General features: G+C 48.2%; 1 protein-coding gene across 1 annotated transcript; it reads right to left on the bottom strand.

Moving 5' to 3' along the window:
• Positions 1-1,489: 1,489 nt before the first annotated feature.
• On the bottom strand, positions 1,490-36,335 carry LOC127197754 (protein O-mannosyl-transferase TMTC1-like). Its single transcript, XM_051155697.1, has 7 exons — positions 36,150-36,335; positions 35,412-36,061; positions 18,613-18,790; positions 8,029-8,102; positions 4,063-4,239; positions 2,560-2,751; positions 1,490-1,613 (listed from the first exon to the last, which is right to left on the bottom strand). Exons 1-7 carry the CDS (start codon positions 36,333-36,335, stop codon positions 1,490-1,492), a joined length of 1,581 nt encoding a protein of 526 aa, XP_051011654.1.
• Between the last annotated feature and the right edge of the window lie 35,754 nt (positions 36,336-72,089).

Below are 72,089 nucleotides of genomic sequence, written 5' to 3' on the forward strand. Positions count from 1 at the left end.
ACCCCCATGGTGGAAGGAGAAAGCAGACCCTCACAAGTTGTCCTCTGCTCTGTATACTCAGTGGCACACGTACCCCCCACACACACACATACAAAATAAATAAAATAAACACACATTTTAATGTAAATAGTTTTGATTATGCTCATTGATTTGGTCACTGTTGTTAATCCCATGTTGTCTTGCTTTCTTCTTTCTCTCTTCTTTCTTTCTTGGTTTTGTTTTGGTTTGGTTTGGTTTTTTGACAGGGTTTCTCTGTGTGGCCTTGGCTGTCCTGGACTCTCTTTGTAGACCAGGCTGGCCTCGAACTCACAGTGATCTGCCTGCCTCAGCCTCCTGAGTGCTGGGATTAAAGGTGTGCACCACTGCGTCAGGCTTAATTCCATGTTGTCAACACTAAAAATAAAGCCTAGCAGGCATGAGAGCAGCAGGTGGACCATGCGGAAGGACGACTCCACTGGGTGCCAAGGGAAAGGGGTGTGTGCCGAGGATGTGTGCTACAAAGCACCATGTTCGGCACCCACGTGGCCACTGTGGCCCATATGGAACCAACTGAGCCTACACATCAAAAACAAGGATGTGACCTCATTTAGCACTCTCTGAGGTATGCCTCAGTGCACATGCACTCAGGTGTGTGCGTGCTTGAGTGTGTGTGTGCGCGCGTGTACGTGATGTCTTTAAGGCAGTGGAGGTTTGTTGACACGCAAAGCATTTCACATACATTGATTCAGGGGGTAGTTCTGCTGACGAACTGTGGTCTTACTCCAGGGTGTGACTCTCACCTCTCCATTCCAACTATATTTTCTGCCCTCCGGACAATGACGTAATGACGTACAAAGAGAAGCTGCTTAATCGATGCCGCAGGCTTTCCTCCTGTGTTGGCATTTTCCCCTGAGTTGGGAAGCTTCTGAAAATAACACTCTATATGACAATTCTTGGTTCAGTGTTTGCCAGCCTTGTACCAAAGCTTGAGATATAAATACTAGGAGTTAAACCTGAACAGAAAACTCCCACACAAGCTCCCTCCCTGCTGCCTATGACGGGGTCACCAATCACTCTGCGCCCTGGTGTTCAGAGACCCACACAGCCATGAGGCAGCACTCACAACCCAGAACTGTGCTGGGCTCCTCTGGTTGCTGCAGTGAAACAGTCTAACCAAAAGCAACTTGGGAGGAGAAACGGTTTATTTAGGCTATACTTCAAGTCGGGGCAAGAACTTAGAGCAGACCCTCTTAAGAACTGAACCCCGGCTCCCTCAAAGGCTGTGCTCAGCCACTTCTCTTATCTGAGGCCCGGACCAGGTGGTAGGCAGTGGCCCACTCACACTGGGCTGGCTCTTCCTACATCAGTTAATATTTAAGACAGCCCATCCCCGCGCCCCCACACACCTACAGGCCAATCTGATCTGGGCAATTCCTCAACCGATCTCCCATCTTAAGCTGACTCTAGGCTGTATCAAGTTCACGGTTGAGGCTAACTAATAGGACAAGGGCTAGGATGCAGGGTCTGACGTGGAATAGAAGAGCCTCTGGCGCCAGGTGTCACGTTCTTTGTTGTTGATGTCCGGTGTGAACGCCTTTGGTCCCAACAGACAATCTGGTAATGCTACTTTTAGGCTAATGGAGAGCAAGCAAAGGACTGTGGTTTAGTTCTGTCTGCAGAGCCAGAGATCTTAAGAACCAGGGTGCCGGCGCTTGCCTGAGCGCAGTGGCTTTATCCAAACACAGCTGACAAAAGTATATGCAGAGTCTTCTAAACCAATTTTAATAATACTGAGTTTATGCTCAAATACACGACACCTCGCAGCCTTCCTTCCCCAGGAAGGAACAATGACCCTTGAGCACAAACATACTTAGCAGGTACGGACGTGACCTACTTCCTTGGTGTTTAGGAGCTGACGGCGGGTTGGAATAACAGTTGACTAATTCTTTAGGAATCTTACAAGCCAGATATTAAAGCCAGCCATCATTAAAGGTCAAGTTATACAAACGTGAACAAATTGCATCAAAAACTCTGGGCATTAGCTAGCACACAGCAAACCTGGCTCTTGAGATGCCGAGCATCTATTTCATCTCACTTACTCCATGCCCAGCGAGGCCAGACCACATCTGCACACATACAGCCTGCACCCCACAGACGAAATGCAAAATAAAAATAGAAAAACCCCTAACATTATTCTATTTAACATCTTTCCTTCTTATTATGTCATTGCCAGTTTTGAAATTTTTTTCCTCCTGTGGTTGATTCCAATTCATTCTTATGCCCCACTTACTAATTTATCTCACAAACATTTAAACAGCTATTAGCCAAAGACTGCATTAAAGAACTTGAGTCCAACTGCCAGCAACACAGAGCAAGTTTCCACCCTCAAGATGCTCAGTCACTCCACACTAACTGCCCCGCCCACCTTGAAAGTCCCCAACCCACAGCCAAGACCCTTGAGGGAAGCAAGGTTGTTCCAAAGAGCAGACTCAACACCTAGCTCTGCAGACACCGCGGGCGGCAGCACCAGGCGGTGCATGGGCACGAGAAGGGAACACAGTGGAGACCCCATCTCCGTACCTCACCAGTGACCACACTGCTCGTGGGGACACAGAGAATCCACTGCTCTTGGGCTCCCGTGGGAGAGGTGAATGGCCGCCTCTGTGTGGGAAGCGCTGCTTTCTGCTCTCACGGTGGGGGTGGGATTGCTGAGAGGAGGGCTGGGGGCTCCCTGGTTGCCCCGGGCTGTGCTGACAGATCACCCCATTGCTCCTAGTTCACAGAATTGGGGAAGGGAAAAACAAGTCACACAAAATGACAAGGCTTACAACAAGAAGCAGCCACCCCTGACCCCTGAGCTGGGATCCCTGAAAGAATGTGCCCTCAAGTCTGCAGCTCCCCCCCGCCATTTCTGCTATTTACAACTCCCTATTTTCAAATGCATAATTGCATTATCAGTTTTTACTGGAATGTACTCACTGTGCACGCTGCTAGGCTTCATGAGATATTTACATATAAGTGTATGGTGTATTTTGACCATATCCCCCAAACCCTCTAGCCTTTCCTTCCCTCTCTGTTCACTCCCCCCACTCCCCTCCTACCTTGACATCTTGCATCTACACGCAACTGTGTAACCCACAGATGGAGGAAAATACGTGACAACTGTCTTCCTGATGTAACTCACCACGCATGATCATCTCAGCTACACCCATTTTCCTACAAAGGACATGATTTCTTTCTTCCTTATGCCTGAATCTTATTGTATACAAATGCTACATTTACTTTATAGAGTCCTCTCCTGATGGACACCGAGGCTGATCCATGCCTACTGCTGTAACTACTGCTGCAGCTAAGATCCACATGCATGTCTCTGAGGAATGCTGACTTGGAGTTCCTTCAGGTAAATATCCGGAAACACTATAGCTGGGCCATTTGATTGATCTACTTTCATTTTTTTTATCAATCTCAATAATAATTTTCACAGTGGCCAGATTAATTTCATTCCCACCAGCAGTGTACCCCTGGATCCAGAACCTCATCGGCGTCTGCCATTTCTCTCACATTGTAAGACTGTAAAGAACTGTGGGTTGGATCAGGGAAGAAAATTCTACATGCTTGAATCTCTGATATTCCCAGGTCACTCTTAGCACCACAGTCCACACAGCAAAACAAGTGCACCTTCACAGTTTAAGAGGAAAATTGAGTACCCAATAAGCTTTCTCTTTAACTGGAAGATTACGTGGCCTGTGAGTGAGTGCACATGAATGGCCCAGGCTGCCTCCAAGCAATCGCCTCCTGCTCTCAGGTCAGAGGACTAGAGTGGGCGGGCAGGCTTCAGGCTCACAGAGCTCACTCGTGGGACACAGTCATCAGAACTTGGAAACAAAACAAGCCCTTGACATTTTACCTTCATAATATGATTTTTCTTTGTGAATCAAGATTCCCTCAGCTCCTACAAACTGGAGACCGGCAGCTAACCCAGCTGCTTTCGATCCCAGCCGTGACACGCTCTCAGAAACCACGGGCTAGGCGTTACTTATGTCAGGTTTTATCATAAAAAGAAAAGTAACTAATATGACTTACAACTTGTCCTGCTTGTGGGTGGGTGAGAAGAGGTCATAAACCAAGCACACCCCAAACACGGTGACACCTGTCTCCTTCACCAGCATCGCACAGGTCCCCAGGAACAAACTGAGGAGCAGGAAGAAGGGAGATGCCGTCGGGGGGAAGCACTGCCCTGCACAGCTCTGATCCAGACTCCTGCAAAGCACATCGGGAATTTCCTTATCAGTACGTGGGCTGCTGCAGAGCGGTCTCTTTTAGAGAAGTGTCTCGTGTACAGTGAACAGAGATTTCTCCAAGAGCATTCACCACACAACTATTTAGAATGTTAAGACAGTGGGGCTGGCGAGATGGCTCAAGGGGTTGAGTGCTCTTGCTGCTCTGCCAAAGGAAGAGAGTTTAGTTCCCAGAGCCCGTGTCAGACAGCCCAGAACCCCCTGTTAGCTGCAATTCCAGGAGATCCTATGCTTTCTGCAAGTCTCCTTGGGAACGCACACCAACATGTGCATAGACACTCAGAGATTCATGCACTTAGACATTAAAAAGTAAATAAATCTTTTTTTAAAATGTTGTTTAAATGGGGGGAAAATCCAAAAATATCAGCTTGGAATTTAAATTACAGTATGCAAATTATGGTACAATATGGTCTGTAATGAATGAGTGCTAAAAAGCCATTGAAAACACTAACATAAGGATAGACTTAGTAGAGGAGACAGTCACATGACTATGTTTCAAGCAAATAACACACATTAGTAACAAACATGTGTGGACGGGAAGTCAGACTCCCTGGTATGGTCAGAAGACAGGATCCCGTACCACAGAAATGGAAGAACAGCATGACAGCAAGGACTAGGTGAGTGACAGACGTCACACCCGTCACCGTGACCAGATCGGTGTATTTTTACACACTTCCATGTGTGAGAGAGAGGTGTAAATCGCCTTTCTCTCAATGGTGGAAGATTTTCCTTCTTTTTTGGATAATCTGTTTATTCGAATTTCCGTCCAATGTACATATTTTGGGCAACTTTTAAAATTACTTGTGTGTGTGAGTGTCTGTGTGTGGTTTTGCACATGTGTGAACACAGTTCCATTTGGAGGCCACAGAGGCTGCCAGATCCCCTAAGGCAGGAGGTACAGGCAGTAGAGAGCTGCCCAGTATGTGCACTGGGCACCAAGTCGGGTCCTCTGCAGGAGAAGCACAGGCTCTTAACCACTGAGCCTTTGTCTTTCAAGCCTGGTAATTTTTATTTTTATTTTTTAACCATAACTTCCTACAGATGTTTCACTGTAATTTTTCAGATTATAAAACAGAACTGGCCCCAGGAAACGTCATTATTTTCTCATATAAGAGCACAGCCCGAGCTCCCTTGAAGTGAGCCACAGTAGTCTGTCTACATTGTGACAGCTCCTCCTATGGAATGCATCTTGGAACAATTAGAATTACATTCAACATCGACGGGACATAAGCATATTTCCATAGGGTTGGGCTAGAATTTAAGTCTCCAAAGGTGAGAAGGGCGGGCTCAACCAACCTGCGACGATCTGGCTCACATCCCACACAGGTGAGGGGCGAGGGCACGCTTAGATACATCAACCAAGCAGAAAAATTTTAATTACATCTATAGATTGATTCTGGCCCAATAGCAGAGAAAAAAGGGAACACTGAATCCGAGCTCCAGGTTTGAGACTTCGTAACAGTGTCTGCACAGGTATGAGTGCAGTGGGCTGTGTCATAGCTTGGGCGTGAAGATGACCCCTGAACCAATCTGGCTCCACCCTCTCCAGCAACACCTCCTGGGGCTTCACACATCTCACTCAGGATGCATGGCCTCCTTGGACTGCACTTTAGCCTGACATACTGGCATTTCCCTGCCAAATAGCTCTTTGTTGTAAGGGTTGCCCTATATACTACAGGGCACCTGTCCAGGGGCACGTGGCACTTCTCTGGTGTGACAGCTGAGATGGCTGACAGCACAAGGGCTCTGGCCTAGTGAGCACCTTAGCACATTGATGGATTCAAAGTTGAGTGGGTACTGGAAAGTGGGGCAACTGAGGAAGGCGGGGCTCATGTGGAGAAAGTGGGCATTGAGATCACGTCCTTGGAGCCCACCTCATGCTCCGGACTGCCGTGCTCCGCTCTGTCCTGTGGACCGCCAGGTTAAATAGTCACCGTCGCACGCTCTTGCTTTCTGTCTAGATGCATGGACCAACCAACCATGACTAAAACTTTGAGCCAAAATAATTCTTCCTTTACGCTGTTAGCACAGATATTTGGGGCACAGGTATGTCAAAGCGACTGCTATGTAGAAAAAGAGGGAAATTGCTGCAAGTAAGTACTGCAGGTTTAGAAACGGGGTTCTTAAAAGTGAGTGTGTGTGTGAGTGTGCGAGCGAGTGAGTGAGTGAGTGAGTGTGTGAGTGAGTGAGTGAGCGAGTGAGTGGCTGAGTGTGTGAGTGAGTGTGTGAGTGAGTGAGTGAATGAGTGAGTGTGTGAGTGAGTGAGTGAGAGAGTGGGTGAGTGAGTGAGTGTGTGAGTGAGTGAGTGAGCGAATGAGTGGCTGAGTGTGTGAGTGAGTGAGTGAGTGTGTGAGTGAGTGAGTGGCTGAGTGTGTGAGTGAGTGAGTGTGTGAGTGTATGAGTGAGTGAGTGAGTGAGTGTGTAAGTGGGTAAGTGTGTGAGTGAGTGAGTGAGAGAGTAGGTGAGTGAGTGTGTGAGTGAGTGAGCGAGTGAGTGTGTGAGTGTGTGAGCGAGTGAGTGAGTGTGTGAGTGTGTGAGTGTGAGTGAGTGAGTATGTGAGTGTGAGTGAGTGAGTGTGTGAGTGAGCAAGTGAGTGAGTGGCTGAGTGTGTGAGTGAGTGAGTGAGTGAGTGAGTGTGTGAGTGAATGAGTGAGTGTGTGAGTGTGAGTGAGTGAGTATGTGAGTGTGAGTGAGTGAGTGTGTGAGTGAGCAAGTGAGTGAGTGGCTGAGTGTGTGAGTGAGTGTGTGAGTGAGTGAGTGAGTGTGTGAGTGAGTGAGTGAGTGTGTGAGTGAGTGAGTGAGTGTGTGAGTGAGTGAGTGTGTGAGTGAATGAGTGAGTGTGTGAGTGAGCGAGTGAGTGAGTGAGTGAGTGAGCGAGCAAGCGAGCGAGTGGGTTTTGTAAGTTGCGGGTCAGAAGACTGACCCAAAGGCCGAGCTTATAAGTCCTCAGCCAGCATCTATCTCTCCATGAAGTCAGGAGGTATAGTCGGGCTGCCTTCTTCAGGGAGACACTCTGAGCTCTCTGTCCCAACTCACATTTTTCTGACTCATTCTTCTCTTTATGTGGACATGTCGCAGTCAGTTAGAAATGCCTTCACAACGCAACAGATAGAGGTCTCCTGCATTTTGACAAAAGGACTAAAGTGAAAAATTACACCTAAGCAGCGACACTGCCCAGTCAAACTTTTTATAACTGAGCGGCTGCGGTAAGAATAATAGAACAGGCTAAACAGGAACAAGATGAGGATAAATTAAACAAACCAAAGGCCAACAGGACAGAGAGCACAGCAAGCACGGCTCTCCGTCTATTTTTGTTCATCGCTGAAGTTCTGTTCTCAGCCAGGATCAACAAGCCAAAGAAGCAAGAGCTCGGCTTCCCAGAGTGCAGTGGAGGCCTTTCAGAGCGGATGGGCTCAGGGAGGTGCTCGGTGGGTGAGGTGCCTGCGGCACAGGCGTGAGGCCTGAGTTCAATCCCTAGCACACATTAAAAAGAACAAAGGCGTGCACACCTTGTCGGTAATCCTGGGAATGGAGATCACACGCACACACACGCACATGCATGCACAGGATATTAAATACTTCAGAATGGGGTTGTAAGCTAAGCGTCTGACACTGGGTAAAAAGGGGGCTTTTATCCCTGATGCCCACTGAGCATGTTACAGCCCTGAGTCTCTCTGGTCCAACAGGGGTTTAGTGTACATATGGTAGTATGCGACCAAAATCCCAAAAGGGTTTTCTTAGCCCCACTCACCTATGGTAGGAAAGAAAGGCCAACAGGAACAGGAGACACGCTAACACGTCAGCTCTGCCCACAATGCCAGCCACCTAGAAAGCACAACACAATGGAAAATGTAAACCTTGGGAGATTATTGTCACAGTATCTTGTGGAAGTGCATTTGATTTTGGGAACAGCAGAGCAGAAAGCATATGGATGGCAACCTCCGGACCAAGCACGTCTGACCACCCCTGACCGCCACACATGTTCCAAGCATGTCTGACCACCCCTGACTGTCACATATGTTCCAAGCACCTCTGACCACCTCTGCCCGCCACACATGTTCCACGGTGCATTTATAGAACCAGAGAAGGAAAAGCAAAGGGGCAGAATTTTCCTATTTAACCTTAGTTCTAATTTCTCCTCCACAGAGGATCAGTTCTCAGCATGGAAGTTTGTTCAGTTATCAACCTATTAAACATACTTTACGGGTTTTGGGCAAAGCTCATGGGCACAGTGCTTGGCTAGATGGCAATGTCCTGGGTTTGGGTCTCAATAAACCCTCAAACCTTGAGTGTCAGGCACTGTGCTCATCTTTGGGTAGTGATGGGCCACAGAGCATTTACGGAGTGGAAGGAAAACAAAAGCAGAGACGTCCATACTTATAGCAATGAGGGGACTCCTGACTGCGAGAGAGAGAGAGAGAGAGAGAGAGAGAGAGAGAGAGAGAGAGAGAGAGAGAGAGACAGACAGACAGAGACAGAGAGACAGAGAGACAGAGAGAGACAGAGAGACAGAGACAGAGAGAGACACAGAGAGAGAGAGAGAGACAGAGACAGAGATAGAGAGACAGACAGAGACAGAGAGAGAGAGACAGAGACACACAGAGAGACAGACAGACAGTGTGTGTGTGTGTGTGTGTGTGTGTGTGTGTGTGTGGTTTCATGGGTCTGCCAATGTCCTATGACAAGCACTGGCTCCATAGAAGAGGGTCTGACCTAAGGCTGAGGCTTGGGAGCCTCAAGAGCAGCAGGGATTGTATTCTCATGTCAGCACAAAAGCACTCAAAAATGTTAATCAAAAGGAAAAAATATATATAAAGAAAAGGGGCTCCCAGTGAACAAATATGAGAAAACTTGACTCTAAAGTAAACAAGAAGCATAACATATTATAAACCACTAAAAACACGGGAAACGACAGATCCGCACAGATGACACACGGGTGGCACAGGGCACGAGTGCATAAACACAAACAGCAGACAAATGAGCAAACAAGGGAAGGGCTCTGCTCTGCTGAAAAGCAGTCAGTGTGTGTGGACAGAGCGGGAAACCAGAGACATCCGTGGAGCTGAGAGTGTAAGTCGGTGTCCAGCAAGGCCAAGGCCCTGGCTTCAGCCCCCAGCACCACGAAATGAACGTCAACGAGAGAACAACACACAGTAATGCCAGGACATGTGAGCTATTTCACACGCAAGGTATCCCCGTGACTTAATTTCCAGGAAAATAAAAGAGTGAAGACACCGCGGAGAAGATGTGTTAAGATAGCATATCATGTCTACTGGAAAATCAGAATTGAAATGATCTTTCCTCACGAAGATGCCATGCAGCCTGATTCCAGCAAGGGTATATAACCTAATCAGACGCATGAAAAAAACAGACCAATTCAAGGTGAGACACACCCATAAGAATGTAACATGTTATTCAACACAAATACATACTTTAAATTGTAGTGTATATATGTACATTAAGACCTCATACCTGTGTTACATTTTATTTTTATTTATCATGATTCCTAACTATGTTGCTACTTATAATTTTTAATATAAAACCATAAACTTACAGATCTAGTATAAGTGTATAAGTGTATGCATTATGTACCTATATTGATATTACATTTTATGCATTTAAAATATATTATTTATTTCAATACATTACATATTTTCATTTTTCAAGGCATAAATTTTAACATACCATCCCTTTGAGAAGTATTTGTGTCATACATTATATAGTATATATTTATATAACATTTATAAGTTGCATTCAAATATATTCAAAACTTTATACTATATAAATTTTAATATAAACTCCAAATCATGTTGGAATTTATACATTATGTGACAGAAAGACAGTGTTCAGGACTAAAAGAGATGAAACTGAGACCATGAATAATGCTCCCAGAGTTAGGAAATACACAGCTGAATTATTGATGTGTGAAGGAGCATGAATTATGCAATCCTCTCTAACCGCCTCAGAAAACAAACAATATTTTTATATAGAAGGAAGAAGAGAGGAACGGCAAAACAAAAGCAGCGAAAGACAAAAATCAGCAAGCCCTGATAAAGAACATAGAGCCAGTGTGAGCAGGGGCATGGGGGGAAGAGAGAGGGGAGGGGGGAGGGGAGGGGAAGTGGAAGGGGAGGGGGAGGGGAGGGGGAGAGGAGGAGGAGGGGAAGGGGAGGGGGAGAGGAGGGGGAGGGGAAGGGGAGGAGTTTACAAGCACTGAGGTTACTTCGGTCCACAAGATGTGTGTGTAGTCCTCTTTGCTTAGTTTTTTAAATCCAAGATATAAAATTGTAAAAGAGAAACAGGAACATAGTTTTGAAAAATATTTCTGTTCTAGTTTGCTTTCTCTGGCTATGAGAAACGTACTTCAACCAAAAGGAGCCTGAGAAGGCAGGCAGGGACCTGAAGGCAGGAGCTGAAGCAAAGGCCTTGGGACACTGCTTCCTGGCTTGTGCACCCCGGCTTGCTCAGCTTACTTTTTCACACCACCCAGGTCCAGGGTGGCATCTTACCCACCAGGCTGTGCCTCCCACACCAATCATCTCTCAAGAAAAAAAACGGCTCCCCTTAGGACCAAACCTACGGGGGGTGGGTTTGGTAACGGAGGCTCCCTTCTCTCTGGCGACTCTGGCTTGTGTGGACTTGACAAAACTAACCAACACAATATCCCAGGAAGAGCTGGGCCAGGAGGTGTTTACCCCGGAGTCTAGTAAGGTTCATTTCTCAGACACAGGAAACATCGTCACCCGCATCGGAGAAGATCCGAGGTTCATGTGCACTGCAGAATCAGCCAACGTGAGCAGAAAATCACGCCCAGGGATTTGAACCACTAACAAACCATGTTACCAGCACACTGTGCAGTCACATGAGGCAGTGGTGGCAGGGTGGAAAACAGCATCTGACTTCTGAGGTGCAACTGGGTGGGTCCCTAGTTTATTAGCTCATGTGTTAACACCAGTGAGAAGGTATGGTATGTAGGTTTTGGAGAAGGGTGGAGGAACTCTTTTTTTGTTTGTTTGTTTGGTTAGTTGGTTTGTTTTTTGAGACAGGGTTTCTCTGTAACCCTGGCTGTCCTGAACTCGCTTTGTAGACCAGGCTAGCCTCGAACTCACAGTGATCCACCTGCCTCTGCCTCCAAAGTGCTGGGATTAGAGGTGTGTGCCACCACGCCCAGCTAAGGGTGGAACTCTTAACTCCAGCATAGCACTTCCTGTATGGCTAACAGAAACTATCTTCCACTTGAAATTTTACGTGCATGGCATCTCTATTTAACTGTATCAAGTACCTTAGTATGTCTAATGTGTGTATATATGGACTCATACCAGGTCACACAGGGGGAAATTTTCAAATCCATCCTCTACCATGAGAAACCTGGACATAGACCAAGAACCGCAAGGGCAGCCCAGAGCAGAAAGCTGTCATCTGATACGGCTACTTGGGCCACATGCAGACTTCACTAACTGACTCATCTACCAGGGGCTAGAGAGGCACATCGCAGAGGCTGCTTGACTCCGGGAGGCAGGCAGCGACTGTGTGCACCAGATTCAGGCTGAGCGGTGACTGTGCACGTCACATATGGGGCTTGGTGGCCACTGCTGTCTCAGCATGAATCCACGTAGGTTAAGAAGACGGCCCACCTAGCCTGCCACAGAGCCCTGTGGTAAACCTAGCGGGATTCTCAGCCCCGGACAAATGGTGTGGCCAACTGTGTACAGCAAGGTCTGGTACAGCAGTCACAAGCTAGGCAAGCACAACCAGTGTCTGCAAAGTGTCTTGGAACCCTGCTTCTTGCTCTGAACCAACCTGGAAAGAGCAGACGACTAGACCAGTGGACTGCACTGAGACATAAGAAGAATACACCAGCGGCATGCTGGCTCCTGCCTGTCATCCCAGCACTGGGAGGCCGAGGCAGGAAGGTCACGAGTTCAAGACCAGCTTGGGCTATGGAGTAAGCCCTCAACAACCACCCCATCATAATGTCGAATCCCATTGGCAGGAGTTCAGAGAGGGTGTGAGAGTGTTAGCACCGATGCTAAGTGGCTCCTCTCCAGCCCAAACCACAAGGCACACATGGTTAGGTGCCTACTATGTGCCCCTTCTGAGCTGTCTGACATCTCACACTCCCTAGCAACTGCTTGGCTATGGCTGTCATTTTCTGTGACTCTGTTAGTTGGTGGCATCGTGTTCATCTGTTGTGGTCTTGTTCCAGTGAGGCAGGACTTCCTTAGCAGGTCCCATGCCAACCCGAGGGGCCTTGACTGCCTCAAGGACTTTAGAATGTGCTGGAGTCAGAAGACGGTATTAAGTAGGACACAAGACCACACACGTCACAAGGAGGAGCTGCCGCCAGAAAAGGGAAAGGGTCCATTGGGCTGCAGGATCCAGGAAGCATCCTGGCTGGCTCTGCAAGCTGAGAGTTGGACAACAGGCAAAGACAAGCCTAAGCCCGAGGAACACGAACTAGGGCCAGGAGAAGTGCCACCATGCACTCCTCTCAGAGGGCAGAAGACCGTGTGGCAGGGGTGGTGTGGGTGTGATGTGTGGGTGTGGTGTGGTGTGTGTGTGTGTGTGGGTGGGCATGTGTGGTATGTGGTGTGTATGTGTGTGTGTGGTATGTGTGTGGGAGTGTGTGCATGTGTGGTTGTGTGGTGCGTATGTGTGTTTGTGGTGCGTGTATGTGGTATGTGTGGTGTATGTGTGTGTGGTGTGTGTGTGTGCATGTGGTGTGTGTGTGTGCATGTGGTGTGTGTGTGGTGTGTGTGTGGTGTACATGGTGTGCGGTGTGTGTGGTGTATGTGCGTGTGTGTGTGTTGTGTGTGTTGGTGTGTGTTGTGTGTGCATGTATGTGGTGTGTGTATGTATGCGTGTGTGTGTGTGTGTGTGGTGTGTGCATGTGTGTGTGTGTGTGTGCGTGTGTGTCTAGTGCATGTGCAGTTAGTGCAGAGAGCACCAAGGGACAACAGGCAGCAGGAATGAAGGCTGAGGTGAGTGATGTAATGGCAGCTGAGCCTGGCAGGGTTCGGACATGGGAAAAGCGTATGGTGAGTAGAAGCACATGCGCTGTTCTCAGCACAGGCTGCGGGCTTCACTACCAGGGAGTGTCATGTCCAAACACTGTGAAAATGCTGGGAAGTGCTGGTGAAGGAGACTGAGTAGGGCTGCAGAAATGGCTCAGAGGTTAGGGACACTGGCTGCTCTTCCAGAGGTCCTGAGTTCAATTCCTAGCAACCACATGGTGGCTCACAACCATCTGTAATCGGTTCTGATGCCCTCTTCTGGCCTGTGGGTGTACATGCAGACAGAGCACTGTATACATAATAATAAATAAATAAATCTTTAAAAAAGAAGACTGAATAGAATTTAAAACAGATGGGTCTCTCTGTCTCAAATGCTTGGCACCAGAAATGTCTCAGAGGTGTCTTGGGGATTGGACTCAGGGCTAAACACAAAAATCCGTCTATATTACTATATACTTTATGTAAAAAGTCTGAGGGTGACCTTACACAATATTCTCAGGGTTGCTATGTTTCAACTGTGACGTTGGGTCAGGTGAGGGGTTCCCCAGTTGTAACCTTGTGTCAGTATTCAAAGTGTTAGGCTTTGGGGAACTTAGAACTTGAGATTTTTTTCGGGTTATGGGTGTCTGAGCTGTAATGGACTGTGGGCCTGCCAGCCACAATAACAGAACCGCACACAGAAAACACCCATCAGAACTCATTGGCCTTCAGGTTCACGTGTTATTTGGGGAATGCTATAGACAGGTTCTGTGTGGAGTTAGGAATACTTATTTTTTCTCTAAGAATGAGCTCCATTAGCATCAGACGGAAAGTGAGTGAAACACATGGCAACAGGCAGGAGCCAGACCGGCTGATTAGATCAGAGCCAGTTTTCTCCTGAGCCCTACAGTTCTGATCCTGGAAGTGTTGGCTTTCATCTTTATGCCGTGTGCCAGCTCCCTGCGCTCTTGCCTCTGTTTCTGTGCAATATCTATGATGATCAAATTTTAATTTTCATAGGAGAATCACAATAATTTCCCCAATTTTGCTGTTGTTGTTTTTTTTGTTTTGTTTTTTTTTCCCCTTCATGAGTCAGAATTCAGAGAAGCATAAATTTTCAAAGAGATACAACATTGGGAAACCTGCCCAAGAATCTTCAGGGCTTAAGTGAGGTGTCTGGTCCTCTCTGCTCCTTGCTTGGCAGAACATCTCTGCTGTCGACACACGCACGCACTCAAATGCTTGCTGAAGGATAAGATTAGCAGGCAGGCATGTCTCTGTACCCTTAAATGTGAGTTCACTCTGCTCCTCTGTGTCCAGTCTCAGGTTTCTGTGAGCTTGTGTACAAACCATGGGAGGGATCTCTACAATCCTCCGGCACCTACAAGCCTAGACTCCTTATCTCCTTGCTGACTGCCTCACTTACAAAGCAAGCCACAAAGCCATGATGACAATCATGTCTGTGCATCTGAACCAAATTCTGCCACCAATTGAAACTCTCTATCTTCCCGGAATAATATAATATTTTCAGTCTTGTTTAATGAAGATGAGTGATTTCCCAAGGCCCCCATTTCTGACTGTGCATGTTCAATAATTTATCACAAATTGTCTGTGAAGTGCACGGCTCCTTCTGTCTCTCCGTCCTCCTCCCTAGAAACCTGAACTTCAATCTATAATTAAACAGCAGGCTCCATTTTGCTGTATAGTGTAAATGGGATGTTGGGTCAGATGTCCTTGCCTCTTCTTCACAAACAGAAGTACCTTCCCAGTATTCTCTCCAAGTAACGCTTCCTCGCAGCTCTTCAACACCTATGCCTCTTTAATTGTGTTACTATAGAGTTTTGTATTAGCACAAAAGCCCCCGGAAGCCCCTTTTAAAAAGCCATTTTACTAATAGGATTTGCCTTTTTTCCCCCTTAGAATCCAACCTAACCTCCATCAACTCTTGAACACATTGCCCAGGGTAGTCTTGCGTACGCTCTCTCTCCTCAGCCAGTGAATTAAAACTCTAGCCACACAGTTGATCTTCCCTGTAATAACTGTCCCCAAGTACCAACTGTAATTTGAAAATTTGTCAAAAATATAATATCATTCTGGGCTTCAATATGGCCAACACTGCCAGGGACAGAAATCCTTGGCTATTTCTTTTTCATATTTTGTCTACAAAGAGCATTAGAAAGTGAGTTATTTCTCATATACTTAATATATAAAATTTATCAGAATACTTTTAAATGCTAAAAGAATCCAACCTCTTACATATTATAACTACTGGCATTTTAAAATTAGGCTGCATTATGCTCAAGGGAGCCTGAGTAGCCCAGGCTGCCCCATCTTCTGCCTATATACAAGGGGCTTTTAATTTTTTTCTTAGTTTATTGAGACAGGATTCCATGAATCTCAGGCTGTTCTGGATCCCTGCACTACATAAACCAGGGCTGACCTTGAACTTCTGAACTCCTGGTTTTCCTGCCTACACTCCCAGGTGCTGAGGTCACTACTGGGCCATCACACTCACCTGAGAAAGCTCTTTTTTGTGAACTTACATACTTCAATGTTACTCCCTCGCCACACACACACGGCTAAGCATTTTCTCTTGAAGCATTGCATAGCTATGTTTAAATGTATTTTATTGATCATATTACCTCTTTATAACGAAAATGCCTGTGGATTCTTTTGGTGTGTGTGCATGTGTTTCAAAGCATGGAACTCAGGACCTCACACACACCGGGCAATTGCTCTACTGCAGAGCGATGTCTATTACCCTTAATTAGTTTTTTAATTTCCCAGGACAACCACAAATCTCTACCTGTCATGTTTTAGTTGTCTGCTGGTTCTCTGGTTATGAGTCACATCGTGATAAAAGTAGAAGAGTGTTAAGCAACAAGCATGAAGGTGCGCACGCTGGTAAGTGTGCCTGCTCTGGGTAAGTGTGCCTGCTCTGGGTAAGTGTGCCTGCTCTGGGTAAGTGTGCCTGCTCTGGGTAAGTGTGCCTGCTCTGGGTAAGTGTGCCTGCTCTGGGTAAGTGTGCCTGCTCTGGGTAAGTGTGCCTGCTCTGGGTAAGTGTGCCTGCTCTGGGTAAGTGTGCCTGCTCTGGGTAAGTGTGCCTGCTCTGGGTAAGTGTGCCTGCTCTGGGTAAGTGTGCCTGCTCTGGGTAAGTGTGCCTGCTCTGGGTAAGTGTGCCTGCTCTGGGTAAGTGTGCCTGCTCTGGGTAAGTGTGCCTGCTCTGGGTAAGTGTGCCTGCTCTGGGTAAGTGTGGCTGCTCTGGGTAAGTGTGCCTACTCTGGGTAAGTGTGGCTGCTCTGGGTAAGTGTGCCTGCTCTGGGTAAGTGTGCCTGCTCTGGGTAAGTGTGCCTGCTCTGGGTGCCTGTGGCTGCTCTGGGTGCCTGTGGCTGGTCTACCCTTTCTTAGAAGAGTGAGAGGGTGTGGCACTTGACTCTACGCCTGGCTTCCACCCTCTGGACTGTTCCCGTGGATGAGCGTGGAAGGATGTGTGCTGTGGCATGGTGTGACGCTGTGAGCTCAGGTGCAATCACCACACGGGATCTATCGCCCCATGTAATGTCTTAGGGTCTGTACTCCGACAAACCAGCCAGACTTGACGCTCACCGGGACAGAAGCAGTGACTGTAAGGACACCAGCAAGCTGCCATCAGGCCTCTTGTCATTGCCCCCAATTTACAGAAGAACAGCGGACAGCTTCACCACGCTGAGCTGGAGGACTGTTGCTTCCACGTCATCCTGTTCCACTGACAGGACTTTGCCCAGGCTAACATACTCAGAGAGAGTTAGGAAAACGATCTTTCGAGACAGGGTTTCTCTGTGTAGCCCTGGCTGTCCTGGACTCTCTTTGTAGACCAGGCTGGCCTTGAACTCAACAGTGATCAGCTTGCCTCTGCCTCCTGAGTGCTGGGATTAAAGGCGTGCACCACCACTCCTGGCCAGGAAAACTATCATAATGATAATATAGTTATTTATAAAGTGATTTTTGTCCATCACTTCCCTCACTATAGTATATATGTACATTAGATATTTATGCATATATACATATATGTTCATACACACCCTATGGTACACACACACACACACACATCAAACCTCAATAGAGAGTTAGAATTATGCTCATGGAAAATACACATTATGTACCAAATTGGCAAGACAATCCTGTGTGATAAGAATTCATCGAATCACACTTCTCATGCCAATTCAAATAAACATTCTATGGATCTCCATGGTCACTACTTCACTTCTTTCACTTCTGGCTCAGAGCTTCAACACAGAGTACCCCCCCCCCCCCGGGACTTCTAACAGCAGGCTATGCTCTCCCCTGAGACAGGAACCGGGCATAGACAGCTAGGAAGTCCTTCTCTATGCTGCGATGCCTTAGGTGACAGAGGCCTCGTGACACCAACGCATCAAACTGTCCTTTGCAGGGGTCTCAGAGGTGTGCACCGCTGGCACACGGTCAGATCACAATGTGGGAGCATTCCTCATGCAAATGAGAGGAGGGCAAATGAGAGCAAGCTCCAGAAGACATCCAAGATGGCGTCTTTACTGAAAGCGTGCTCGTGGGCAGATCTTCAAGAGAGTGTCCAGGTGACCACAGAGGCTTTGCAAGCCGTTTCTTTGAAAACCCTGGTGCCCGTCACCCACTAGAAGGCTTCACTCTCTGAAAACTTCGGTGCCAATGCCCCCATCAGAAAGCCCTCACCCACACATGGCAACACATACAAAAGAAATCAGCTACTGCCACTAAGACGTGACACCGTGGCTTCATGACACTATCTCATTTGCTGCGTGATGGAACAAGCTTTTGAAAGAGGGTCGCAGATCCAAACTAGCAATACCTTCCAAACAAAGTCTTGCTCACACAGAATAATAACTCGACTTCTTGTCAAGCAATGCGGAAGGCAATTTGTTAGTCACTCAAGTCCATCTGTGGGTCTTGGGAGACTCGGTCCTTCCCCCGGCACGTGTAGTTTCCTAGTGTAAGCTCGGGCATGAAGCAGAGCAGTGGCAACCATCACGGTAGGGGTCCCACAAGGGTACCTGCTATGTAAAAGCATATGGGGATCTAAATTTTTTTTTTTTTGAATAAAAAAACGGGAGTGCTCTTTGGCCTCTGTGCAAAGAAGTGGGTAAACAGTGGGTAGAGCCAGTGTGGGATGTTCTAAAGGCAGCACTGTCAAGTAGAAAGTACAGAGGCAAAAAAAAAAAAAAAAAAAAAAAAAGTACAGAGGCAAAGCTACACATAGTGTGGGTCCGAGACTGGTTTAGCTGGTATAAGCAGAGAGATGTCGTCTTCGGCTGTTAGCGGCCGCTATTTCCCGGCATCTGTTTACTTACTGCCTCAGTGTGGACCGGGTGCACTGCAAAGAGCAGGGCTGTGACAAACGCCAGCCCGCGATTCTTGAAGACCGTTTTGTCGCAGGTGTACATCAAGACGAGGGTCACCAGGCAGTGTAGGACGACGTTCACCGCGTGGAAGTAGAACGGGTTCATGCCAGTCAGGAATATGTTTAGCCTGTTAAAGAGAAAGATTAAAAATGGGCAAGTCTGTGGGAGCCATAATCACAGCGTAAGCACGAGAGGCCCGCCCAATCCTTTAGGAAGGCGCACCAGTTGGTAATAGCTACTAGTGGCACTTTTTACGCCTGTGTACCTTCCATCCTGGTCCTATCTCAAGAGTGACTCATTTACAGAAACAAACACAGAGGCAGTTACAGCGCTATTCGGGGACCGTGGATCTCTCAAAGAAGGCAGGTTGACAGGACTCACGGAAGCACCCCCTTCCTAGTAATCTTGTTATCACTTGTAACCCAGCGGAGGGTCCCAAGTGCTGGTATCGGAGCCATGGCCACCGGAGACAAACAGAAACCAAGAGTCTGCAAGGACAAACTGGGCACGAACGTGTGCTCTACACCACGGTACCATGGGGAGCCAGATGGTTGGTCTGGAAGCTGCGCCCACTGTCACCTCGCATGGGCAGCGATACCTGCTACCACAAGCTGCAGCTGAGACAGCGCAAGGCGCAAACTCGCCTTGAGGTTTAATATTTGTAGTGTTTTTCCAAATGCTTATTTATTTATCTTCCGTGTGCACGTCTGAGAGGGGATGAAGTGGGTTCACGAATGCACACCACTGCACACGAGTGGAGGTGAGAGGACAGCTCGTGGGAGTCGGTTATCTCTTTCCACCGTGTGGATCATAGGAATCAAACTCACGTCATCAGCCTCGGCAGCAAGCCTTATCCGCTGAGGCATCTGGATGGCCAGGGTATGTTTTCTGAGAATCCGATTGCTGACACTATCCAACTAAAGCACAACCACAAACAGAAGGGTAATCGGGTGCTCAACATCATATAAAACCACCTTCATGGCCCCAGAATACAGAGCAGGTACATCTAAAGGCTGCATTTAACAAAGGATGTAGTGTCCCCTTATGTCTGTAGATCAGAGGTCCCTGGCCTTCCTAAGGCTGCGATTCGCTAGTTCAGTCCCTCATTGTGGTGACGCCCACCCATAAAACTGTTTTTGCTGCTGCTTCATAGCTGTGACTTTGCTACTGGTATGAATTGTAACATAGGGGCCGGAGAGATGGCTCAGAGGTTAAGAGCACTGTTTGCTCTTCCAAAGGTCCCGAGTTCAATTCCCAGCAACCACATGGTGGCTCATGACCGTCTATAATGAGATCTGGTGGGCAGGTGCACATGCGGGCAGAATACTGTATAAATAATAGATACATTTTAAAGAATGAATTTTAAGGTAAATATCTGCGTTTTCTGGTGGCCTTAGGTGACCCCTGTGATAGGGTCCTTGGGCCCTCAAAGGGGTGGTGATTCATAGATTGAGAACTGCTGCTATAGTTATAAAAGAAAAAAAAAAAACCAACAAAACCTCATGTTGGGCACTCTGGCACAAACCTGTAATCCCAGTAGTAGGATGGCTGTGGAAATAGGCTTGCTGTAAAGTTGACACCCGTGTGGGTTACAGAGCACAGCTCCTTCTCAAAATCCCAAACAAACAAACAATACTTGTATCCAGGGCGTCTTTGTGGCAATGTGTATACAGTACGCAGCTGATGGCCCATCCTGGCCTTCAGCCCATGACAGGAAATCAGCAACCCTAGGACTTTATCCTCAGGCTCTTGACGCCTCTTTCTTCCAAAACCATCTCTTCCAAAACACCCAGTAACAGATAGGCTGATTTGCACACAGCTCAGACCCTGAAAACTCTAAACATCCCAAGCTTCATTTGGGTACAGGAATCTAAACACTACATTACTGGTTGTGGCGGTGTGAGACGCATTGCCCTCATAGGCTCACCTATCTGAGCACGTGGTCCCAACCGTGGCACTTTGAGGAGGTCATGGCCAGGAGGCTCAGCCTTGCTGAGGGAATACTTTACTGGAAGAAGGGCTTGAGGTTTTACAGCCCCTGTTTCTTCCTGTTCTCTTACTTTGCTTCCTGTATGTAGATGAAAATGTGATGAGCCAGCATCTTGTTCTTGCTTCCTTGCTTTCCCCCACCAACGCGGACCGAGTCCCTCTGGAACTGTAAGCCAAAATAAACTCTTTCTCCCTTAAGCAAGTGGACATGGCATTTGCCAGAGCAAACAGGCCAGCACAACCAGCATTCTGTGAGCTCCGAGTGCGCGGAGCAGAGGGATCCCTGGGTGAATATGTGCTGTTGACATGGGTGCAGCCATACCAAGGCGGCCAATGTCTCAGCACCCTGGGAATGGCACCCACAGAGGCCCTCTATGAAGGAACCCTTCTCCCTGCCCGGTACCTAATAGGCACACTGAGGTTCTGGGTTCCCTGGGACAGTAGGTGCCCTCCATCCAAGTGAACAGACCCTACCCCAGCTTGTATCTCACACTGAGTCTCAATCAGTAATGTAGACAACAACCACACAACCAACCGAGGATGATTCCTAGCACACGAGGAAAAAGGGGGAGCGGGGTGCAGCCGTTGACTGAACTTTCTAATTCCAGAAATTTTCCATCAGAAAATAAAGATTTTTATACACATATACAAATACCCACAACATATCTCAACGTGTTACTTATAAAACAACAAGGCCTTTAAAAAGTGCAAGGAGAGAGAGACACACACACACGTACGTTTGAGGCAAAAACGCTAACAATGTTTTCAAGCATAACCTGCTTGTTGCTGGAGGGCCCCCGCTGCTAAAGGATGCAGCCTCCACACCCGACAGCTTCCCTTCCCCCAGCACAGTTTCCTACTTGCTGACTGTCCTTGCTTGGAGGATGTCACTGAACTAGATGCCTGGCTTATCATAGAAGTAACCTCTGACACAGCCTCCTGCAGAATGCTGCCCCCTACCCCAGAGGACAATCAGGTAGTGTGCCCTTGTGCAGGCAATAGGACCACGCTGTTTAATGCAAATGAAGTGTGCTGTGAGCACTGACCAGACTACCTTCAGGCTGCTGCCCTTTTCCTATACGTTCCCCTCAGCCCCGGAACAAAGTGGATCTGCCTCCCTGCAGCTGGTCCTAGAAGTCTGTCAGTCTGTCGTGCTCAGGGCCCTCTGAGCCTTGCCACCACCACCCCACCCCCGCCTCTGCTCCTCCCCCCACCCCCCAGCCCCAGGCTGGTGGCCAGTGGCCTAGCGGTGAAGAGGAGACCCATAATCTTGTGAGAACAAAGAACAGAGTCTCTGGTTCTGGGAGCCAATATGGGCGCACAGAAGAAAGGGGTTAACAGATTGCATTTCCTAATCTAACAGAAGAGGGGCTGTGATCGATGCTCTGCTTCTACGTTTTAACAGGGACATTCATCAAAATATCTTCAAGTCTGCCTCCGTACATGACAGTCCAGGATGGATTTGTGGCCAACACAGAGTGGGGACAAATACATCAACGTCCTCCTGGACTGAGACCTCCAGTGCCTGCCTCGGTGCCCTAATGTTATCTCTGATCTGCCCAATGTCATTACCAACAGCTCAGAAGAAACTACAGAATCCACATTTACAAACATTACAAAGTGTCTGTGCTGAGAAGGGAAGGGTACGCTGGAAGGCTGGCTGAGAGTCAAAGTTGCCACAGGTGTTCATGTCAACACTTTGATGGGGGCCAAAACACACTCGATACAGCAAAGAACAAGACACTTAGGTCCAGACGGGAACTGCACACACGCTATGGCCTGGAGGGAGCTGTTACCCTTACCTGAAGAAGCTAATGTTCTCCAGGCACTAAAGCAGGACAAATCACCAACAGAGAGACAGGGAGCCACTGAACTCAACAGTTTATCATGTCAGTTTATCGAACAAGATTTGCTCAATGTTAACCATAGGTGGGCTCGGGAACACGGAGGACACTCATGCTGGAGAGAGATGGCGATCGATCAGAGTGCAGGGATATGACGTCTGCGGGGCTTGAAGCTTTGCTCCCCTCCCCCGGCTAGCACACACCTCCCTGTGGCTGCCACACAGTAGGTACTTAAGTAGATGGACAGATGAGTGAGTGAGCGAGTGAGTGAGCGAGTGAAACGTTGACGCTGCACTTACCCTGAGTCTACCAAGGGGAGAGAACACTCTGACCACATTAGACACAGACTACCCCAGGCTAGGTTCCTCCCGTAAACAGTTTCATTTCACCTTTATATCTCTTTTCTTTTTCAATCTATAAAAAAAAATTTAGAGCAAATACCTGCATGTAAACATTTCTAACTTATCTCAAATTATTAGACCACTTGACACCTCCAGGCTGGCAGTGCTACATGGAAGCCCTTGGGTTTCATTAGGGACAAGTGCTCACAATCAGCCAGCGCCGCCACCAGTCTCCAATATGCTTCTAATGGAAGCCGCACACTTACCACAGCGCCGCCAGATTCTCACTTAAGTAAAGACAACAACAGATTGTTTCTTGGGTCTCCATTTAGGATCACAAATGGGAACTAAAAATACAGTCAGAATGACTTTTTTTTTAAAGTAAGGTATATTCCCAGAGAAGGTATTACCGTGGCCCTGCAGATGTAAAGTACTGCATGCCAAAGAACAGGGCAAAGAACAGGCTCAGTTCCTCAGCGCTGCAGACAAAGCACTGCGGCGGCTCAGATTTCAACCCTTAGAGGAAAAGTACCAAGACAGCATCATCTGGAGGGGAGGCCTGGACTGTCTACCAGGCGGGATGGGGCAGAGTCACTTAGGGGACAGAATGCTGGGCTTGTCTATGACACTGTTTCCTGGAAGGGTGGAGGGGAGACACCCATCCTCAAAGTGGGTGTCACTCATCCAGAAGAGCACGGAAGACACAGAGATCCAAGGAGAATACAGCATGAGCCTGTGAGCCTTCCTGCCTCTGCTTCCTCCTAGTGACATATCCCTGGCTGACAGCCTTCCTGCCTCTGCTTCCTCCTAGTGACATGTCCCTGGCTGACAGTCTTCCTGCCTCTGCTTCCAATGAGGATTTAGCCCTGGCAGCTCTTGGAGGACCATCCTGGCCTCATCACAGGACTGAGACTGCCGAGGCATCGAGCTTCAGGGGCCAAGCAGTTACAGGGCCCTCAGCTTCCCAGCACGCAGGTAGCCATTGTCACCTAGCCCCCACCGTGCCGCACGCCCTGACAAATCTCTTTTATACTGTGTATACATTCAGTGCCTTTAGAGAACTCCAGTACAGCGGGCAAACATGTAAATACAAGTGTCTGGACAGCCCAAAATACCCGCAGGAATATACTGACTGTCCTTTAACACAACTTAGCAAGAACAGCGTCTGAGGTTCCAGGTCACCCGGAGAGACCTCCATGACAGCTCTCTATCAGACTTCCAAAACTCCTTGGCAATTGTCTCCAGGAGTTATGAGCACTTTTTCCAGAGATTTAAGAAGCTAATTTCTCTCCATCATTGAAATCCATTGCAGTAGGCACACAATAGATTCTAAGGAAAATCTGTTGAGCAAACAAATGAATTGAAATTATACTGGAAGTGAGAAAATCCCATCTTTCCCTTCAGCTCTAAGAATCTCTCATTTTGTGTGGGGCAGGTCTTCATTTCTCATTTAGAACTAGCACAAGCAGTAGGTTTGGGGCTTTTTTCCCCCCTCTAAAATAACCTTAACAGCCTCTCCAGCTGTTTGCAAATCTGAGCCGATGAAATCGCCTGAACTTCCTGCCTCCCGGTGAAGCTGACCAGGAAAGCAGGGCACGAGGGGGCGGGGCGGCGGCAAAGCAATCAGATCAGCTGTCCTCCAGGAAGTCAGGTCAAGTAACCCGACCCCAAAGCAGAGCAAAGGCTGAAGGCTCTGTCTCTGCCCCCCCCCCCCCACCACCATCCGGGAGCTTCACAGAAACTCTCACTTTCTTTCAGTATCCTTTAAAGAAAATAGTCTTGTCTAGGGGAACAAAGGAAAGCAAAACTTAACCAGGGTGCATCCCAGAGAGCCTTGTGCTGGGGGACATACAGGCTTCATTCTCAGAGCCCCCCCCCCCCCACCTCGTAAGAAAGCCTGAATGCTCCAAATGCATGAGTGAACCAGGTCTGGAAACTGGGCCAGACTTTGCACAGTGGTAACTCCAGTATACTCCTGTGTGCCACCACTACCACCACACACACTTGGGACTCCCTGGGACATAGGTCAAGCAACATTGTAGCTTAATCTCTCATTATCTGGCTTCCTTGGTATGAGGACCTGGCCACCCCCACATCCCTGGTGCAGACCAGCTCCTCTGAGCACCAGACGTATTTCTGCTGCCTGCCATGGAAATGTTCCCGCCATGCTTGGCACTCAAGCTCTGAGACTCAGACTCCTGCAACCTGGGATCCCTTCACTGACATCTGAAAGCCCCTCTCCATGGTAGCTCCTCCACACGTGTGGAGGTCACAGTCACCTTGCAGAAAGGGGTCAGGCTCATGGCTTCTCCATTCCGTGCTTGCCCCTCAAATAACATCACTCTAGTGCCTCAGTAAAGGCAAAGCCTCCCGGCCCTTTCCTCTGAGGGGAGTAACTACAGTGGCGCAGGGGACAGGAGCACAGACAGCTGCAAATGCCTCGATTATGAGCTGCACTGTGCCAAGGACAACGTGATATTTGGATCTCCCTAACCACGGGCTTCCACGGGGTACCAGTGCTCACCAAACTCCTTTGTGCAACCTTCAGCTACGACTCCCTGCTCCCATCTGAGATGAAGCCTGCGATCTGCACCCAGGCAAGGGATCGGCAGGTGATGAGACGTGGGTCTCAAAGCTCAACTGAAGGCACACAGGGCCAGCAGGCTCAGCAGAAAACTCAGCATGTTCAACAGTAAACATTCTTTTCCAAGTAAGAACTCAACCAGGGAACAGGGGGGAAGCATGTGTGCTCCCTTCATCAACGTTTCTTGTGTGAATGTGCACACGTATGCAAAGATATGTGTGCATGTGCACTTGAGGAAGACTCTCAACTGCCACTCTTCAGGTGCCACCTTGACTTTGAAACGGATCGCCAAGTAGGCTAAGCTTGTGAGTCATCAAGCCTCAGGGGTCTGCCCGTCTCTGCCTCTCTAGTACTGGATTAATAAACATAGTGTTGCTACCATACCTGGCCTTTTAAGACAAACAAAACAAAACAAAACAAAAAAATGGGTTCTGAGAGATTGAATTCAGGCCCTCACGCTTGCAAGGCAGGCATGTCACCTCCTGAGCTGTCACCCCAACTCTAACATCGTCACATCTGATATGCTTCCTGGGTGCTCATAGCCCAGCATGACCCACTGAGCACACCCATCTCCCTCTAGCTACCCCGGGGCTCTCAAAGTCTCACAGATGATTTTCATGGTCATCTTAGACCGTTCGACCAATAAATACCATCCTGTTCAGCGTGTTTTCCCTCCAAGGCAAGTCCCATAGGCCCTCAATTGTTCTAGAGACAAATCAACACTTCATCCATCTGAAGAAACAAACTGCCACTGACCGGTTCTGGCTAGACCTTGGTCCTCTCATCCTCACTCTAAGAAAGCTGCTCCCCAGAAAAAGTGCTAACCGCCATTGCTGCCTCCTTTGCACTCTGAGCAATGACAGACTAAAGAGAAGGACACTCGAGGGAGGAACACTGGGGCTGGAAAGTCTGGTGACCACACAGGGAAGAGAGTCAGCAAATAACTGGATGAACCAAAGCCACATACATTAGGATTGGGACAGGGCTGCTAGTTCTGCACTTATTTCCTTTGGAAAGGCTGTGTTTTCTCCCACACCTGGACAACTGCAGTTCTGATGGGGCCTATACCCACGGCCAAGGACTGACCTAGGCCAGCAGAGTGCTGCTAGGACTCCTCACTCCAAATATCAGGCACAGGTTAGAGACCTTGTCCCCAAAGCCTCTGAGCTTCTGGCCAGCTGGCTATAAAACCGAGGCTCCACCCTATCTCCCTGGACCTCCAATACTCTAGAATGCCTTGTGCTTAAGGATTGTTAAGGAAATTGCTGAACAATAGGAGTGTAATAAGAACAAAACTCGAGACCAAGGGGAGCTAGCCATGCGTGGCAGGAGCTGGGAAAGCCCTAAACATAGGCCTCAAGATGCTCCTGGCTCAGAGCCTCAGGATGGCAGAACCTACCAGATGAGTGTGAGCAAAGTCTGGGCTCTGGACTTTACTGGGGCTTCATTATTTGGCGCATTTGATTGACACAGGACCGAACCCAATCTGCAGTCTACTCGCCCCCTTCAAATGAGAGGCAGAGCTGATATCACACAGCTTGAAGCCCAACCCTCTAACACCAGCAGCTCCATCTGGAGCACAGAGCCCACAGCGAGTCACCTGATCCTCAGCCATGGTGAGCCCATCAGTCCACTGTGAAGGCTATGGAATTCCTCACAGTCAGACATTCCAAGGGTTTAGAAAGAAGGTTTCTCTGAAGGAATCCAAGCCAAACACGGACCAAATCAAGATCACTGTACTGGAACAAAGGAAGCTATAGCCCAGGCTAGAGTAAAGGCCAGTGTAGCACAGGCTAGCTCCTTTGACAAGACTTGGAGGTCCCTGAGCTTCATTCATTTATAGAAAGCAGGACATAGGGCTCAACAGACCTAAAGCCCACAGAGGGAAAGGTTGGAAAACTCATTCTGGGCTTTGTCTCCAGCCTTGGACTTGCAATGTGCACTCTGCGATTAGCAATGCATCGGTGCTAGCCTAAGGGAAACAGGGATAGTGCCAGACTAGACTGCCATCCCCTCCACACAGTAACAAAGAGGCAGAAGCACCCTTCAACAGTCAAAGCTGCCCTTGGGCCTCAGGGATCCTCTGCAACGGCCAGGGAAATTACTCCCCTTCTTCCTCTACTTTGCTCTTTGAGAGAACAAGGAAAAGGCAAATTAGGACAGAAAACTGGGCTAGAGGAATGACTCTGAGGGCACACGCACAGACACACACACGCGCGCGCGCGCACACACACACACACACACACACACCTCTAAAACGGAGAAACCAAGCCGATTCTCCAGCCACAGAGCAGCCCCATCTTTAATTCTTCAGCCCTATGTTGCAAGGCAGGCAAAGGTCTACACGTTGCAGATAGCTCTCAGAGCAGTGACAACACTGAAACCGGCAAAGGAGATGACGTCACACAGCAGTGGGAAGAGTGGAGGGTTTGGGTAAGGACAGTCCCGAGAAGGTGGATCAAACCAGTGAGAGATGTTCTTATCATGAGGGCTGGGACCTAAGCATGGGTCTTCCAGTGGGCAAGTAGATCACAAGGCTGGGGGGCTCTTGGGGGCTGCATCTGGTCCCAGGCTCCTCTCTGTGTCATTCTATTTCCTGCCGCACGAGGTGGCAGCTCTGCTCTGTTCCACACTTTTACCATGATGCTCTGCTTCACCATAGGCCTAGAAACCATGGAGCCAGCTAAACATAGACTAGAACTGTGAGCTAAAATATAACTAACCTCCTTCTTCCTTTCCTCTCTCCCTCCCTCCCTTAAGCTAAGCTGTCGTAGTGCTGAACAGGAAACTAGCAGAAAGTAAACATGGAGATTGTGTACATCAGAGGCCCAGGCAGGCCTCTGTGACAAAGTGATGCTATCAGCTGACACTCAGTGTTCAGAGAAAGCCAGCTCTATGCAGCACAGGGAAGTGCTTTGCAGAAGAAGACAGCCCTGTAGCTGCAGCATCAGCAACCTCAGCAGCCTCACACACAGCCACAGCCACAGCAGCAGCAGCCTCAGCAGCAGCAGCAGCAAGTCTGATCTGAGAAGCAGCAAGGGCTCCAGTGTGCAGGTGGAAATGAAGCCTAGACCTCAGGGTGGGAGGCAGGAGTCCAGGACTTTCCAGGCAGATGCTGTTTTATCAGTGGGCAGAGACACTACCGTCCCTTTGGCATAAGCAAACATTCCTCCATCCTCATAAAGAGGAATGACGAGACTCAAAGTCTGAAAAAAATAAGAATGTGGCTGCAAAGGAAAATAGAAAGGTATTTGTCGATGAAAACAGGCTGCTCTGGAAGGCACTTCCACGATTTCCTTCAGGGACAAACTTGTAAAAAAAACCCCACAATCTAATGCGCGGTTCCTCTCCTATCCCGCCCTTCCTGTATAGCCAGACTGAGGTCTAGTCTTAACTATGAAACTGTGACCACAATCTCCAGGACTTTCTTAGTTTATTATAGAAACTTCAATATTTTTTTTAATCGATTCTTTTTGAGTTTCACATCATACACCCCAATCCCACTCATCTCCCTGTCTCTTTGTACCCGCCCCAACCTTACAACCTCCCCCTACAAAGAAAAAAAAGAGAACTGTATATATCATCGTGGAAGCTGTAACGTGTGACAGTGTGTCCCACAGTATACTCTTTTGTCCACACTTCTTTACTGGCAATGAGGCACTGTCCTGGATTTGGACATGGGCTGTGGCTGAGCTGGTCAGCCTGCCAGCTCTCCTGCACCCACACCACCAGGGCGAGCTCTCCAGCACTGTAAGCTTACCCAATGCTGGAGCAAGCGAGGGGCAGAGACAGCTCTCCTGCTCCTAAGCCTCAGGGATGGGTCACCTGCTGCCACTCTCCCAGGCTCAGCTCTACTGGGCATCCAGTCTAGGTTCAGCGGAAGCCCGGGAGAAGCAGGGCCAGCTCTCCCGCTCTTGTGACCTGGGGGAGAAGACTTTTTGTTTTTGTGTTTGGTTTTGGTTTTGGCTTTTATTTTTTTTTAAGTCCTCTTCCCCAACAGAGTTTTTACTGCCTTTTCTCCTTGCCTGTGTCTTCATCACAGAACATCCTGGGAACCTTAGTCAAACATCCCAGGCCATGTTTACTTACTGTCTGGAGTGGACAGAAAGCAGTGTCACCCTTGCCGAGACCGACTGCCTTACAGTCTCACACAGGACAGACCAGCAGGAGACCCAGGCTGAACATTTCACATACTCAGGAGAAAGGCATGGTGGCCAATACTCGCACATTCTCAGAGTTGCCAGAAAGATACAAACTACTGGGGGAAAAAATCTGTCATTACCAAGCATTAAAGCATTGCAGGTCCCCACAGCCACACATAGTAACATATTCTATATTTTAGCTCTGACATTTAAACCACCCACTTCACTCTTATGATTTATGCCAGCATCAGAAGCACTCAGTAAAACTTTATAGCAAACAATGATCTAACAGCCTAGACCATGACTTTAAGGTCCAGCAATCAGCCTTAACTCCCCCGCCCTCAGTGCCGATGGCTTCGGCTTCTTTGTTGAGTCAGGTTCCACTCGCTGACTGAAAGGAGATTTCCACAGGAACTTCTTCCCAAGAGGATAAAATGAAATCGCCAAGCACCTTTTAAATCAATCAAAGCAATTTTCACGGGGGAGTTACGGGCACCATGGCCTTTGGTTCCGTATCACTTCAGTATCTACACAGAAGCGTAATGCATTCCTCCTGACTGCAGAGGTGAGCAGGGAGGAACGTGACAGTACATCCTTTACAGGAAAATGGATTCAACCGAGTCCAGAAAAGTCAAATATCAGCTGTTTCCTCTCATATTTGGGGTTGGATTTTATATAGATATAAATGCATATATAATGCACACGTGCGTGCGCACACACACACATACACACACACACCTTAGAGGCAGAAGTGAGGCTGCCTGGAGAAGAGATAAGGGGCCAGTGGGAGGGTCAGCCATGAGGAAGCAGAGGGTGTGGGCCGAAGACAGCGAAAGCACAGGATGTACCTGAGTGAAAACAGACTTTGTAAAGCCCCACCCTGAATGAACACCAATAAAAAAAGAAACTATGGATAAAACCAAGAGTCAAGAGACTGCGGGGACTGAAGAGTAAGGTTTTGAATGCTTTGTGCCTCCTCTGCTTTTGTCTAAAAATATTGCTGCATGTTCTTGCTCGTGAACATGTGAGAAGACTGAGCATGAGGGCTCATTCCAGCTTCAGCCCCCCCAGGAATGATTCCGGGAAATGTATTTGCTATAGAAATGTGAGGTCACCATGACCTCGCCTACACAAGTCTGATGCTTGGGTTTGGGAGCCAACAGGGCGGCAAGTGATGGGAGAGGGTGATGCAAAAGGAAGTAGGGACGGCAAGGAGGAGCTAGAACCACAAATCCCATCATTGAGAGGACCTTGTCTCTCCACCTCCCATGCCCCGTGGAGGCAAACTTCCAGAAGCCTGACTCTTCCATTGCGTCTGCTCCCATACACCTGTGCTGGCATCCTCAGCAACTAAGAAGCAGCTCAGAGGAGACAGAAGGCCTTGACCTGACCTACTGCTGTCCCACCAGGAGTAGCCAGCACTTCCTGCTCGCTCTGCATGAGACCTCACAGCACGAAAACCTACGTTAGCCTTCTCATCTGGATCTTGGACACTTCATTCCTACCTTCCAAACGTCTCAGAAAGATCTCCTGGCACCAGCCTTAACGAAGAGCACTCCGGAAAGGGGGGGGGGAGGACGGGTTCTAGATATAGTTACAAGGTAACTAAAGTGGTTCTAGATATAGTTACAATGTAACTAAAGTGGTTCTGGAAATAGTTACAATGTAACTAAAGTGGTTCTGGAAATAGTTACAATGTAACTAAAGTGGTTCTGGAAATAGTTACAACACAACAAAAGGGATGGAGTACAATCCTGGCACACCTTGTCTCTCTGCTCTGGACACTGGAAGTAACAGGATCTAGTAATCTTTTCCTCAGTTGACCTCACCTTTTATGTGAGAAATGTGACCAGGCTCTTTGCTACATGGGTACCACTGCTATTCTTTATACAGAACATTTGTCCAGCTAAAGAATTATATATCAATTGATTATGTTTGTTCTTAAGGGTTTTGTGACAGTATGTGACACACATTCAATGTATCAAGGATATAAACTTACTTTTACTTTTAGAAAGGTTTAAATTTTGATCAGGGATTCTATGAAAACAAAAATATGAAACTGAGCAGAAGTGACCCCAGTGCTGGGGGAGGTACAGGCAGGGCATGGTGGCGCACATCTGTGACCCCAGCGCTGGGGGAGGTAGAGGCAGGCAAGCAGATCTCTGTGACTTCAAGGCCAGCCTGGTCTGCAAAGTGTAAAAGAGTGGTCTCCTCATTGCACACAACCATCTGAATGGAGCGCCAGAGAAATACGGGGTGGTGGGAGTGGGGAGAGAGGGGGGGAGGGAGAAAGCCAATCTCAATAAAGTGTACACTAAGCAATTTTGCTATTATAGCACTGAAATAATAAAACCACAGAGATGGAGAACCCGTGACTGTCATGAATCAGGGGAATTTTATGGATTAGATGTTGGAGCTGAGGTGCACTGACAGGATGAGGGAGTACAGGGCCCACATGATGGAAGTGTTCTAGGCAGTGTGATGTAATAGAAACTCAGAAATTGACTCCTGTCATAACACTGCAGAGAATGGAATAAACACCAAAATAAATGAAACAAGCATGCAAAAGCTGGTGAAATTTAGGGGACGGGGAATACCATAGATTATTATATCAATGTCAATTTCTTTGCACCCAGGACCACTATCCCAGAGGTGGCCACACCCACAATGGGCTGGGCACTCCCACATCAGTCACTCATTAAGTAAGTGCTCTTCAGACTTGCCCTACAGCCCAGTGTTGAGGAGGCATTTTCTCAACTGCACTTCTCTCCTTCCCAGATGACTCTAGCTTGTGTAGAGCTGACATAAAATCTAGTCAGGACACTAGGCTGATGCTTGATTCATACCAAATAAAGTAGTTTTCCCTCTCTTCTTGCAGTAATATATGTCTAATTAGGCATAGTAGCCCATTAAGTCTGTAATCTCAGCACTTTGGAGGCTGAGGCAGGAGGACAACCATGAGTAAAGGGCTTCGCCTGGGCCTGTATAGTGAATCCCAAGCCAGGCTGAGCTACTAAATGAGAGCCTGTTTCAAGAAACAGACAAACAGAAAATTCAAAACCAAACCAAAAACAAAACAAAACAAAAAATAATGAGGGGGGGTGAGGGAGGAGAAACTGTTAGAAGTGTCTGAGGTTGTCAAGGACCGTTAACTCCTGCTGCTGCGCTAGAACATGGGGTGCATGTCACTGACTGAAACTGACTGTGTGAATGGAAGGACCTGTGCCACTTTCTCTTCCAGATGAGATGCTGGTCCAGGTCACACACTGTCACTTTCTAGACTCACAACTCATGCCCACTAAAAAAACAAGGGAGAGACACCTCTGTGTCTCTATTTGCCTTCTACTGCTGTGATAAACAGCACAACCAAACATAAAAATCTAGGGGGGAAAAGGCTTATTTACCTTGAGCTCCTGGACCGCAGTCCATAAGGGACTCAAGGCAGCAGGAACCTGGAGACAGGAACCTGGAGACAGGAACCTGGAGGCAGGAACTGATGCAGAGACATGGAGGAACATACTCAGCCTGCTTTCTTACACAACCTACCACCACCTGCCCAGTCAAAGTGGTCATCAATCAAGAAAATGCCCACACAGGTTTACGTATGGACCAGTGAGGGGAGCATCGTTTTTACAATTGAGTTTCCCCCTCCCTAGAAGATCCTAGCTTGTTTCAAGTTGACAAAATCCAAACAAACAAACAAAACCCAAAACCTCATATGAACCCACACAGCAAAGAGCTAAAGTCTTAGACATTTGCACAATAACCTAATGGATACCCAAACGGGACTGCATAGCCTTCCTTTTCCTATCCTGCCAGCCCTGCCAGAACCCTGCTAACACCCCTTCTTCACGACCCCCTGGGGGTTGGAAATGAAGTCAAGCTAGTGAGGTAAGAGAGGGAGTTGCTACAGGCTCTCTCTCCCTCCCTCCCTCCCTTCCGCCCTCCCTCCCTCGCTTCCTCCTCTGCCCTGGCAGAGTTCCTATTAGGAACTATTAAAAACACTTGGCCAGCCAACACCTTAGGCTCACACCCACCCTCCAGCAGGCATTCAACGCTGGCCCTTTAAATGAAAACTTTTCCGCCAGGGCAGGCTACAGGGCTCTAAAGTCTGCATGTGGAGAGCTGTGAGCTTATACACCTTCAAATTAACCAACAGCCTCACCCAGTCCATGAAAACGCCTGTGGCCCATCCAGCCCTAGTTTTATGATTTAAAAACAGAACAACAAAAGCCACGCGGGAAATTAAAAGAGGCAGGAAACTCTGCAGCTGATGCTATCTTTGGGTTGAAACCAACACAACTTTCCAAAGATAAATGCTTATAAAACATCCCTGTTGGAGTCAGATGTGTTATTTTCTCATATATATATATATATAATTACATGGGGGAAAAAACTGTTGGGTTTCCTTTTCTAAGTCATGGGCTACCTCTCCAAAGCCCTGGGCCTGAAGGCCCACACTGCTTGTTACTTTGCCAACTGTCCTCAGAGATCAGTGCCACAAACTATGGCTCCTAAAACAGGGATTGGAAAACAGGTTAATACGGAGCTAATACCCGTGAGCTACTGTGTCCTGCGCACTCACTTACACCAGCTCTAACACGGAACTAAGTTGCACTGAATGGAATTCAGCTCTTTGGTTCCAACCGGTCCTTTCCCCAGAATTCTAAACTCAAGCAGATACCCCACCCTACAAAGCCTACTCTCGGTCTGATCCACTACCTTGCACCGTAAATGCTGAGTCATGATTCCGGAGCCCTTTTTTTTGGGGGGGGGGTGTTCTCTGCGACTCCTTACTTAGCACGCTCTCAGTGTCGGTCCCGTGGGCTGGGCGCGAGACGGGTTGCGCTGAGACCGGACTTGGAGATGCTCTGGTTTGGGAGGCTACGGCGGCCCAGTACGCAGAGCCTGATGCTCAGTCACAGTAAGGTGCCTGACCCACTCCACAGCTCCTGCCTGAAACACTCACAGCCTGACAGCTCCAGGCGCGTCCTCGGCCACCTTATCCAGTGCCCCTCTATCCTCATCTGCCCAGCTGACAGCTTGGAGCATCGCCACCGTTTGGAACCCACTGGTCGCCATGAGGGGAATGGGTAAAGAAGGCTCGAGTACAAAGTCAGGTCTACCAACCCTGAAACCCCCGGAATGCAGCGGGGAGAGTGCGGTTTCTGTGTAAAACTCGGTCCCAACTCCGCAGCACAAGGAGGCAGGAAGCGCGGGAGAACCTAGGTTTAGCTGGGAGGACACGGGGCAGTGTAGGGACGTCCCTGAATAGTGCGGAGAGAACCCCCAAGACAGAGCCGGAAGAAAATGGTTCAGTGCTTCAGGACCCGAGCTGAGCCTTGGGAACCTGAAGCTGCTCCCAGGGTAAGGACGGGAGGCGGAGCCAGGACAGAGCCTGGAGCAGCGGGATTCAGAGTTAGAACCTGGAGGACCCAACCAGGTCGCGGGGCCAAGCGGAGACAATCTTGCTCAGGGAGAAGCCAGCGGGGCTGCGCTGACAGAATACACACAGAGACCGGAGGACTCAGAGCCGAGTGGAGAGCACTGAATATAGAATCAGGCGCGCCGGGCATAGAGTGCGGAGGATTTGAGGCAGTGACAGGAGAAAGGAGGAATGCAGAAAGGGGCAGGCTTAGAACCTAGATGACCAGGCTGAGCAGCCGAGAACACGAGGTAAATCCGGGAGGATCGGGGTGATGGCATGAGGAAGGTAGAGCCGGGAGGACCGAACCGAAAGGGGAGGACGACCTAGAGGAGGTACCGAGGGACCCGTCCTAAGTGCCCCCGCAGTGCCATCCCTTCTCCGGGAAACAGGCGTCCAGACCCCAGTTCGCGCGGGGCTCACCTGAAGGACAGTACGCACAGTGGCCGGTAGGACTTGTGGCTGGTGCTGTCCGCCAGGCCCTTGCCCCAGAAGTCGTTGGCGAAGACGGCCCAGCGCAGCGGGGCCCCGGGCCGCACGTCGGGGTTATTCACGATCGCCCACACGTCGTCGTGCACAAACTCGCCCCGCAGCGAGCGGCCGTAGCACAGGCAGCTGGCCCCGGCTAGCAGCGCCGCGGCCCCGGCCGGAACCAGCCCGCAGCTCCGGCGCCGCGAGGGCGCGCGCTCCCCGCCGCCGCGGTCCCCCCGGGTCACCAGCATCGCACCGCCCGCACGGCAGCTCCCGCGCGGCGCGCATCCTCCCCGGCCGAGGCCCGGGCGCGCGGCGGCCTGAGTGGCTTGGGCATCGCGCGCCCACTGTCCCCGCCCGGGCGCCCTGTGCTCCGCCGCCGCGGTGGCCCAGCTGCAAATAAACAGCGATTCCCCCCACACACACACCCCGGCCCCCCTCCCCGCCTCGCAGGGCCATCGCCGCCGCCTCCGCCCATTGCGCATGCCCGCTCGCGCGCCTCCGCCTCCTGGATCCCGGGACCCAAGGTCCCCAACACCTGGCCTCCGCCTTCGGGCGCAGCGACCCAGGCGGCTAGAGCGAGCACAGGTGGAGCTGAGGCGCTGCAGGGTTTAGGGTGGGGGTCGGGGTGGGGGTAAGCGGGAAGGCCACTCGAGGTCCCGCTGGGTACGCCCAGCTGCTTTCCCAGACCTGTCCCCAACCCATCCCAGCTGCAGAGGGGCAGATCTCCGCCGCCTCCGGGCCGCAAGCCGGAATGCTTAGCAGGTACTCAGTATGCGAGCGATTCGACACCCGCCGGACGGCGAGGGGGACAAGCTTCCGCACACGGGGGCTTGAAGCTTTCCACCGCGCTATGCCCGAGACCTGGGAATGCATGCGGCTGTCCCTTCCCCAAAACCGAGGGACGCATCTCTGGCTGTGGACTGCCTCCTCGCCGCGTTTCTCAGCTGCTGCTGCTGCTGCTGCTACTAAGCCCTGAGTTTGATTTTTATTTCCTGTACCGGCTGTTTTTTCCCTTAAACTCTTAAGCAACGAGAGGCGCCAAACACATTACTTTTTGTTTGTTTGTTTGTTTTGAGATACTGTCTTATGCGGTAGCCCAGGCAGGCCTGGCACTGGCTACAGAAGCCAGGCTAGCCTCGAACCCCTGGAACCCCGCCTGCCTCAGCCTCCCAGGCCCCTAGCTGCCTTGCTGGACCTCTTGATATAATTATTGCCTCCTGTCTCGTGCACGCGAGATTGCCTCAGCTTTGTTAATATAAATTAAAACTGCAGACTGCCCTGGCATTGCCTCTGGCTCAGAAACTTTCTGTCTTTCTACGTTTAAATGCCAATCACAATATGTAAATACACGAGGTATTCCAGAGAAAGTCTAAATTCTCCTAGTATTGAAAGAAGCCCGTTAATTCTTTCAGGCCACTTGTGGCGTTCTTACTGATGTTAACTGAGATTTCGTACATCCAGACTACAAGCCTCAAAATAAAGCCACCATTAAAACAGACAAGCAACAGACTTTTGACAAGACAGAAAAGAAAATCGAAACATAGGAGGATTTGTACTTTAAGCCCCCCAATGGTTCCTTAAAATTTTAACACCGGAGCACTTAATTCAGCATTTCCCAAGAGAACAGGGACGGACATAGCTCAAGACAGGATCCGTTTCGCCTCTGTTGATGTCTTAGTTATTGTTTGGTTTTCTTGGTGAAGTAAAGTTGGTAAGAGAGAAGCAAAGCTAAAAGGCTTAAGCCCTGATGACAGTTTCCCCAGAACGTATCAATCTTAATGGCTGCCCTGGCCCGACCACAGGCACCTGTGTCTTTTGCTTTCGTCGTCGTCGTCATCATCATCATCATATAATAATAATAATAATAATAATAATAATAATAATAATAATAATAATAATAATAATAATAATGTAGGTTTACCTGGTGCACACTGTGTGGAAGGAAGAGTGGAGACACAAAGCTACTCAAGTACTGTGTGTGTGTGTGTGTGTGTGTGTGTGCGCGCATGCGTGTGTGTGCATGTGCACGTGCGCGTGTGTGTACAAGGGTGCAAGTGTGTGTATGGGCGCGCGCGCGCGTGTGTGTGTGTGTGTGTGTGTGTGTGTGTGTATTTCTGCCCCCCTTCACAACAGGCACACCTGCACTTACTGGAGCAGTTTGGGAATTTAGGTGAGGCAGAATCAGAGTTGTCCGCAGCAAGGATGATGATGGTAGAGGACCAGAGCTGAGACTCAGGGGAGAGGGAGTGACATTCAGGAAGCTTAGTGCCTGTGCTCAGCAGGGGGGCATCTAGGTGCCAGCTGTCTCCTGGCTCCTTGACATTTTCACTACCTTTGCTTCAAATGGTTTGGAGTTCATTCTGAGTCAAGACGGCCCCTAACTTAGAAGGTTCAGCCTAGAGCTTTCCAGTGTGGCAGTGATGGGAGAGCCAGCCACTGCACAGAAGCCACACTGTGGGGATTGGGCTTGATTTTCCTGAAGCTCTAGAATCCACAGCGCTGCCAGCCACCGATGCCGTGGCGTTCAGGTTGCCTGGAGCTCCACAAGTTGGGAGTGTTAAATGTGTTTCAACTTATGACATCCTCAGTGCCCGACACACTGTTCTGAACACATACTGTGAGCCCAGGAGCACCTGTAGGGAGACCCTCCTGGCACCTCGTCATTTCCTGACCCTGCTCCCTGCCATAGAGCGCTGGTGTCAGAGAGCTCGCTCCATCAAGCTGGCTGCTCTTTTCTCAAGGCACAAAACACCCATCTCAGCTAATAAAGGGCGCAAAAGGAAATTAGATTTAATATCTTGCTACTTATCTCCAATTATTGTTAAGAGCTTAGTAATTGCAGAAATACTACCTTGTAAGATATGTGTCCACCAGGGCTATCTAAAATGGACGACCCCAGAAGTGCCTTTGGGGCTCAGACAGAGTCTTTCATAAACATCGCAGGCACGGGATTCCTGAAAAAATATCAATACAACACTGGAAATAAAAAGAGGAAAGTCAGTATTTTAATAAAACAGATTACAAAGTAGCTGCAAATATACTTTGCTTGGCCAAACCTTAGTGAAGCGTCATCAGCTTGTCCTAGGACCCTAGAGGACGGGCACTTCCCTGTAAAATCCAGGGTTAGCAAGGAGATCCTGAATATCTGATAGGGTCTTACAGTCCACTCAGTAATGTCTGACCATCCTGACTTCAGAATAATCCTGGCAGATCAGTTTAGCCAGGATCTTCCTAAATCTGTTACTTTTCTTGATGCGGTGATAAAGATGCAACTTAAGTGGGGAAGGACTTATCAGGGCTAATGATTTGGGGAGATGCAGTCCAGCCTGGCAGGAGGTGAAAGAGAAGTGGCAAGAGCTTGCTTATCCCAGAGGAACAGGAAGTAGAGATGGGATATGAAAGTCAATGGCTGCCCCACTGGCCTACTTCCTCCAACGTGGCCCCACCTCCTAGAGGCTGCAGAGATGTTCAAGCCTTGGGGGGATGTTTTGCATTCAGAGCACAGCAGTCTTAACTCCGACATGGTGTGTTAGCAGTACCCCATGCACCAACACCCACCACGCCCCCGGCACACGCACACTGGACTCCCAGCTGACTCAGGACTGAGCCCTGGTCCCTTTTCACAGAAAGATCTTGTTGCCATGGTTCTATGCCTCTCATCACTATCCTGAATAAAGTCAGCCTGACTGTGCTTTAACAAGTATCATTCAATAATTTGTTTTTACTTGAATAAAGACCACTGCGATTTTCTTTCATGCTAACACACTCCCTAATCAGGTAGGTTATATCTACCTACCTGATCAAGTGCAATGTTACAAAGGCAGAAATTTTGCAAAATGGTTTTGACACAAAACTTAAAAAAATATTAATTTTTGATGTCTAGTAATTTTAAATATTATCTCTTCTTCAGCCCTCTGGGCAACAGGCACACTGCGCTCCCACACTTGCCCAATGCCTAGCCAGGCAAGTGTGGGGCAGCCTGGGATGTTGCATGTTTGGGGTACAGGCTATGGTCTTCCTGGTCCCAGTATTTTCTGCCCACACTATCAACATTCACATAGGGATAAGGAGGGAAGGCTTTGCCATTCCCATGGGTCTGAGGCTTTTGGGTCTTTGATAAGCTGTGCCCATGTCAAACCATGCACAGTCACTGGGCAGTTCACACACACAGATGCCTCCATGACCGATACCCCCGCCACCTCTCACATGCTGGCTGTGACAGCTCAGTGCTTCAGGGTCGCATTCAGAGACAGTTCTGCGCTGTGAGACTTGTTCCCCAGTATCTGGAGGAGGGACCTTTAGGATGTGAGGTCCAGAGGGCGGTGTGAAACCAATGGGGCTGTTCCCTCCCGCAGGAGTGGCCCCTGGTCCTTGTCTTTGAGGGGCTTTGTCCCCGCACACACTTCCTACCATGATCAAACCAGAGCAGTGGCTCCACTGGCTGGGAGATGCAACGTGGGAAAGCGTCAGACAAAAATAAACCTTCTTCTGTAAAGTTGGTTGTCTCAGACAGCAGTGGCCTCGCAGCCAGCTGCAGGCAAAGTCAGGAGGCCGTTCTGTACCAATAGCTACTTGAATTCCTTCATTTTGAACAATCCAGCTGCCAAGGAGCACACCTTGTAATGGACGCCCTGAGTCCCATCAGTGAAAAGACTGACTAGAATTCTCCAGAGAGTTTGGAGTGTCTGGGTTGTAAACTGCTGCCACATACAAAGTAAATATCCTCTTAAGACTTAAATTTAAATTATTATGCACAACAGAAAAGAACACTGTTTTCACATGAGTCAAGTGTTAACCACGCATACATTTTTAATCCTACACTTATAAATCAAAATGCTACTCTTAGTTTCTCACACACCCTCCACAATTTACACAAAATGTCAGAAGCACTAAAATGCCATTGTATAAATTTCCATGTAAAATTCAGAGTTACACAGAACAAGCTTGTATGAAGAGTGAAACTTTTAGGAAAACTACAGGATCAGGTTCGTGAGCTCTGTGCAGACTTGTATTCTGAGTTGAGTTAGCAGACGTTTGGCCTGAAACACATTTTCAACAGCTTTTGTAGCCACGGGCAGCAGAAGTGTCTCAAAGTCGAAGATGATTTTTAAAACTTCCTGGTCATAGTATTGATCATGTAATATGCTCGCCCAGGCCCATCTTGTGCTACAAAGGTGACAGTCCAACAGAGAGACATAGAGAGAGCCTCATGGTGGTCTCTACAGGGTTCTCAACAGGTGGAAACCATCTGCACGTAAGGCCAAGAGCTTATGCGTAATAAGGCAACTGCAAAACTACAGGCTTTGAGCATTGGTTGTTAAGTGGCAGGGTGAATGGGAAGCAGAGACACAGCTGCAGCTTGAAAAGATCTTTCCAGAAACTTCTACCAGGCAGAGGGATTCTTCAATATGGAAAAGAATTTCAAGATGGGTCAGTATGGAACACAGCTTGAGTTTATTAAAAGAGATTTTTAGCATAGACTTAAGCACAGGCATTAATGAAACACACACACACACACACACACCTGCTTACCCGCCTGCAGCCAATGCCTAAGCATCTTAACAGAGGCCTTGTAGGAGACTTTCTGAAGTTACACTGTTTAAAGGATCTCTGACTCTCCCAGCCCCTCCCAGCCTCTCTCTCCCCATTGTCCCTCCTAGCCTCTCCCTCCCCCAGCCCCTCCCAGCCTCTCCTTCCCCAGCCCCTCCCAGCCTCTCCCTCCCCCTCAGCCCCTCCTAGCCTCTCCCTCCCCCCAGCCCCTCCCAGCCTCTCCCTCCCATCTGCCCCTCCCAGCCTATCCCTCCCCTCAGCCCCTCCCAGTCTCTTCCTCCCCCCAGCCCCTCCCAGCCTCTCCCTCCCCCCTGCCCCCCAGCCTCTCCTTCCCCCCCACCCCCTCCCAGCCTCTCCCTCCCATCTGCCCCCCAGCCTCTCCCTCCCCCCAGCCCCTCCCAGCCTCTCCCTCCCCCCCAGCCCCTCCCAGCCTTTCCCTCCCCCCCAGCGCCTCCCAGCCTCTCACCCCCCCCTGCCTTTCCTCTCTCTAAATGGGATCATAGGTAGCTCCTGAGGTAGCATTACAGGTGACAAGGAAAAACCACAGTTGATAGGGGTACACAGGAAAGTTGGGGCCACATTTTTTTAAAACTACAAATGAAGTCCCTAGTTTTGTTCATGAAATTTCCAGAAAATTGAGGGTTTATAGCTTGGAAGGGAGCTAAGAGCATACTTCAAGGTCATGTGCTCAGGAGCCTTAAGTGTGGTTCATTGTTATTTTAACATTCTTTAAAAGTCTCTCTAGGTAAAAGGAACCATCTCTTTGTCAGTCACACTCAGAGCAAATGCTGTCAATGGTACTGGATTATTAGCCCTAAGCCCCCAGCTACTGCAGACCAGACTCAGCTCATGTCTCCTTAATTCCTCATTTTTCTATCCTCATTTATTATTTTCATTTTTAAAACAGTTTTTGATAATGCCCACATTTGGTACCTGGCTACAAATGTGCTCAGAATTTCAGAGTCAACTTGTGTGAGTCCCCTCAACTGAGGTGCTAGACCAACTAGCACGGATTAGGGTGGGGCTTAGGATCCTCTGTGGAATGGAGGAACAACAAATGTGCTGGGGACCCACAGGCAACAGCAGTTAAGAGCCTGACTTTGATTTCTAGTACCTACATAGTGGCTCACAGCCATCTGTAACTCCAGTTCCAGGGGACCAAATGCCCTCTTCCAGCCTCCATGGGAACCGGGCACAGACAGACATACAGGCAAAACACCCATAGAGATAAAACAATAAAAATAATAAAAAAAAAATAAAGTTACATTTAAGCTCTAAGTTTAACTGCCCTCTTGAGTCACAATTTTTGGGACTTCCCATGCCTGTATGTGCAATTAAATCTGTTGTTTCTCTTATCGTCTTTCTGTCATTTATTTTGCTGAGTGCTCAGACAATGAACCCAGGAGGGCACAGGGAGAGACGCCTTCTCCACACAGGTGTTAGCACCAGTCTGTACCGCTGAAGCCGGAGTGTCAGCCACACAGAGTGAGCGTCCCAGTTGGGAACGATCCCAGCACATGTCACACAGGCGAGTGGTAGGTAAGCTCTGAGGAAGCCATGTCTGTCTCTTCTGATGTCACCAGTGTACTGCTTCTATCTGCTGACCTTCATCCGTGCCTTTTCCTATAATAATTCACGGCTGGGAGTGGAAGGCTTTTTCAGTGAGTCTGTGAGGAATTCTACTGAACAGCCAAATGGAGCACAGCTTTAGAAACACTCTAAGCTTGGAATTATTTTCAGTAGGATGGCTTTAGAAATGCACTAAGCTTGGAATTATTTTCAGGAGGATTATTACACTATTGTTCCTATGTCTCTCTCTCTCTCTCTCTCTCTCTCTCTCTCTCTCTCTCTCTCTCTCTCCCTCCCCCTTCTCTGTGTGGGAGGGGTATCATGTGTGCATGTGCATGGAATGGTCTCAGAGAGGCTCTAGAGTCACTCCTCAGGTATCACACACTTTGTAGTTTGTGACTGTCTTTCACTGGCCCAGGATTCACCTAGTTGGCTGGCTGGCTGGTCCCTGAGCCCCAGGTACCCACCTGTCAGCTTCTCCCGTCTTCAGATGACAGACATGTGTCACTATGTCTGGCTTATTTTATGCATGTTCTAAGGGATCAAATTCAGGGGCTGACGCTCACAAGGTAATCACTTTACTAACTGGGGGGGGGGGGTGTTCCTGAGCCCCAAACAAAGGGTTTCCAATGACCCAGTCAAGAGCAAAACCAGCAACAGGTACCCACAAACCTCTTCTTTTTTCCCCACTGAGAATCTCTAGGAAGAGTTTCAAAAATAAGCAAAGCTAAAAATTAAGTAAGTACCACTTCTAATCTAGAGTGGCTGTGTGGGGCTGCTGTGTTGGGGCTGCTGTGTGGGGCTGCTGGTATCAAGAAGCCAAGGATGAGTGAGTTTGCAGAGGACACAGCTTAATTCCAAAGGCTGTCAGGAAAGAGAGAACACACTGTGAGGGCTCAGAGTCGGCTCAGCCTACATAAAATATTTATCACACTCATCAATATTAAGCGTGTTATGCCCCACACCATCCAGCCGGGCTTTGTTTTTAGTGTGTCAGTTTAACGCTCCCTCACTTTACGTTTTATTAAATTACAAAAATGATCCTAGTTAAGGGATGACCCTCCCCCCAGAGGACCCCAGGGCCCACTGTACTCCAACGCCACCTGTTAGCGGATTCAGCGACCTCCTTTGTGGAGTCTGATGTTAAAGTGAGATGAGCAAGCCACTGTTCTGAAATTACAGACTTTGTGGCTACTGTGACCACGTAGCTGAGCAGGAGGCCACTGCCAAAAATGCGCATGAAGCATCGACTCTACGGCAAAGGGTTCTCTTCTTCCGAGACAAGATCTCAGGAGGCTAAGGCTGGCCTCGAGGCCAATACATAGCTAGGATGACCTTGAAGGAATGCCCTCATGCCTCAACTTCCTAAGAGCTGGGATGACAAGGGTGTGCCGCCATGCCTGATTGAACATGGGGCTCTGGGCATGTTGGGGGACTACTCTCTGCTCTAAGCCCACCCCCGGGTCCTGCAGCTTTATATCATAGCTCGCCAGTCAGAGTGCTCTGAGCCATGAGTTCAAATCTCCCTGCCCCTTGTCTGTTGACAGTGGAGGAGTCTGTAGGAAGAAAGTGGAGAGGCACTGTTTACTGGGTGAATGAGAAGAGGAGAATTTTACAATATATGATGTCATTGGCCAGACAACCTGGCTTCTGTGAATGTCTGGAGGCTTCTCCTGATAAGCAACTTGAGGAATTAGATGCTGGTATGGCCCGAAGTCTTAGCCAGTTTCAGCGGAAGGCATCCAAGCAACACTGGAGGATGCTGAGCACTGGAGCCACTGAACACACTGGTTACAGACTGTGTACGTGCACACACAGACCTGCTTCAGAGAGAGCCCTGTGCTCAGAATTTTCCAGCTTGATCTTGCACAGCCAGAATTAATGGGCTTGGGGAACAAAGGACCCAGTAAGGACCCCACCATAAGTCAGTGTCTGAATTTCTGCAGAGCCCGTCACGGGAGCTTGTCTCTGCTGAGAAATGAGGTTATATCTGGAGGTGGGGAGCTGCCCTTGGGACATACCAGTTGCCCCCTTCCTCACCGTGTGGCCCATCTGATTTCTTGGACAATTTTTCTACATGTGAATGAATTAAGGTAGAAGAGGCCTTTCAGATCCACTGTAGCTTATGAGAAGTGAAAAACATCTTTCAGATCCGTTGTTTATATGTTTCCTTCCGTTTTATGGCAGTTTAAACGATTTTCATCTTCACCCATCCTGGATGAGAGGAGATTATTCTGTGCTGTCTAACTCCTGTCTCATGGTTGGTCTCTTGGACTCTGTTCTTTCCTTTCCTGTATTTCTATGGCTTTATTTCCTGGTTCTCTTGTTTCAGGGATTCGAGAGTGACTTAGCCGACAGAAAAAGCTTGTTTCAAAGAATGAGCATTGTACCTGCCTCTAAGAAACTGGAAAGAAAAAAAGTCATTCGCTGCAGATGCACTGAACGTATGGATACACACACTTGTTATTTCTCCTGCTTAAATCCTGCCCAAGATTCACATAACAGCTACAGAATGGCACTGATGTGGCCCATGCCAGAGACTTCTGGTTTTATGGGCTGGTGCCCATGAAATGCCAGCCAGCTCAAGAGGTTTCATCTCAGCCCTGATCCACACAACCTCCCACAAGTGTAAACTGAAGTCAGTACTTTACACAGTGCTTTCACCTGTGCACTGTCTGTGTGTGTGTGTCACCCACAGTGCTCTCACAGCTGTGTACTGTCTATGTGTGTGTGTCACCCACAGTGCTCTCACACCTGTGCACTGTGTGTCACTCACAGTGCTCTCACAGCTGTGCACTGTCTGTGTGTGTGTCACCTACAGTGTTCTCACAGCTGTGCACTCTGTGTGTGTGTCACCCACAGTGCTCTCACAGCTATGTACTGTCTGTGTGTGTGTGTCACCCACAGTGCTCTCACACCTGTGCACTATCTCTGTGTGTGTGTCACCCACAGTGCTCTCACAGCTGTGCACTGTCTGTGTGTGTGTCACCCACAGTGTTCTCACAGCTATGTACTGTCTGTGTGTGTATCACCCACAGTGCTCTCACACCTGTGCACTGTCTGTGTGTGTGTCACCCACAGTGCTCTCACACCTGTGCACTGTCTGTGTGTGTGTCACCAACAGTGGTCTCACACCCGTGCACTGTCTCTGTGGCATCCTATTCATGATTTTAAGCTTTAGGTGTTATTGGTGCCAGTGTAATGAAAGCATTTCTAATGAAAATTTTAACAGGATGAAGAAGAATCTAAATTGGCATTTTAAGGGCAATTACCAGAATAAGTTTTAGTGTTCTGCGATTAAATTGCCATATTAGGATATTTCTATGAACAATAAACCTAGAAAGTGAGAAAAATCCATAAAAATACCATTAAGAACTATTTTTAAAGACATTTCTGCACAAATAAAGGCTCCTACAACTGACTCTTTCTTGTCTTCCCCACAGTTAAATTTGTTTTCTTATGGATAAAGATGGATTCTGTTTTGCCTCTGTTCCCTTATTGTAGCAAGATTTTGACTCTCCAAGTCTCACACCTGCGTGGGGAGCTAATTGTTCTCTTCTGTTTCCAGTGGTTTCTGGGCAAGCTATGCAGACAGTGGGGCCTCCTGGGCACAACGCTGCCAGATGGGTGTTCTGACACTGGGCTTTAAGATATCTGGGGCTCGAGCAGGGGCAGGGGTAGGGTGGGCTGACGTGGGAGGGGAGCACTGAGCAAAGCCAGGAGCTCTGAGGATTGCCTGGCACACAGAGAGGCTCTTAGAAAGGCAAGCTTTGATGTAAGATTATGATCTGATGGCAGCAGCAGTTCTCCTTTTTCACTGCTTCTCTCTGTCTCTGCCCCCCTCTCCCGCCCCCCTCCCCACACAGCCCTCCCCTGCCCCCGCCCTCCCTCCCCACACAGCCCTCCCCTGCTCCCGCCCTCCCTCCCCACACAGCCCTCCCCTGCTCCCGCCCTCCCTCCCCACACAGCCCTCCCCTGCTCCCGCCCTCCCTCCCCACACAGCCCTCCCCTGCTCCCGCCCTCCCTCCCCACACAGCCCTCCCCTGCTCCCGCCCTCCCTCCCCACACAGCCCTCCCCTGCTCCCGCCCTCCCTCCTCACACAGCCCTCCCCGGCTCCTGCCCTCCCTCCCCACACAGCCCTCCCCCTCTCCCGCCCTCCCTCCCCACACAGCCCTCCCCTGCTCCTTCCCTCCCTCCACACACAGCCCTCCTCTGCTCCCTCTCTCCGTCCACACACAGCCCTCCCCTGCTCCTGCCCTCCCTCTCTCTGTCTCAGAGAACTTGCTACCCAGCCGTCCTGAGGTGCCTGCTTCCCAGTCCCAGCTGATTATCCATTTAGTTACTTTGAATGACAATGTGGCTTCCCACCTACCTCAGCTCCCAGCTCCAGTGAGTGTGTTCCTTACCCATGAGTCACTTGGCTTCTCTGCTTTGGACAACCAGGATCAATGTATTGCCTCCTCCTCAAAGGGGGAGGGGGAACAATTTTTTTACTTTCCAACACATTAGCCTTTACCTTCACGGCCTAAATTTCAAATGACCACTTCAGAGGCATGTTCTACTGCCCCCTCGGCTATAAAAAGCGGCATATTTTATATCGCACTGGCGACATCCTTGGCTACTTCATCACTAATATTTACTCCATTTTTTCAATATGCCTAATATTTTAAAACCCCACTAATGCTCAGTGTATGGTTAAAAAAAAAGTAAGTTAGCATAAAATAGGAATCCTAAAAATAAGATAGCATAAAATAGGAATGACAGCATTTTCCTAGGAATTTCAAGAGAAACTTGGAGCTTTAAAAAAAAGTTACTTTATTTTATGTGTGTTTGCTTGCATGTATGTCTGTGCAATGATTGCATGCAGTGCTCATAGAGGCCAGAAGAGGGCATCAGATCCTGGGAACTAGTGTTAAGGATGGCTCTGAGCCACCTTATAGGTACTGGGAATTGAACCCAGGTCCTCTGCAAGAGCTACAAGTGCTTTTTATTTATTTTTCCTTTGCAATCTCAAGTTCCCAGCTGACTCTCTTTTGCCACATCTGTTGTTGGTGTATATGTTTTAGCTATTTTGTTTGGGTCCTTATATCTAGCCCCATTCTCCACTCTGATCCCTTCCAACACCCCAATGCCAGATAGGAGAGACAGTAGGTTAATGGGAGGAGGGGGCATCGTGATCCTTTTAGACTACATCATGCTGATTAGGGGTGTTGAATTTCTGGGGGCAAATCCAGTCCTTGTCTCCTCAGGCTACCTCCAATTTCTTCTTGTCACCTTTTTTCTCAGGACCACTTGACAAGCTAGCAGGAGCAGGAACCAGCAGGGGAGCAGCCGCGCCCCCTCTCTTGGGGCTCTGATCTTTTTACACCCTCTCTAGATTCCCTAGAATTAAACTATCTTCAGCTGGCGGATTCACACTCCTGCCAGAGCACGTACAAGTCAAATAGTCTGCTGCTGTGGCCAATCTGAAGCGGCCCCCAAATCCCACACATGGGGTTAAGACAAAAACGTGTTTAGATGACATAGCTGGGTTAAAAAAAACAACACCACCAAAATTCACAGTACAATCTTTATTAACTCAAAAGTTGGAGGAAACACCAGTCTAAGGCTTTTTGTACCACTCCTCGAGGGAAACGGAAATGCCCTGGGCAAAAACCACACCAAGAGAAGCCTCTTCTCTCACGAGCAGGCCTAGGTAGCTCAGACCAGCCCTTCCTCTGAGATAGCTGAAAGCCGTTTTGCACAACGACAGTAATATTTGCCTTGTAATTTCGGATTAACAAGAGAAATGCAGGCCAGGAGAGGGTGAGGCTCAAGCCCTGTGCTGGGGTCTCTGCTGCTCCTGGATGAGGAAGAAGCCGAGCCACGCATGGCGGGTCCAGGACTTTACTGCAAGGGAAGGCCCTGGCCCTGGCCAGCTCCCTTGTGCACTGTGATGAGCTTACACCATCCTTGCGTTCCTGTAGATTATTGCCTATCATGATCACGTGTGAAGCAACAAGGCTCAGCTTGCTTTCCAGTTTTCAGGAACCGAGTCTGATGTTGGTGACCATGTTGCTTTGGGACTGCCACGGTGCATCATGGAGTAGAGCAAAACCCCTTACTTCGTGCTTGGAGGCAAGGAGAGAACCAACCAGGGTTCCGCAACCCTCTCTGAGAGAACACCCCAGCGACCCAATGACCAGACAAAAGTCAAAATGGGGTCGCTGGTGCTAAAGCTCCTGTCGTACAACCTCAGCTTTCACACAAGCTTTCAAGAAACAGCTAAGAGAAATAAGTAAATTACCCAACAGGACAGTTGCAGCTGTCCTGAGAATGATGCCCGCCCCCTTCCTCCCCCCCCCCTCCTCTGGCAAAGGTAACTCAGCCAGCTTTCCACAGTCCCGCCTGGTCTCCCCACTACGTGAGGAAAGCAACCTCTCTCAAGGCCAGTCTGCTTTTGTTGTTCTGTTTCTTCACAAAGCCGTCTCTCCTGCTCAGTCCCTTCAAAAGCTCACTCCATTTAACAGACGGAAGTGGTTTCCTTTCCCGAGTCAAAAATTAAAGGCCTTTTAATTTGTTATAATTCTGCCTTTTGTTCAATATCATTGGCATTGTCTGGGGAGAACAAGTGAGAGTTCACAGTGGGCTGTGTGCAGCTGAGTCGCACTCACGTTATACAGTGATGCTGTCTTTTCCTCAAATGTACATTTAAAAAGAGACAACTGGGCCCAAAGGGTTAATTAACACCAATCAATGCCCCCCCCCCAGGTTTTCTTGGCATTCCTTTTATAGGAACCCCCTAGTACGACAGTTAAGCCATTGTAAAGATAAGGCCTGTGTCTTTTTCCTCAATGGTGGATGTAAGGTCATTGGGAAGTAACTCTGACTGAGCTTGGTAAAACCTGCTAAACACAAATCGCATAAGACAATAAAAATGCTAACTTTTAGCCAGTACGACTGATTTATCGTCAGAGCGCTGGCATTGCAGGTACCTCTCTGTTTATAGACTTCCTATCTGTGGTAAACATTTTTCTATAAGCTTTAAACCACCAGTGTTGTTTTCATGTGCTCCACAGCTGAGCCAACTGTCTGCACACACCGGAAAGCCAGATAATTAATTGACCATATGAACTCACGTTTGAATCTATTCACAAATGTGTAGGAGGCAGAGATTCTGAAAACTGTGTAGCATCTCCTGGAGGAAGGAGGGTAAATTCACCATTTTATCCTATTAAAAATATATATATTACACGTCTCTTCAAAGTTTAAAAAGTAGAAAGTGGTACATCTATAGAATCTTCCAGGTTTCTGAGTGAAAGTGAGGGGAACAGCCAGGACGCCTGCCACAGAAACACCTGGGCAAACTCCACACAAGCCTCAATGACTCCAACCGTCTGGAAGGCAGAGAGGTGGGGTTACTCAATTGCTGGGACTGGATTCGGCCTCACCTTTCCTAGTTGGGACAGCCTTGGTCAGTGTGTCATCCGAAGAAGGCAACTGATGTGAGAACACACTCCCCCTTGCCCTGGGGGAAATGATGGGCATTGCAGGCAGCTCCTGCGAGTGCACCCCCCCCAACTCACTTTTTAACCAACATTATCTATAACGCTATGCTTTGTAGATCAGGCTCAGCCCTTCTGGTCCAGCGTTCAGACCCAGCTCACAGGGTATGCAGACCACATTACGTGTTAGCAGCACCATGATGTCACTGGAGAGCCGAAGGGCTCTCTAACAGAACTCTTTAGTTTGGGGTGGCCAACCTTTTGACACCGCAAAGGCACCATCGCTATTCCGGATGTGTGCCGCCTGCCGGCCATAGGTTAGACGACACATCTGGCTAGGCTGGACCTGAATTCACGACATTGCAAACAACAGCAAGTGCTTTTTAACCTGGGCCCTGGTAACTGAGAGTGTTAAGACCTTGTCAAGCCAATATCTCCCGACAGAGAAATTCTGCCTTGGTGACCATCTGGGGATGCTATAGATCCTACTTTTCATTTTCTTTCTGATAGATTTCCAAAATCTTCATTGACCAAAGACCAACAGTTAAGAGCTCTGTTGCCAGCAACAGCTGGATTCTGTTCGGAGGACATGGCCACTGCTTGGCAATCAACACCTGTATCAGAGCTCTGTGAGTGCTCCACACGGTGTTGGTGCCTCCCGTGTCAGAGATATCCAACTGACATGTCTTCTCATTAAAAATCAAAATTCTCCCATGTATCTTACAAAATCATGCGCATTCACCCACGATAACTTGGAATGTAAGCGGCCACCTGCCAAATGCTGGATATAACGTCATCTTAGAGGTAACGTGGAGCAAAGAAACACAGTAGTGTCTCGTATTGAGTATTCTCCCCTTTTTTAATTAACAAGAAGAAAATTCTAACCCAAATTCTGGCCCCCTAATAGCTCCATTAAAGGGTATTTCTTTCCAAAGCTACTGGAAAGTGCAGGAAAAAACGTTGTGACCTTTTGATTCACGAAAACTTCGTCATCTGCTGCCTGCTAACCTAGTTCTCCCCTTTGGAGTATGTTCTTCCTTCTAGGTGCCCTTTTCTCCTCTTCCTCCCTCTCCCTCCTCATCCCGACACACTCTCTAGCCCTGCATCCCTCCCCTAAGAACATGTTTTTACAAATGGAAGTCACCCAAGGAGAAGGAAGCTTTAACAGGAGCATTTACCCTTCCCCTGGGGGAAATGACAGGCATTGCCCAGGATTTAGACCACTACCAGCTGGGAGCGCAGCATCGCAGCTGCTCCGACTCCACTCAAGCTGACCAGAGCCAAAGTTTGGCGCCACAATGTTGAGCACAGCAGTGATCTGTCTCAGCTTTATTTGAGGGGAGCAGGGCAGCAGAGAAGACACAGCACAGGCTATGTACTGGGGCGAGGCTTATGTTTCCAGAACATGCCATGAGTCCGGTTGACAAGCAAAGATGAAAAAAAATCATAGGTTTTTGAAAATCACCTTTTACTCCCTTGCAGCAACCTGGGTAAACTCACAGGCTGCTGTTGCTGTTTCCAGTGTTACCTCACAGGCTGCGTTTCCAGTGTTACCTCACAGGCTGCCATTGCTGTTTCCAGTGTTACCTCACAGGCTGCCATTGCCGTTTCCAGTGTTACCTCACAGGCTACCATTGCTGTTTCCAGTGTTACCTCACAGGCTGCCATTGCCGTTTCCAGTGTTACCTCACAGGATGCCGTTGCTATTTCTAGTGTTACCTCACAGGCTGCCATTGCTGTTTCCAGTGTTACCTCACAGGCTGCCATTGCTGTTTCCAGTGTTACCTCATAGGCTACCATTGGCTGTTTCCAGTGCTACCTCACAGGCTGCCATTGCTGTTTCCAGTGTTACCTCACAGGATGCCGCTTCCAGTGTTATCTACTTGAGCATAAACTGAAGCTAGAAAGAGAAGGTCTGGTTTCTAAGCCAGGACCAGATCTAGAAGATGTTTTCCTCATACACAAATGTATAGGTTTAGAATAAAGGGAAAGAGAGTTAATAGTCTTGCAAATTCGAAAATGGGACTTTCGCTTTTTTCTTTTATGTGTATAAGAATTACCATTAGTTTACCATGGAAAAAACAGACACATGCGCACATACATATATATACACTTCCTCCCTCCCTGCTTTCCTCTCTCTCTCTCTCTCTCTCTCCTCCCCTCTCCTCTAATGAGTTATCGGATGTTAATAATAAGTTTTACCACTTCCCTCATCTCCCTACGCTCAGATGACAGGCAGCTCTGACAGCCCGCAGACACACTGTCATTGGTCAGCTCAGTTCCACCATTTACATAAAGCCCCAGACCCATGTGAAACAACAAACCCGTTCAACAGTAATTACAGTGCTGCCCTTCGGTGCTAGCAATACCACGTGAGTGGGGGCAAATATTAGAACTGTCCTTTCCACTCTCAGTTTCTTCATAAAGTTTTCCAGCATTGCCAAGAACCTTTCCCTCCTCAGATGATAGGCAACAGGAAACTGGCGTAGATGACACCTTTGGCCCCTCACAACACTGTCTGCCATGTGGGCGATACCAAGTCTTTGCTTACTGATTTCATACAAAGCTGATTTATAACTATGAGCTAATAGTGGAAACTTTTATATTCCAAATCCCCACACTCTCTGTGAGCCACACTTCACCGGGGTATGTCTAGGAACTACAAAATGTGAGCTCCAAAGATGTACTTAGTTTTTATGTACACTGTCCTGTAGTAGAGATGATACAATTGGTAAAGGTGTCAAAACATGTCATTAACTCGGCCAAAGCTGTAGGAGATGCCTGCATGACTACACAAACAGTTTACAACTAAACAGGGGACAGTGAGAAAGCCTTCAGTTCCTACACGCTGCCCAAGGCTGGCCATGGCGTGGCTAACACTTTAGGGTGTGTTGGTCACCTGTAATCCAAAGGAGGTGAGGCCCAGGTGGCTTGGGACCTCAGCTGGGGATGTGCTGAGAGCATCCTGACACCTGTTCACCCTCCTGCCTCTGTTTTTTCATGTGAACTGTACTTGCCACGTGTGGGTTCAGCAGACATTTAGTTGCTACCCCCCAGTCACTGTCATTTGACTAAAGCAGTGGCAAGGCCATGCTATTTCTGGGTTCCTTTGAGGTGATGAAATTGTCTGATGGGTGCAACAGGAGTACAGAGCTGAGGTAAGACTTCTTCTGTAGTCAACATTTCTGAGAGGCAAAGAACAGGCAGAAGGGGGCTCCTGAAGTCTCTTCTGTCCACCAGTCAGCTCTAATCTTAGGGTGCAGGGGGCCCCTGAAGTCTCCTCCGTCCACCAGTCAGCTCTAATCTTAGGGTGCAGGGGGCCCCTGAAGTCTCCTCCGTCCACCAGTCAGCTCTAATCTTAGGGTGCAGGGGGCCCCTGAAGTCTCCTCTGTCCACCAGTCAGCTCTAATCTTAGGGTGCCTTGCAGCTCCCACAGCCCTTCTTGTCCTCACAGAACCTTTCCTTGTCTGCATTGACTGTTGCCTTAAAAAATCACCTGCAGGGAGGACTCACACTGTGTCTGTCAGCTTCCCCTGAGAACCTCCCCACCAAATCCACAAGCTAATTAAGCTCTGGATACGGAGATAGGAAGAAATGAAGGTGAGAGAGTGAAAAATCAATGAAATAGACTGAAATGAATAGAAGAGATTAAGGTAGCGAAATAATTTAAAAAAAAAAAAAAAAAAAAAAAAAAAGCATTCCTACAAGGAAAGCCCCATCACAGCAAGTTCCCATAAGGAACGCCATCAAATATTTATGGACGTCACAGTAGCAACAGTATAAGCGCTGTCATAAAATTAAAAAGGAAGATACACTTTTAAACGCTTCTCTGTGAAGTCCAGAATTATTCTATTATCCCAAAGATGTTTTATTAAAAAAGAAACAGAAGGCAGGTGTGGTGGCTCACACCTGTAACCCTAGTACTCAGGGAGTCAGAGTGGTTGGATTTTTATGAGTTCGAGGACAGCCCGGTCTACAAATCAAGTCCAGGACAGGCAAGACTATACAGAGAAACCCTCTGTCAAAAAACAGAAGAAAGAAAGAAAGAAAGAAAGAAAGAAAGAAAGAAAGGGAAAGAAATAACCATTGTTCAGCATCTGGCCTACCACCTGGGTCCCACATCCCTCAGGTCCGTCCCATCAAGCTGCTTGCTTTTGAATGAGGTCAAAAGTCCCATGGTCCTGTTTCTCGACCAGGGGCAGCATAGAGTACTCAGGGTCAGGCTCATGGCAGGTTCCTGGCCTCCCTGGGGAGGTGGAAAATAAGTTTCCACCAGGATGTTACAGTTTTGCTCTTTTAGGATGAGACTGCAGGTCTCAGAAGACAATGTAGGTTTGGGAGCTTCGGAAGCCTGTTATGATACCAAAGTGTTACAACCCTTTGTTTGGGCTGCTGTGAGGAAGCAGTCAGTCAGATGAAACCAGAAAGCAGGCAGGTCTGGTGGTGCTTCGCCGGGGGTTAGCACAGAACCAACAGCATTGATGGAGCAGGCCCCAGCAGCTACAAAGGCAGTTCTGAAAGGCAGGTGCCATTCTTGCCTGACCACCGGGTATCCAGTGGCATTCCCCCCTACCCAATAAATGGAGTCTCAGACGGTCATGGTGGAGGAATGGTGAGCACAAGAGAGCACACACCCCTTAGCCAGCCAGCCAGTCTTTGCTTATAAACCTTGGGCAGTGGGGAGGGGTTTTGAGGGTGAATGTGTCTGACTCACTAGGGCTAAGGATGCCAGGATACTTAATCTACATAGAGTACCTCGTTGACATGCAGTAACGAGGGGTCCTATCACAAGAAGGAGAAAACAGTACTTAATTATCCTATGCGTGTGGGGATGACTTCTAAGTAAGATTAAAGGTCATTTGCTGGAGGCTAGGGTCTCCTCAGCATAGGGTGGGCTACTTCCAGAATTCCCTGTGCAGGCTAAACAAGTTCCTTATCAGGAAAATGTAATCATCCTTGAGAGCTATTTGGTGCTCCTTACAAAATCTGGGGTTACCGGATCAGGTGGAGAGAGAGCCCTGCTGAGCAAAGGGAGTCTGCCTTAAACAGACCCAGTGCAAAATAGCTAACCGGAGAGGTCAAACTTCAACCTTACCCAGCAGACTCCCACAAACAACATGCGCACAGTCATAACTGTTGCAAGTAAAATATACTAAAATTGCTTATGAATGTATTCCAAACATTTATTTTATTTGCAGTTAGTAGGCATGTGCACATGAATGCAGGAGCTCACAGAGGTTAGAGGAGGGCGTTGGCTCCCCTGGAGCTGGAGTTTAGGTGGCTGTGAGCAGATGGACATGGGTGCTGGGACCTAAACTCATGTCTTTTATGAGAGTAGAACACACTACTAACTTCTAAAGTTTATAAAGACCACCAAAACCTAGAAAAAAAGGGGGCGGGAGCTACATGAGTTCTGATACTTAAATGTAAGACTTATCAAAAAAGATTCAAAATATGCATCCACAAAGGCAAACATGTATGTCATAGGAACAAAACAGTGTGGAGACACACATGGAGATGACAGCTTTTTAGTAATTAGATATGGTCCGAGCCTCCACCCCTAGGTGTTTGTCCATGGGAAGTGAAAACATCACCACCAGATCTGAGTGCAAATATTCAAGGCAGTCTTATAATCAGGCCCATAAGGAACTGATGCCAGCACCTACCTGCCGACTGCCACACTGTAGGAGAAGAAACAGGCCTTTCTGAGTGGGAACCCAGACGCCAGAGCTAGGCCCTTCATTCCACAAGTTACACTGAATTTCAGGGAACACACAGTAGGTCTACAGTGGCTGATTAGAAGTAGAGTTACGAACTGTGTCTGGAGGTTGCATGTGTGTCTTCACTGGGGTACTTACATGTGTGTGAGCACCTGTCTTGGAATTGTGCTATTAAAATGGACACGTTTGATCTGGGGAGACGGATCAGGCAGTAAAGTGCTTGCTGCCCACACGTGGGGGCGTGGGTTTGATTCCCTATCACCTGTATAAGAAGCAAAGCAAGGTTTTTACCTATCACAATCTCAGGGATCATAACGGTATCAAATATCTTGCCACATAACTTGGTCATGGGAAAAAGGCTGGCAGTGTGCAGTGTGTGATGGAAGGCTCCTGTGCCACCATATGGGCACAAGTACCTGACAGGACGCAGTGACACAGATAGACTGGAGCCACAGAGCAAGCTGCAGGAGTCACAGTCCACACCTTGGACTGTGGGAGTCCACACTCCCACCTTGGGAGCTACTGCGTCCTTTCATTAGTACCCAGATGCCTGAAGTCCTCCCAACGTGGTCTGATGAGATCGTTCATGCTGTGGTTTCCCTGCACCCACACTTGGCCTGCTCAATGTCAATTTTAATTTAAAGAATCTGTTTTTACTTAGTAAAACACAGCAATACCTCATTTTTAAAAAGATTAAAAAAAAACTTACAAGTGAAAATGTTTTTTTTCCTTTCCTGTTAGTGGAAAGCTAGAAATATTAATTTCTTACAGTGACATTCTTACAGTGACAGTGTCTTCAGGAGACATTTTGCTGGTTTTTGAGACATAGTCTTGCTATGTAGCCCTAGTAGATCGAGGAGTCATTGCTAACCCTGAACACACGGCCTGGCACTCTCTTTCGTCAGCCGTTGAGTGAGAAAAATGTTTAAAAATCCCATTCAGGGGGCTGGAGAGATGGCTCAGCAGTTGGGAGCACTGGCTGCTCTTCCGGAGATCCTGAGCTCAATTCCCAGTAACCACATGGTGGCTCACAGCCATCTGTAATGGAATCTGAATTCCTCTTCAGGTGTGCATGAAGACAGAGCACTCATATACATAAAATAAATAAATAGATAAATCTTTGAAAAAAAAATCCCATTCAAGATGCTAATCCCCGCATCTTAACAACATCCCTTGTCTGGAATTAGCTTGTTCAAAAACAGAAGCCACTAAAATAGCACCGTCGACGTCAAATAGCCCCACGAAAGTTCTACTTTGCTTCTCATGGAGATGTCATATAGTTTTCCTTTGGATCGTCACCTGGTGATTGTTCAGCTCCTAGGGGCGCCGTGTGGCCTCCACACAGAAGCTACTCATCCCAGGCATTCACCACGCCACTGTGCTGGAAACACTCGAACCCTCCCGACCCGCTAGTTTGAAATGCTCAACTGGCTGCTGCCAACCACAAGTGTGACTGCTACAGTTAGATACCTGTGCTACGGCGCACACTACCCACCCCACGCCTGCCTCCTCCACACCTTCTCCGCCTCTGGTATCGTATCCCTTATGTAAGCCTGGTTGTTCATATAGCTCACCCTGTGTTTGTATTTCCACTTCAAAATGATGGAGAAATTGGCTGTGGCAAGGAAGGCTTGGAAGCAAACAGCACGCACACACGAACACAGGCACGATGGCATTCAGGGTTGCAAAATTCAAGAAGATATAGGGTTGACAAATTAGTAAAAAACAATGTGGGGGCTGGAGAGATGGCTCAGTGGTTAAGAGTATTGCCTGCTCTTCCAAAGGACCTGGGTTCAATTCCCAGCATCCACATGGCAGCTCACAACTGTCTGGAACTCTAAGATCTGACACCCTCACACCAATGCACATAAATTAAAATTTAAATATTAAAAAAAATGTGCTCAGAACAATGGTACACACATTTACTTCCAGGGCTCGGGAGGCAGAGACAGGCAGGTCTCCTAAGTTAGAGGCTAGCCTGGGCTACATAGTGAGTTCCAGGCTAATGGGGGTTTTGTAGTGAGGCTCTGTCGCAAACAAACAAACAAAAAATCAACACATCACAACAGAACAAAACAAGGGGACACCCCGTACGATAACTGGCTTTAGTCATGACTTGACAGTTAGGAGGCAGCATGGGTGGCACCCAGGGAGCCCTGAGCCCTATGAGGTGGAGAAAACAAGTGAGGAACATGAGGGAGAATGCATTCGTCTCTCTCCTCTCAGACGTGGGTGTGGTAAGACTGTTGGGAATGTCTGTCTTGACTTCCCCACAATAATGCACTAAGCCTGGAATTGTACGTGAAAATAAACTGCTTTCTTACCTAAATTCCTTTTTTGTTAGAGCAACAGAAATGAGTGTAAGACACCCAGTTAATCTTGAAACATATATATATATTAGGCCTTCAATTATTGGTATAATTCAGTGGAACAACAGCCTGTAATCCATTAATAAGCTTAATAAAATATGCTTGGCATATTCTAACATTGAAAAGATATTGAGTAGCTAGCTAGATGTCTCCCCCGACTTGTGTTTAAATGGCCAAATACTGCTTTCTGTGTAATAAATGCCATTCATATGTCACACTGATAATGCGAGTAACTATGTCATAAGCCCCACTTACACCAGGAGAAATATCTAGCAGCCATCACCACAGCACAGACTGCAGGGCTTCTGGGTTGTGTTCAGTGCGGCTTGAGAGGGGAGAAATGGATTCCCTCAAAGAGGTTGACAGCAATCACGTTTTCATTTTTCCTTGGAAATTTCCACAGGATTTGGCTCTGGCAGTGTCCTGTGGGGACGGATACACAGCACACACCTGCACAAAAATACAGCATACTCTTTGTTTATTTATTTCTATTGCTATCAACTTCTGTGCTATTTTTTGTCTGCAGGATGAATTGGGAGGTCCTCTCCAGCCATCAAGACTGGTGTTGGCTGGGACCCTGTCGTTAGCATTTCCACTGGGCTGAGGGGCCCCAGTTTCCCAGGTGTTTGTACCCTGTGAACACTGATGGATGATCTGAAGGGAGGCTGCCAGGCCTGGGCTGCTGCAGTGGGCCTGGAAACAATAAAAGGGCAATTTTCTGAGAGATTTACCTGCAGAAGAGCCAGGAACATAAAAGTTTTTCTTTTCTTTCTTTTTTTTTTTTTCTTTCTGTTTTCCAACTTAAGCCTCTTCTCTCCTCTTAGTCTCCAGAGGGGCTGGGGAGGGTTGTATCCTGTCAGGTTAATTGAGGGTGACATGAAATGTAATCACAGCAGCCGCTGCTGCACTGGCTCGAAGGGATGGACCATTGAGCAAGTGGAGGCCTCACACTGGGAAGGACAGAGGCAGCGGGGGTGGGGAGGGTTTCTGGAACTATCGGCTGTTTGCTGATGAATGCCGGGCAAGCATCCAGTTGACGTATGACAGGTCAGATCTGCCTTCAGCAGGGTCTGAGAAGCTACAGAACCTTCTCAGCAGTGCCCTGAGTTCAGGTCAGATGTGCCACAATCGTTCTGGGCACAGCCCTGTGTGGCCCTTTGAGGGCTGCCCCTGGGGTATTTCCACATCACAGAGCAGGAAGGTGACAAGTGTCCTCACAAAAGGAAGAAGGGAGGAAGGGAAGGAGGGAGGGAGGGAGAGTGTGGAGGCCTCCAGCAGCATCTTGGCTTTCCAAGTTGGTGTGGAGCAGCCACCAGTGAGCCCCAGTCTGCTCGTCCCATCCATGGGGTGCTGGACACTGTCTCACTTAACATGTCCAGAACCAACACTCCTGCTCACCCTTCTCATTTTTTCTTGGCTAATTTGTAATCACGCAATAATCCACTGGAAAGTTCACCTTATTATCCAAAACTCTTCCAAATGTTGGATCAGCATAAAGTCAACTGTGTCAACGGCCCAAGGCAATGAGTCGGAAAGCATTGTGAGTGGGCTCAAGACTCACAAGACGGAATTGCACTTTTTCTGGGTTGAAAATTTTAAAGCTGGAGACCTGTGACTGAGGAGGATACAGGGAGGATATGGCCATGTCTCTAGCTGAGCCTCTTAGCGACGGGAGGTGGGGGACATGGAGACCGAGGAGGTCACCTTCTAGTCAGGCAGGACCTACAGTGGTGGGAGGGGAACACCAATCCACCTATAAAACTTTCAAACCCAAATCTATGCTGCCTGCATGATGTGCAGAGATATATAGAGACTGAGGGAATGACCAACCAATGCCTGGCCCAACTTGAGACCCACCCCATGGGAGAAAGCCAACCCTGACACCATTAAGGATACTCTGCAATGTTTATAGACAGGACCATCCTCTGAGAGGCCCCACCCAGCAACTGATCCAATCAGACGCTGAGACTCACAGCCAAGCATTGGGCAGAGCTAGGGGAGTCCTGTGCGAGAGTTGGGGAGGGGAGGATAGAAGGCCCTGGAGGGGACAAGAGCGCTGCAAGAAGACCAACAGTCAACTCGCCTAGACCCACGGGGGTTTACAAAGAAGCACCAACCAAAGAGCCCACATGGACTGGGCCTAGGCCCTCTACAGATATGTAACTGATGGGCAGTGTGATCCTCACGTGAGTCCCTATAAGCTGAAATGGTGCTGTCCATGACATGGACTCTGTTGCCTGCTTTTGATCAGTTCGCCTTAACAGGGCTGCCTTGCCTGGCCTCGGTGGATGAGGAGGAGCGCAGTCTTGATGAGACTTGATGTGCTGGGGTCGTGGGGGGACTCACCTTTTCTGAGGACAAGGGGAGGGGGATAAGGGGAAGAGGGTAGGAGGGAGGGACTGGAAGGAGAGGAAGGAGGGGGCTATGATCGAGATGCAAAGTGAATATATAAAATTTTTTAAAAAGAAAGAAAATATTGGTGTAATGCTAATTTACATGACGCTATGCTATGATGAGAAGCTGACCGCGCCTTCCTGCCTGTGGGTAAGGCTGTCTCCACAGAATAGGATTGCTGTCCCTCTCTCCGGCGTGTTGCGCCTTCCTCCCTGTGGGTAAGGCTGTCTCCACAGAATAGGATTGCTGTCCCTCTCTCTGGCGTGTTGCGCCTTCCTCCCTGTGGGTAAGGCTGTCTCCACAGAATAGGATTGCTGTCCCTCTCTCCGGAGTGTTACAAGACTTGGTAAAGTTCACAACCAAGGCAGGGAAGAAAAGAGCTGGGTGTGGTGGCACATACATGCTATCTCAGCACGGACAGGAGGATTCGGAGTTCAAGACCAGCTTCAGCTACATAACAAGTCGAAAGCCAGCTTAAGCTACATGAGTCCTCACCTCAAAACAACAATAGAAAAGACGACCACAGAATGTGGAGAAGAAAAGAGAAGAGAAGGAGTTTATTGGGATCTTCAGAGGACAGTTAGACTCTCCTGAGTCTGAGGAAAGAGATGTTTGACGCTGGCCTTGTGAAGTCATGCGTTTATACTAGTTGCCACTTAGATAGCTTACACCATTTAGTCCTTCCCAATGCCTCAGGAGGTAAAAGGACACTGGAAGAGAGGCACATAGCTGCCAGGGGAAACACGCAACATGCCGTAGCTATCAAGACACCAGCAAGTCCAGCAGCTAAAGCCTATAGTGGCATGCACTATTGCCCTGAGTGAAAAACTGAAAATAGAGCACACCTGGGTTAGGATGAGGGTTAGGGGCCAAAGTCGACCATTTCCCAGTTCAATTGGAATATTCTTCAACACTGTCCATGGAAGACAGACCCACATCTTTAGTGTTGGCCTCCAGGAACAAAGTGTTAAGCAGCATCCACTTGACAGGGTTGAAACAATGATGGAAACCCATTGGGGGCATCTTTCTCAGCCACCAAGAAGTGTGAGGACAGGCTAGCCCCAGGTAGAGCACAGCAGATTTCTGGGGCCCTGGCTGTGTCAAGGGCTAAGGAAAACTCATGAACCATGGCCAAATATTGCCGGATCTTTCTAGAAAGAAACTCCCACTGTGCTTGCTCAGCTTCTCTCTCTGCCTAACTTCCCTCCTTAAGGCATTACCTCATTTGCTGGTACCCATGGCGCTTTCTGGACTCATCACCCCATTAAATGACTTCCAGATGATGATTTTCCATTCTAAGGATGAGCAAGCATTTCCATAAGTCACATCTACCTTTACTATTATCACGAATCTTTTTGCTTCCCAGACTCCATCAATCAGTCCACCTTATCCATGGCCTCCATTAACAAGCCATCGGCTGGCTCCATCTTCTAGGTCATTATAGAGATGTCAGGTTCTGTCAGACTCAGTACCAGTTTCTGTGGCGTGCTGTTGGCTTCCCCGGCAGGAGACATCTATCACTCTCTTACATGTGCCTTCAACATCCCAAACCAGTTTTAAACTGTTTGCCAGGGATGGTTCTGAGGACTTTGTTAAATCCATACATTTCTCCTAGAACTCCTAATGCTCATGGTACCAGAACAGGAAGCCACAAGATACAGCATCATTGCCTATAGCGCCACAAAATCACAGCATCCACTGAGGAAATGATGCAGTCTCACCCACCGTATGTGTGCGCGTGTGTGGACATATATGTGAGTGTATGACATAAGGGGGTGTATGTGCGTGTGGAGGTCAGAGGTCGACCCTGAGTGTTTTTCTCAATCAGTGTATAGTTTTTGAGGCAGGGTTTTTCTCGTTACACCCAGGACTCTCGGATTTGGCTAGCCTGGTCAGTAAACTACAGGGATGTTCCTTTCTTGGCCTCGTAGTGCTGGGATTACAAGTGCACACCACAACCCCAGGCTTTTATGCTGGGCTCTGGGACTCTTGAGTCAAGTCCTTATGCTTACATAGAAAGGCCTTTCCTGGCTGAACCATATCCTAAGCCCCTCATTCATTGTTCTCAATGGAAAAACTGAAGGATAATATTGTTCTCAATGGAAACACTGAAGGATACCATTGTTCTCAGTGGAAACACTAAAATATAACATTGTTGTCAGTGGAAACACTGAAGGAAACACTGTTCTCAGTGGAAACACTGAAGGATAACATTGTTCTCAGTGGAAACACTGAAGGAAACATTGTTCTCAGTGGAAACACTGAAGGAAACACTGTTCTCAATGGAAACACTGAAGGAAACACTGTTCTCAGTGGAAACACGGAAGAATAACACTGTTCTTCAGGAACCCTTGCCTGCCATGTCTACAGCATCCCACTGTGTATTGTCTGCCTCTCCTGCTTGACTGAAGGTGTGGTCTCAGCCCTGCCTATGCTCTGACAGATCAGCAGGTCGACTGGTGGCAGGATGCTGAAAGGTGACGTTTGGGACTAGTGTGCTTACACAGCAGGTGTTTACTAGGTTCCCTTGATTCTTAAAACAAGTTATTTCCAGTGCACATAAAGTTCTGTGCTTATGAACAGAATCAAAGACAGCAATAGGGTTGATCAGGACAATCTGGTTTTCATTTTTCTCTTTAGGAGCCTGGCAATGCAGACATTCAAGTTCCAGACACATCTCAACGCCTACTCTTTCTCTGTGCCTTAGAATTTCCTTTGGAATTCAAAAAAGGAAAGTATATTCTATTAAAAAACACTTTTTAAATAAAGAGAAAATATAAAATGGCATCTCTACATCTACAAACAAAATGCTTTTTGAGGTACAGAGAGATCACTCAGACTTTGGGTCTTTGGATGGTTGTCACAGCAACAACAGATGTTCTTGTCTGTTGGTTCCCTTTCTTATGGCTGAAGTCATAGAATCTGGAGTTTTCTCTTCAGTCAGATCATAAGTACAGATTCAGAGCTGGAAGCTTTGGGACAGTTTCTTTCTGCACAGAATCCAAGCTGAAAACACATCTTCCATCAGCCAAGTGGCATGAGGCATAACATATCTGTTAGACCAAGGAACCTCCAATAGCAACACCATATCACTTTGTGCCAAGTGTAACATGAAACTCGAAGCCTGTTCTGGAATGCACAAAGCCACTGGATCTTTATACACACCTTTATACACACACACATCTTTATACACACATACATATCTTATGGGGGCGGGGTAACCTGTTTTTGTGCTACAAATGGACCGGTAGCACAATGGTCAGAGCACTGACTGGGTACAGTGTAGTTCAAGTCTTGGCCCTATCACAAACCAACTATATTTAATCTGCCCTCTGAGCTCAGTTTTCACCATCTGGACAATATGACAATAATAATTAACCTGTGGCTGAGAGGGTTGAGCTAAAGTTCTCCAGAGAGGAGCTCAGCTCTGGTCCAAAGTCAGCTTTGTGCAGACCGCTGCCTCTCTACGGTAGATCACTGTACTGCAGGCTCTAGCTCTGGCTATAGACAGAGATTTGCTTCTCTGAAAGCCCATTGACTTACACGATATTCTCACCCAAAGACTTCATCACAGAAACATGCAGAATTCTGCATAACCATGTCTTTGGCCACTGCAGCCTAGCCAAACAGTCATGCAAAATTCACAGTCTCAGTGAAGGACTCTAGTGGCAAATGGGGTGAGAACAAGTGAAGCTGCCAGGCTAAGAAAACTCCTCTGAAGGAAGGTTCTAATAAAAATTGGTTGGGATAAGGGCTGGGGAGACGGCCTGATCAGTGACACATGCAAGTCTAGGGACTTGGGTTCAATCCCCAGCGCCTGCCTGGTATAGAGGCACGCCTGTCATCTCAGTGCAGGGGAGTAGGGAACAAGTGGATCCCCAGGCTTTCTGGCCAGCCAATCTAGCCCAATCAGTGACTTGGGCTAGTTTGGCAAGAGACTCTGCCTCTCAAACAAGGTGGACTCTATCTAGCTTGGCTTCCCGCTTTGACATGTATGTGCACATATGTGGCTGGCATGGTAGTGTACACTTACAATCCTGGTGCCTGCACGGTGGGGCCAGGCGGATCTGGAGTTCAAGGCTCACCTAGACTACATAGGGAGTTTGAGGGATGTCTGGGCCAAAAGCCTCCTCTCAAAAATAAATAAATAATAATAACAAATGGCTCAAGAAAAGAATCGGTTGAGTTTAGCTAAGGGATGCTGGTGTCAAGACTGGAGCTACAGTGACACAGCACAGATAGCACATTGACCACTTTACCCCTGCAGGGAATGATCTGGAAGGAGGAGGAGCTACAGACTCACGCAGCACTGAGGTGACAGCGAGGAGCTCGTTAGACAGAGCAAGGGTCACACCCAGAACCAAGTGCAGGCTGTTCGGTGTCTGTCTCTCTCGCACCACATCAGAAGGAAAGGGCAGATGGCCTCAAGATGGCCTTGGCTCATGTGGGCTACCAAACTCAATACAGGACAGTTGCTTTGTAAAAGCTAGAAATGTATTGCTCACAGATCTGGCGGCTGAGATGATGAAGGTACAGCCGAGTCAGTATGTGAAAGGGCTTGCTCTGTGTCCACCATGACGCCTTCAGAGGAGCGCTCACACGGCGGGGCGGGGGGGGGGGGGGGCGCGGCACAGGCTTCTCCAAGGCTCCTTCATCCCGTGGGGACGGGGTGCAGGGCTCATGGTATGCACCATCTTGCAAGGACCCAGTTCAAAGTTGGTTTTGGAGGGACACAGTACTCAGACCATACACTCCGAAAATCAAGAAAAAGAAAAAAAAAAAAAAAAAAAAAAAGAATTTGAATATGATACAAAATGTGCAGGTAAATAACCCAGAAACTGGCTTCTAAGAGATTAAACTTTCCCTAGTAAAGTCAACACAGATTTCATTCTGACTTGACTATACCTATGACCTTGTCTGGATATGAGATGGTTCCAAAATGTCCCACAAAGACACCTGCACCCTCATGCTGCCCTTGCCAAAGGCTGACCCTCTCTAAGAGCACAAACAGTGCGCAATGGCTCTCAGACACAGGGAGGAATAGAGGGTGGGGGGTGTTTGGGATGGAGAGTTAATTTCAAATGAGCTCCACCTGGAAACACAGTGAGACAGAGGCAGGTTCACCAATCATCTGTGGTCTGTGTTTCCTTTGGACATGTTTTCCTCTCTGTTAGGAAAGACTGGGAGCCAAGTTTCCCCTCATAACGTCCAGAAAATAATATCATCTGTCCTACTTTCCAAATAGGCATCTGACTGTCACATACAGCAAGATATATGCACACGCACACTGAAAACAAAGGAGTAAAACTGGAGTTACTGATTCAGAACAGTGGCAATCAACGCAGACACAAAGAATCAGCCAGGGTGAAAGTTGGGCCCTAACTCTCTCTCCTCCTTGCTGGAGGATGTTTTTTTGTTTTTGTTTTTGTTTTGTGCACCACGTATTCAAATGTTGATTTCCTTACCCAGAGACCCAGTTACAGTTGAAAGTTCCCATCCTTGTCATTTTGAACCATCTCCTGCAGGATTGGGAGGGGAGGTGTCTGGAGCCCAGGGACCAGGAGTCCCCACGGGAACAAAAAAAGAGCAGGTTGCCAGAGTGAGATTAAGACAGCAGGTAACAGGCCAGAGCAGCTTTAGAACAGCGGAGTGTCTGCCCAGCTGTAGTGCCTGAAACTTCTAATAAGTTAAAAGGTCTCCTGAGCAAATGACGCCGGGGCCTCCTGCTGAGGCTGTGGGGGTCCTGTGCACAACTGCCTGTGTGCTTGTGAGTGTGTGTGCATGAAGTTGTGAAAGGGAGGGAGAGGTGAAGTCTCCGTGCTCGGGGTACCCTGGATGGAGGCAGACCCTCTAGCACCAGAGATGCTAAGAAGGAAGGTTTCTCAGGTCAAGGGTTAAAAAAAAAAAATATGGTGTGGGGCAGAGGGCAGAGCACGGTGACCCTGCGTCACGCTGAGCTTGATGGTCTTTCCCAAGCTATGAAAGCAAAACAAAACAGAGGTGAAGGTCTGTTGACCTTTGGGGGTCACTCAGGGAAATGCCTGGGCCTGAAGTGTGACCATAGTGGCCTCTTGGCTCTGAATTCAGCCTCTGTACTCTGCTTTGTTGTCATGCTTTGTCACGCTGGGCCTATGACCTGCAGACCACACCTCTCCTCTACCAGGAGCCTCCATCACAGGCCCTGTCTGACGGAGTGGGAGGAGAGGGAGGAGGGAAGGCGAGGAGGGAGGGAAGACTGTCCCTTCCTACTTCTTCCTCTGGGCTTGCCCCTTGTTGCCTTGTTCCTGGACATGGCCTGAGGGATGCACCCTCCCCTAGCTATGACAGTTCTTCTTGCACAAGAGTTAAATCCAGTCTGGCGTTTCCCTGACATTTGTAGATTCAATGGACACCTGCTCTGGCTGGTCAAAACCTGCTGTTCCTTAGGGACCTGTGAGCTCGGGCGTGCAGCAGCAGCAGTGTCCGGTATGCCCTCTGCGGGGTGCACTCGCTGCTGTTCCTCCTCTGGAGCATTGCATTGGATTAGGCGGCTTCGCCATGGCAAAAATGCCGAAAAGAAGAAAAAAACTTTAAACCAGAAAAGGATCAGTGAAGCTCTTCGTAGGTAACAATTGTTTCAAAACTTTTCGCAGGATCAAGGTTAGAACAGGCTGAGTGTCATCAATCCCAAAAACCTGAAATCTAAAATGTACCAAGTTCCTTTCTGAACACCGATAAGCTGCCCTAAGTGGCAAATTCCAGAGCTGACTTCAACATTCTTAACATTCTTAAACATTCTTCAACATTCTTAAAAGATTTGGGGTTTTTTTTTTTTGTTTGTTTGTTTTGTTGTTGTTTCAAGACAGGGTCTCTCTGTGTAGCCCTGGCTGTTCTGGACTCACTTTGTAGGCCAGGCTGGCCTCGAACTCACAGCGATCCGCCTGCTCCTGCCTCCCAAGTGCTGGGATTAAAGACGTGCGCCACCACGCCCGGCTTGTTTTGTTTCTAATTATGTGTATGAGTGTATGTCTCAAAACTCATGTGCACATGGATTTAGTGACTGGTCTGGCAAAGATACAGATGAAAGAAACTCAAGGAGGGTGTCCTCGGAAGTGCGTCTGACATGACTAGCGATCGGAGCCAGGTTAAGGTCAGCCATGTGAGCAGCTTTCATGCGACCGAGCACACATCCCCAAGTGTACAAAGTGAAAACGCCGAGCCCATCATCTTCTCAACACACCTCCATTTAGAAATGTTACTCGCTCCAGATCCTGAAAGTTTCCATAAATGCTACCTCCTGATTTAGTCGGCTTCCCATTACTACAGCAAATCCCTGAGACAAATCAAGTTATAAAGAGAAAAGGTTTCTTTGGACACACAGTGTTGGAGGTCTCAGCCCACAGTCAGTTGTCCTGCTTCACAGTAGGAACAGCAGAGGGGCAAAGTCACTCATTCCGTGGACAGGATGTGAATGAGAGGGTGAGGTTGGGGTGGCATGAGCCCTCTGCGGATATGTGCTAGTCAAGATGGCCCTACGAGGTTCCCTCCCTCCTAAAAGTCCCACCACCTCTCCATAGCCCACTCTGAGGAAGAAGCCTCAGACACACACTGTAACTCCTAGTAACATCCACCACAGAAGGACAGTGGGACAGAGATGTGACTGTGTCCCCAGAGCTGCCTGTCATCATTTCTGAAAATGAGGGAAAGAACCTCTTTCCTTACAAAGACACAGTTCCTCTCTCTTCGGCGACAGTGGCAGTGTTGTCCTATACAGTTTATGGCGGCTGCATGCTGGGGAAGGAAGCTATTAGTGCATCATTCCTGGGTAACCGGGGTCTAAGGATCAGACATTTGTAATGAAACTCCAAAGTATTTCAAGTGACTATGAGAAAGGGGCTTCTTGTTAATAGGAAGAGGCACTTTGATCTAACTGGTCACTAGTACACACCCAACCATGACACCACACACCCCAACCACACCTCCACACATCCCAACCATGCTACTACACCCCAACCATGCCGCCACACACCCCAACCCCAACCATGCCATCACACAGCCCAACCACGCCTCCACACACCTCAACCACATCAGCACACAGCCTAACCATGGACCATATTCCCCCACCATGCCACCACAAAGCACCAACCACACTGTTAGATTCACAATTCAGTTACTAACCAGCACCTACCATTCAAAAGCCACTCAGGCAAACACTTACCAAGCCTTTCAGACAAATTTCGTTTGCAAAGACTCCTTCTGTGGCACATGCCTGAAACAGTATTTGAATGCTGTTCTGTCCTTGTCATGTGTCTGTCATTTTAATTATTTTTCAGTCTTCCAGTTGACCACTTAGAGTGTTCTATAATTCTCTCGGCTCTCCAATGCGGGTGTAAAATGTCTTGAACCTTTTCTCCAATATCAGTATTGTTGCTATTGCTGATGCATCAGTAAATTTGTGGATGACCTAGTACTCTTTGTGGGTGAGTGCATGTGAGTCTAAGAAGGTCTGCTTCTCCTGTTCCCATTAACTGCTTTTCTCTCCTATCTAGGGTGGGTGGGTTGGAAGGGAGGTGTAATCATTAAAGAACCCAAATAAAGTAGGTGTGAAAAAATTCAAAGCCTACACTTGGTGAGGCATTATTTTTAATGGTGATTTGTGGTTTGTAATTGAAATGGACTTTGTCATACTAGGACTCTCATCCCTCAAAGCCTGCATAGTGACAGCATCCTGTTAAGTAGGATGATAAAAACACACTTATGGGAGAGCTGCTATCTGGGCCAGATGAACCGTGAAATCAAGCTCTGAGAAATTCAGGCCTCTTTTATCCTCCCCTAAAACATGCCTCAAGTTCCCTCAGGAGGTCTGAGTAAGGGCTATGGACTGTGGAGGGGTTGCTGTTGAAGGCCATCCTCTCTCAGGCGAAGGGGAGCTTTCTGCTGAAGACCTTGAGACACTCTGGAGTCCAGAAAACAGCTTCAGCAGGTGCCTCAGGCAAGCTGACTCAGCAATTTTCTCAGCCACATCTGGGACTTCCCAACTTTACGCCCTGAAGGCTCAGAGACGCTCCCGGGGGAGACACCTGGAGGTGGGCTGGGAAATTGAAACTTTCACTCCTGTCCCGAAGAGTTCAGATGTGTGAGACTAAGATTAGTTAAAGCAAAGCAGCCCATTGACTTAAGAGATAGCCTTGGCTGAAAACAGATCTTGAAAAACAAAACAACAAAATCAGTTCATCAAACAAAACTGAGTCCAGTGGGAGACGCCCTGATTTAAAACATCAAGGAAGTTCTGAGAAATCAGGTGTTTTCATCCTCAGTTGGTAGGAGAGTAAATTAGAGCAACTGTCCTGATAAAATGGGTCAAAATGTAATTGTGTATAACTTGATTAAGCCGACTCTATTCTTGGAACTTGTCTTAAGAATGTAGTCAGAGATGTCTGCAAAGACTGAGATTAAACGATTAAAAGAATGCATGAAGTAGGCTGGGGAGAGGCCACAGGAGTCAGTCACGAGCCCTGAGAGCACAAGGGCCTGGGTGTAGGTCCCCAGCACCCAGCTATGTGCGAGAAAGGTGTGAACACAAGCGAGCCCCTGGGATTCACGCCCAGTGGGTCTGAGCCAAAACAGCGAATTCCAGTCAGAGATCTTCGCTCAAAAAGTTGTATAGAGGATCCGAGCTTGACTTCTGCTAGCTATACATGCATGCACAGGTGAGTGGGCACACGCTCGTGCACACAGAGGTACATAAGTCACATAAAGGGATTTGTTACCAACACTGAAGAATTTAGGACTAAGAAAACAGTTTTTGTTTTGTTTTGTTTTATTTTTGTCAGATTTTGCATCTTGACTTTCACAAGATAGATGGAGGGAAAAATAAAACTCACACACCAGGGTGTGCTGTGTGAGGAGCTGCGCCATTTGTCCTGGAGCCACATGCCCACATCTGCGTCTGAGGGACATAGACACCCTCATAGAGCCTGCTTAGGTCCAGCTGCTGGGTCTGGCCCATAGGGTGCATTCTCAGATCAGTGACTGTGTCTGCCAGCTCTCAAAGGGCAGGTGACTCCATCTGCCATCTTCCTGTGACCCACAATAAGCATGAACACAGGAGGAGAATTTTCGGAGATTAAGTTCATACTATTAAAAGGGGACACAGAGTCAAGTTGTCACAGAGGCCAAGCTGGAGCTCGCACAGGTGAGACTTCCCGCAGGCTGCCTGAAAAGGGGACTGTGATTCGTGCGACTCACTCCCCAGCCCTCGGTGGGGGACATCACTCACGTGGCTTGACTGATGATTTTCTCTCCCCATGGCAAAGTGGAGCCTTCAGAAGCCAAAAAGCCACTGTGATGCTTGGCAGGACTTGACTTCTCTGAAAGACACATTAGAAGCCAAAATAAAAGTGCAATTGCACCAAGGGCATCACATGCATTTATTAATTTATTTTTTTACATCGAACTCACACTCGACATGAAGAAATGATGCACAAAAGGGTTAAGTAGCCAGCAAGAACGCGCACAGCTGGCCCTGGGAGTTTAACTCCCATGCCACATTTCTCAGACTGCTGCAGAGCTGTGAGCTGGCACCTGCCATGAAACACCTGAACCGTGGCAAACCATTCTTCAAAATCTAATACCTTGTTCTATTTACTAAAGAAAGAATGGCAGTCAGAACACCTAAAGCAAAGTTTTCAAGACAGAGTTGGGTTAAAACATACTTTTCAGACGGCAGGATCGTAATCCTTCTACACGCACAGAAGGAACACCTGTCAAGGGTTTTATTTAGTGCACTAATGAGGAGACCAGTGATGTTAAACCAGCTCAGATAGGAAACGGCTACAGACGTTTATATTCTCTGCTGGCCAAAGCCATTTGTCACCACCATGGACTGAAAAGAACCACTGGGTTTGCAATGGAAAAAGAAACATTTACTTTTGCATTACCTCATATTAAAGACTTGTAAAATGTCTTTGTCAAAAATGGTCATCATCCCTCACGAAGATTCCGATAGACGCTTTCAACACGTGTCTGAGCCAAACTCGGTGACTTTCCTGTTCAGCTTTGTTTTTTTCTGGCAAAAGCAAAAAAGTTTTTTTTATAACAGTCATTCATGAAATGTCCTACTTACTTGAAACCATACAGTGACTGTCAAGTTATCGTCTAATCTTCTATGTCTCTGAGATAAGAATAAGGGGAATGTTTTTAACCAGAAAAATTATTTAAAGTGAGTGAGGAGAAGAAACTAAGGAGAGCTAGAAAGGTGGTTCAGCAGTCAGAGCTCTCGCTGGGCAGCCACAGGGCTAGGGTTTGGATCCCTGTAGGCCCAGCTCCAAGGCATTCGGTGCCCTTTTCTTGGCATGCATGTGTGCACACATACACACCCACATATACATACGTATACACACATACACACATATGTATACACACATACACACATATATGCACACATGCACACACATACACACACAAATAGAAACAAAGGAAGAATTAAGTTAAAAGTTGATAAAGGGAAAATAGAAAGCCCGGATGTGCAGGAAAGCACACCCAGGTTAAGCTTGGAAATC

This window comes from Acomys russatus, chromosome 13, assembly GCF_903995435.1.
Source record: "Acomys russatus chromosome 13, mAcoRus1.1, whole genome shotgun sequence".
Lineage (NCBI taxonomy): Eukaryota > Metazoa > Chordata > Mammalia > Rodentia > Muridae > Acomys > Acomys russatus.

Bases quoted from the DNA above. Each gene is read 5' to 3' on its own strand.
- LOC127197754 (XM_051155697.1), bottom strand. From the start codon at position 36,335: ATGCATTCCCAGGTCTCGGGCATAGCGCGGTGGAAAGCTTCAAGCCCC. The intron at 36,062-36,149 runs GTCTGGGAAAGC...TAAACCCTGCAG, and splicing joins CTGGGATGGGTTGGGGACAG to CGCCTCAGCTCCACCTGTGC. The intron at 2,752-4,062 runs GTAAGTCATATT...TCTGTGAACTAG, and splicing joins ACCCACAAGCAGGACAAGTT to GAGCAATGGGGTGATCTGTC.